This window comes from Oryzias latipes, chromosome 13 (assembly GCF_002234675.1).
Source record: "Oryzias latipes chromosome 13, ASM223467v1".
Lineage (NCBI taxonomy): Eukaryota > Metazoa > Chordata > Actinopteri > Beloniformes > Adrianichthyidae > Oryzias > Oryzias latipes.
In genome coordinates this window covers 26,674,613-26,746,701 of record NC_019871.2, presented here as the reverse complement: position 1 = coordinate 26,746,701, position 72,089 = coordinate 26,674,613, and the positions used below count along the sequence as shown (strand labels likewise).

General features: G+C 37.7%; 1 protein-coding gene across 2 annotated transcripts; it reads right to left on the bottom strand.

Annotated features, from left to right (window-relative positions):
* Positions 1-33,981: 33,981 nt before the first annotated feature.
* Positions 33,982-71,489, bottom strand: LOC101171021 (G protein-activated inward rectifier potassium channel 4). 2 transcript variants are annotated; one of them, XM_004075903.4, is made up of 4 exons: positions 71,154-71,487; positions 50,775-50,854; positions 44,296-45,169; positions 33,982-35,949 (listed from the first exon to the last, which is right to left on the bottom strand). In XM_004075903.4, exons 2-4 carry the CDS (start codon positions 50,835-50,837, stop codon positions 35,564-35,566), a joined length of 1,323 nt encoding a protein of 440 aa, XP_004075951.1. In that variant the 5' UTR covers positions 50,838-50,854; positions 71,154-71,487; the 3' UTR covers positions 33,982-35,563. The 2 variants fall into 2 exon arrangements, with proteins under 2 accessions (XP_004075951.1, XP_020564116.1); XM_020708457.2 differs by lacking the exon at positions 50,775-50,854 and having other exon boundaries at positions 71,154-71,489.
* Between the last annotated feature and the right edge of the window lie 600 nt (positions 71,490-72,089).

The following is a 72,089-nucleotide window of genomic DNA, read 5'->3' as shown; positions in this document are numbered from 1 at the left end:
ACAGTTTTGTTTGTATTCCATTGTTCAAAAGACATTTAAAAGTGACTCTTACAGCGACAGAAAGAAAGTGATTGCATGAAAACAACAAAATAAAGGTAAAACATTTATTTCAGCTTCTGTAAGATCCCAGTGCCCTGTTGGGTTAGTTTGTCACAAAAAGTTATCAAAAGATAGTTTTTAAGTCGATCAAAACCAAAAACATTTCATCTAAATCTGACATGAAGTATTAAATAATAATTACAATAACAACATACCGTTTCTTTGAATAATAATGGTTTAAATTAATTCTATTTAGTGAAAACTATTTCAATTTCACAACTGCAAACTTTGGTAACACTTTATATGAAGATTCCTTAACAAGCTTTGTTAACGCCTTAACAAACATTATAATAGAATTTTTATGGTGTTAGTAAAACAATTATTAGTACAATAAGTCTAATACGGTTTATTAAATTACTTAGTTAACACATTTACAAGCATTATTATTAGGATGGTTTTAAGATGCTAATGATACATTTATTAACATTATAGATGCCTAACAAATGTGTCAGTGTTAATAAGCTTAATAAGATTTATTAACAACCTTTGTTAACAAATTAAGAAGTATTATTATTGTTTGGGGTTCTAGTAAGACATTTATTGGCATTATAGATGCTCACACAAGCCCAAGTGTTAACAAGCTTAATACGTTTAATTAACTTAACAAATTAATAGGCTTTATTAATGTGTAAGATGCTAGTAAGATATTTATTAGACTTATAGATATCTTGCAAATACCTGAAAGTGTTAATAAGATTCATTAACATCTAAAGTCAGACCATTGTCTTCTATGTCCATATTACTAAACTGCTTATAAGCTTAACAAATCTATTCATTAACTTTGTTAACAGTTTATTATTTGTTTTGCATCACCTCATCTAAAGTGAGGAATGTTTTACCATTAAACATTAACATTAAAACAGACTAAACATACAAAAGATTTTGTGTAAGGGTTATAAAACGAATTCCCTGAACCAAAAGGCATAAACGTTGTTAAATTACACCAGGGGTTGGCAAACTACAGCTCCGGGGGCCATTTGTACCCCATTAAGCTATTTAATCTGGCCTGCCAAACTGCAATAAAATTATATTATTTACCCTTGTTAATGTTTTATTTTCCCTGTGGTTTTGGTGTCTCCCCAAAAATTGACCATTGTACAGGTTCAAAGCATTATTCGGCATTTGGTGTTTGAAGATTTTGTTGTTTTTCTGACATTCATGAGTGTTTTTCAAGTTGGACAGTCTTTTTTCGATCATTCCATCACCACATGAATTCAAATTTTCCTTTTCCCCTGAATGATATCAACCCATTGGTGCCACTGGCCCTAAAATAAGAACAAACACCACCGTTTTGAAAAACTTCTAAGATTTCCTCTTAAAAGGGATACATGTTTATTTTTCAATCTTCCAGATTCCATGTTATTTCTTTCTCCTACGAGGTGGATGACCAAAACACGACACCAATCAGCTGCTGGTCTGATCCTTCTGTCAAATTATACAACCTTTTGTGGCCCTCAAGTCAAACGGTTCACCCACCCCTGCATTAAACACTACTTTTTTAAACTGAAAATTGACAATATCTGTTATAATAATAATAATAATAAACTTTATTTATATAGCACTTTTCGAAATCCAGATTACAAAGTGCTGTACAGTTAATATGAGACAAAATCAGTGTTAAAAACAGTTTCCAGTATGGAGAAATAAAACCAGCACATATATGAGATGGTGATAGTGGTTAGAATCAATAAAATAGATAAATCAGTAAAATCAATAAAATCAAGAAAACAATGAAATCGATAAAATCAATAAAATCAATAAAATACAATGTTTAGATTTAAGAACCAATAAAATCATTAAAAGCACACCTGAAGAGGTAAGTTTTTAAAAGAGATTTAAATACTGGAAGGGACCCAGCGAGCCTGATCTCTTCAGGGAGACTGTTCCAGAGTGTTGGGGCTCTTACAGCAAAGGCCCTATCTCCCCTGGTCTTCAATCTAGATTGTGGGATTGTTAAAAGGCCTTTTGCCAAAGATCTAAGATTGCGACCAGGTACGTAAGGAGTGAGGAGATCGGCTATATATTTAGGGGCCAGACCACAGAGTGCTTTAAAAGCAATCAATAAAATCTTAAAATCTATTCTAAAACGGACTGGGAGCCAGTGCAAAGACGCTAAAACTGGAGTGATGTGGTCTCTCATTCTGGTTCCAGTTATGAGTCTGGCGGCAGCATTTTGGACTAACTGGAGTTGATACACACTCTGCTGTGAAAGGCATGTGTAGAGTGCGTTACAATAGTCCAAACGGGAAAAAATGAAAGCATGAATCACCATCTCAAGACATTTTTTTGATAGGAGGGGGGTTATCCTGTATAACCTATGTAGTTGCCAGAAACAAGATTTGACCACTGATTTAACATGTGTCTCCAGATTAAGATCAGTATCAAAAATCACCCCCCAGTTGAATTGCTTCAAACATCCTGTGTGTGAGGTACATGGTAGGCATCAAATTGAAGACATTTTTCTGTTCTTGACTGGAAACCTGTCAGGTGCCCGTTTAACAGAATAATTTTAAATCCCCTTCCACAGGTATTGTCATTATTTATTTATTATTACAATGTGCTCTTGGGACCCCCCTATCGGTTCATGTCAGTATTCTACGTGTGGCAACAAATACTTTGAGTATATAATTTTTGTGTTTCTTTGTTTGTCTAAGGCATTTAAAGTTAGCTACTCTGTGTGCGCGCAATGGACTTTATACTTTTTGTAGCGTGCTGCGTGTCCATGTGCAGGAACAGAATAAAAGACGAGCTGGCTGTCCTGTCGTTCCACAACAAAAACACAACCCAGAAAAATCATCCTGGACCAGCCGTCGGCAGGACTGAGTTGGTTACACTCGCCGGTCTGGATGCTTTTTGCACTCTGTTAGCCTGTTGATTAATTATTATAAAGGGGAAGAAATCACTCCCACCAATGGCTACAGTAAAATAAAAATAAAACTATTATATAAACTTAAATTGTAGAAAAATTATTCACATTATTCATATTTTTCTAAAAATGCAAACATTTGTTTGTAATATCTACTTGTAGGACAAGCAGCTAAGTTGAGGTTTTTGTTTGCCCAGTAAACATTTTGCCAATACTTTGGCAAACACTTTATTTTGCCTTGGTCATTTAAGTTTCTGCATTTAACATACATTGTATATAGTTGATGCATCAGACACACAGAAGCCTCAGCGGTGTGGAGGAGAAACCCTACATGGTGAGACCAGCCTGCCTCCTCCTCCTCATGCTGGTTCCCATGTCACGCTGGAGTGGGATGGCATCCCAGTCTTCAACCACCATTTGTCACAAGTCAGCCACTCTGGTTGTGTTGATTACCTCAGCATGAACTGTGTGCCCAAATTTGTTTCACGAGTTGAAATAGATATTGAGGTCACTCCTGCTAGCATGACACTCCATTCTCCTCACCATAGACTCCAAAGGCAGTCTTCTGTAAATCCCCACACTGTGGGGGTGACTACTGTCTTCTTGCAGGATGGCATTCACTTTCAGACTCCAGAGGTATGAGATTGCTGCTGGTTGCAGAATCTTATCTTGATATCTCCCTGCACCGATGATGACAAGTCTTGCATGTGAGTGAAATGCTGCCCCATGCCAACTCATTTTGTCCAATTGGGTGCCAATCAGACACATGAAAGGGTAGCAGAAGCTCACAGAGGTTGTCAATAGCAACCACTAAGGAAGCTGTAAGGCATTGGGGTAAAAGTTTTGAGTGCCACTCACCAAGATAACTTTAAAAACACTCTCCTAAGTGACTCTGCTATTTGACACGGTGAATTGTGCACAAAAAAAGCATTTTTGTGCCATTTTTTTACTTGTAAAATAGTAACTTTCATTAAAATGGTAATATAAAACTCCCTGCTTAAAGGGTTATAAAATAATTTAGAGTGCAAATTAATTTGCATCTTTGGGCTGCATGAAAATAGTGGTCAGTTGGTGCAAAAGACTTACCAAAACACTTCACATTTTTTTTTTTTTTGCTGGAATTGGTCTCTGTGGTTAAGAGAATTGGAAAATGATTGGCATCTCATCTCTCAGTTGTCGTTGTTGTTGCACTTGTCACAAACTTAAAGTACGAATATTGCATGGGTGCCACAACATGAAATGTTTTCTTTTTTCAAAACCAACACAAATTTAGATGGATATCAAGAGATGTTTGGGTTCTCTATGTGGTGGCACCAAAATCCCTTCCTAGATGGACGGCAAGATTCGGTTTGTAAACAATTAAGTAAAAATCTGTCAAATATTTATGCAATGTTGTGACAGTCTAAACAGAAATTTCATTATCAAATTTTTTACGTTAAATTTGATTGTTGGTTAGTGAGGTGTAACCCGAATCAGCAAGAGGAAAGCCAACATAAACAAATAAAAAATGAAAAAAATTAGCAGATGTTGTCAAACTCTTGCAGAAGTATTTAGATTTTAATGTTGTTTATTCCTGAATGGATTGTGCTTAATTTGTGTCCTTCTCCTGTCTATAGTGAGCTTGTTCTAAGAGTTTTTTTAGTAGCCTTAGCAAATCAAATATATGAAAAATCGGTTAAATTATTTGATTAAAAAAAAAATCCTTCTTTTGGGAAGAAATTAATACACCTCTCTGTTTTCCAGTCTGAGAAAAGTTCATATAGAAACCATGCTTCAACATGATGAAGATGATGATGAAATCTGAAGAAAAAGCACGAGTGAAAAAACGACTCGTTGCAACAGTCAGCATAATCCAGACAAGGTGGAAAGGAGTACTGTCTTTTTACATTTTCAATTAAGACATTCACAAATATATCACAAAACAAACAACATTTTCCATATTTGTCCATGTGACACAAACAGTTTAGCTCAAAGAACAATTTTACCAGATGAAAAAAGGAAAAAAAAGGGATTTGAGGTAAATATTACAGACTTGGCAGAGTCTGTGTTGGAAGCTGTCAGATATGCTTTTCACAAGATAGGTCCTCATTAGCATACTTCATTTGTCTAAAAATAGACCAATCCCATCACCGAAGGGGAAAGAAGCAAATCAAAGAATGAGTGTGCTTGTTTGTGGGGATGGTGTTGATTCTTTAGTCCCTATAGCTACATTATAACAAATAGATTTTTCAGCTCTGAACAATCATTCATAAAATTATGACTCTTTATTGACTCTTTTTGGAAATATTTTTGCTGGTGACGAGGCAGTTTGGAAATGACTGCAGGCATCCGTGATGCCAGCAGAATGTGTTAAAAGGTCACGCACAAATCTGGCTAGAGGGAGGACATGCAGTGACAAGGAAGCAGCACATGCTGAAGAAGCGGAAAGCCTGGGGGACTTGGAGGGTTACTGAGACTCGCGGCTTAGTTTGCATAAAAAGAAATCAGATTTAGGGAGTTCTTCCTTCGGGGTTGGGATCTGCCTGGCATTCTAAGAATGTATAAGACAGTATCTGTGTATCAGTTAATCTCTGCTTGGCGTAATTTTATTCACAGTCACACAGATTGGTTGCCTCATGCATGAGGAGATTGAGCACGTGGTAAAGCACAGATGCATGGTAATGCCAGGACCCAGAGGAGAATATAGCCTTAGATTGGGATGCTTAAATTCTGAATAATTCAAACGGTATATTTGTTTACTAAAAACACACACATGTTTCATACGCATGTATACTTTTATTTCTGTATTACTAAACCCTGCATTATGGAACTAATAGGTCAAAATGACAGTGATTTTTGTGATCACCTTAAGCAGAAGAAAAATTGTCCAGTTTCAGCCGCAAACTCAAACCACTCTTATATGAAATTGAAAACAAAAAATGAAGGACAATGCCTATAATGTTGAGAAGGTTTGCATATTTCCAGTACTTGTATGTCCAAAATGTGTTTTTTTTAAGTTACATCCATTAATCTCTGAATCAGTTCCCAAATAGGTAACCCATAGATTTCTTTATTGTCCAACTTAAAAAACAAGTTTGTGGTATCAAAAGAGTGTTAATATAAAAGAAAAACCAACACATTTACAACTATTTAATAATACACATATATTAACTACTTGAGGTGAACTATTTCATATTTCCAACAAAACTTCTGTCAGACACTTACTGTACACGTTTAACTGCAGCATGATACATAAGGTTTTTTTTCTGATTTCCTTATAAAAAGTCATGTTTAAGTCTGAAAAACATGAAAAACAAAATCTATTTCCACTTTGTTAAAAAAGAAGAAGCTCCTAGTCATTTAGTAAATGCTGGAACCCATATTGCATGAAGTATACGGAGGGCCTGTTAAAAGGAAAATGGTCTATTGCTCAAGTTGGCAGATGTTGTTAAATAAGAGGTTAATACAAATTGCCTTAGTGCATTTAAACAAACTCAAAATGACAGAGAGATATATTTCTTTTATCATTAGCAGTCTGGACAAAGAACAGATAGATCTTTGATGTGATCATTCGAAGGCTCCTGGTCTGACTGCAGATACATGAACAGCCTTCACGGTCTATGCTGCGTTTGCACTGGGGGACGTAGGCGGGGAGTCAAGGGAATTTAATGCACCATCTGATGCTGTTCATGAGAACGTCTCAAAAAGGACAGGAACAAATGCTTCAAGTTATTCACTGGTATATATATCTATATTTTTTTTTACTGTTTTTCTTGATGAAGTAATGGAAACACTGTGCCAAACTGGAAAAAGAGGCTCCTTCAGAGCAGCAGAACAAGCAGTAACTTTTGGATAAAATATCTGTAGTCTGTTGAGAGTGAATCCACATCTCTGAAGTTTCCTAAAAGTTTAAAAATTCAAAGACAAATGATGAATTGTCTCAGCACCTGCCACCACCTACAGTTATAAGGAAAGCTGTGGGGATCAAAACTGTTTTCGGGCCAAGCTGTAAAGAAACTTGATTTTTGATTGATTTCTTTTTACATGCGCATAAATGAGGGCTGGGCTCACCTGCAAGAGAAAGTGGTTTAGCGATCACTGAGGAACTGTTAATTTGCTCTGTGTCTGAAAGTAACAAAGCATTGGTCCCTTTTCTGATTAATAATGAAAACCTTCACAGTATCATTAACATTTATGTCACTCTGTAGAACAAAGTTTCCAAGAAAAGTTAAACTAATACATCTTACAACTTTTTTTTTTTTTGGCCTGTGCCCCCTTCTCTCGATATAAAGGAAGCTCTTTAATATGGAGCATTTATTCACAAAAATTATATGCAGTATAGATCTCTTCAGCTAGAACAAGTAAGTCAATAAACCCAAGTAAGGACAGCACTCTTCCAGTTTTAGCGTTGTTTGCTTCAAGTCAAGACAAGATAAATGCAGAGATAGAGAGTGCTCACTTCCTTTTTTCAGACACTGGTACATTGTAGTTTGCAATTACGTGAGTGACACTGTCTCTCAGTGTCATGCATGGCACACGGTAACAGAAAAATCTCCTTACACTTGTTTTCTCAGACTTTAAAAACATTTTAAAAAGGTGTTTTAATGAGGCTAAATGATCTAGCTTTAAGTGAATTTGTTCAGTTTTTAGAAAGGGACAGTTTCATTAGTGAGGGCGGTATTGATTCAAAAGTGTTACTCTTTGATACCATTTGATCAGTGTGAAGTAAGTGTAGGATTTGGCTGTACAACATGGCAGTAATGTGTTCTTACATCTTTTGCAATGTGAAAAAAAAAAAATCCAGAGCATTTCATAAATGTGCCATAGCTTGATAATGGTTGAAAAAAACGGCATAAAACAAGATTGAAAATCCTCTTGGAGCAAGACGCTAACTTTTAACTACTGTTTTATTCTTGTAACTGTGTTTTATTATTGTTTTGTAGCTGTAAGGTGACCTTGGTTGCCCAGAAAGGCACCACTTAAATAAAATTCATTATTATTATTAAAAAATGTAAATTATTGCTATATATCCACATGGACATTTATCTCTATGAATTAAAGGTATACCTTGAATCTCGTATGTATGTTTTTTCTTAACCATATGTATAACAAAAACAAAGCAAACAAAAGAACTCCTCGATGCCACCTTATTCCCTTCAAACATTTTCTTGCACTGCATTCCAAAGTAATCAAATAAAGACAACTGGCAGAATATAACAGAGCTTGCAAATGGTCTGACAATTTAAAGTGGAACTTAATCTGCAAAAAGAAAGTTAAATCCCAAAACTTTGCATTGCTTTTATGTACTGGCATGAGTCAGAAACCTTGTTAAGTAACTTGTGTACACAACTTATGCTGAAAAAATTCAGTTCATGTTCCACTGCAGTCCTAAAGATATCACTGTAATTAATCAAACCCTGGACTGAGTAGTTTTAAAAGAATCTTCAAGATGCATATCTGGCTCCATAGGAAAGCTTCTGATGTGAAATAGTGGTTTACCTGAAAGGGAGGCCCACTGAGGCTTATAAGATTGGGCTAAATGGATTTACTGGCTGGTTTCAGTCTCGTCTATGAGAAAGAAGCAGAAGTAATATTCTACTGTAGGAAGGCCTTAGTCATGTGAACTCTAAAAAACGTTTCAATTTTAAAAATATGGGTACGAATTCATAATTAAATTGCTGAATATCATTGTGTAGACTATTTAAGTTCACTGCAACAAATGTTGTAAGTACTAATGCAACGAGAGCATTTGTGTAAAATGAACATGTGAAAAATAAGTAGATGTATTCAAAATAAATAAATGTTCAAGTAACAAAAGAAATAATTTAAAATCTCTTGATTTTTAAATATAATTTTCATCAACTTCTTTGAGAATGAACTACAGACTTAAATCAGCTTAAATAATTATATAATTTAGCTCAATTATTAATTGTCTAATATATATAAAAAAGTATTTGAGTACATCTACTCAATGTAAAGTCACTTTATTTTAATTTTATAGTAAATATTAAGTAGATTCTATCCATAATCATGTTGTGTTTTGACTAATTTGAGAGCTTTCATATCTACTCAATATTTAGAAGTGTACACATGTTTCACTGATTTAATTAAGCAGTGTGCAGTATTAGTTTTTGCAGTGTGTGTAGCGGTTGACACAGGTGTTTTTTGCAGTTCCCTTGTGGCTCCTGCAGCGACCTTAAAAGACACCATGAAAATGCAACATGCCACCGTCGTGCGTGTGGGAAACTTATCTTGAAGTATTTGTAAGGATAATGTAAGCTACACACACTTATGACGTATGGGTGATGCTGTCGTATGCTGTCCTTACGCCACTTATTACGCCAATATATTTTCCACAATTTCATAGTGTCCATTTCACCTCTTTAGAACAAAGTCAAAGTCAAAGTCAAAGTCAACTTTATTGTCAATTCTTCACATGTGCATCACATACAATGAATCGAAAATCCGTTTCTTACTCTCTCGTGTCTGTTCAGTAGAAGAAAAATAAAAACAAAGTATACAAATAAAAACAAAGTATACGGACAAAATAGCCCACTAAAGTATCAGTTTAATACTGGATATTTCTCATTTTGAATCCATGTTCGTTCCAGATTAGATGATCACCATGGTGATCATTTCACTAGCTGGTTCATCCTTAGCTTTATTAGACTTTTTCTTTAGATGCAAGTTATAGAATCAAACTAATACTTTAATGCTTTATTGGCAATGAGGTTCTGCCTTTATTCTGAAAATTCCTCCTGCATTTCTTCAGGTAACAGTATGAGTCCTTACTGTTCATTTACTGCTTCAAGAAACAAACTTTCAAAACACACTGGGCTGAGTGGCTTAAGTGCCTGAAAGTGGCTTTCTCCTCTCATTAAAGGTAGCATTTTAAAGAATTATATTTTCATGAGTGGATGTAAACCAGGAAGGTTCTGCTTTTTAAGTTAATGGTGTTGGAATAGAGATGAAGCATTAGCCTAAGTAGGCTAAGCCCATAAGTCACTTGCCTTTCCATCATATAATTGCCTTGAGAAGCAACAGGAAATTGAACATGGATCTGGACATAACACCACGCTGGCTATCAGCTCTGCTGGCATATTTTGCATATTCAAAGCCTTTTCTGACTCATATTAGTTCAGTGTAAACAGTCGATGAAAGATATCAGTTTGTTTACACTAATTTTTTTATAATGCTTTACTTGAATTAAAGGCAATGTGTGTTTTTTAGCACTCCTGTGTCATTTTGTTTGTATTTTTCAAATTTCATAAAAATGTATTCTGCTGTTTCTGAATTCACTCCATATACGGGTGTTTGCCATTTTGTGGCCATGTCTAATTTCTAATTCTACTATTCCAAAATCTAGAGCTCTGGAATTTTCCTTGAAGTCTCTGCAAAAAAAGCAGTGTGCATCAATTTCGCAGTTTGTAACACAATAAATAAATAATCTAGAGTCTGCTCAATCACAGGCCTTTGATTGTAAAAAGGAAGCCCATCGAGATGACTGTTGTTGTGAATTTTGGCTAAACAAATAAAATTGAATTGAATTGAACAAAAACTGCATATGTGAAATATTGACAGATTTTTAATTTACAAAATCATGAAGAAAATTATGCTCCAGCATCATGCTTTTAGGATTTGATCTTAGTTTATGTGTTTTTTGTAAGCACAAATAAAAATACAAACTCATGCAGAGTTTGAGAAAATATGTAGAAGTTCTCATCTAACTCTTACTTATCCTTTGCCTCTTGGCACCTCTAGGCATTTTGGGTAATGAAGTCATATCACATTATTAAAGAAGATTTGTTGGCTGAATTTGGAATAAGAACCTAGATAGAATAGAATATTGTATTACAGACAGGTCCAAATAATAACACCATAAAAACAAACAGAAATTGATACAAAAATGATACAATAAATAGACTATAAACTTAAATTAAAGTGGAAGTATTCATCAATGACAAATGTGTATTATTGCAGCTATTGAGCCAGCCTGTAACTTTGATTAAGTTGTTGAACACAGCTGGGCAGCCATGGTTTTCATAAAGAATCTTTTACTCACTTGTTTCGTTAAGATGGCATTAGAATCAAAAAAGTAGATTGCAGTTTGGTAGAAAACACATCCCTTTAATTTCCAATACTAAAGAAACTAATTGTATTTTGTAATTTATCTTTGGTAATTCTGTTATGCCTCTCTCTAAAAGGGTCATTGATTGTTTATGCTGTTTCCTGATCCAAGGAAGAGTAAAGCATCTGCAATCAAACACCTTTAAAAACATTATTACATTTTGCAGTTAGCCTTGAGATTAGTCATAATAAAAAATTGTAATACTCGCCAACGCTGTATATTTTAATTACATCTGGATGCTAAAATGAAGAAGATTTATTAATGATTTAATAGTCAAAGTTACAATCAACCCTGCAACAGACTGGCGACCTGTCCAGGGCGTCCCCTGCCAGTGGCCAGGATAGGCTCCAGCAGCCCGTGACCACGAAAGGGAACAAGCGGAAGAAGCTGAATGAATGAATGAATGAGTTACAATCAAGCAACACATCAAATACTGCAATACAGAATGACTATCCTTATTTAAGCATTCATTTATTTTCAGCTTTTTTTTGCAATATCTTCATCACTGCAACCTACAAAGGATTCAGTTATTCATTTTAAGCAAATGAAGACAAAAATAAAACAAAGGAAAAAACATCAACATAGGTTTGCTTTTATTTTTTAAAGACTGTGTTTTGCACTCTGAACTGTGACACTGATTTATTTTGGAGTTGAAATAAGCATATGCATTGCATGTTTTCTGTGAAAATGGCTTTTGTTTGTTGCTTTTTGTGATTTTAGGTATTTTATTCTTCACCTCAGTGGCTTGTTTGAAGCAATGGCCACTGTGGCCGTAAAAATCCTCATCACATCAAAGGCAAGCTCCCTCTTTACACTGGCTGGAGAACTGGCACAACTTCCTCTCTCTGTGCTCCCGTCTCTGTCATCGAGCAACACTCAGAAATGCACAGTTTTGCCTCCAAGCCTTAGTGGTTTTTCTCATCTCGAATTTTTCCTGTTTACTCACACATGACTCCATGATATGTGTGGGGATGCTGTAATTAACATATGGCGTGCAGCTTGCAGTGTTTTGGCTCTGTGGGCAGATAAGCAGCTAACATACGGCCTCTGCATCAAACTCTATATATTCTCCTGAAACCATGCTCCAGAAAGCTGTTTTGTATTGTTTGATAGATTAAAACCAATCTTTTCTGCAAAGACACCAAAGTGTTAAACATCCAGTCAGAAGCAAGCTGATGCGATGTTCATAAATTTATTATCCTATCTCCAGTTTTTGCAGTATGTGGAGCTGTACTGCAACACTCGTTCTAACAGGCTTTTATCTGTTCTTCTTGACATTTTGTATTTGTGGCTGCAGTTTTTTGCAGCGCTACTCTGAAGATGTTTGTGCTTAACTGGCTTCAGGCAGTCTGCCCTGGTAAAGGAGGCAAAAGAGGAAAGGTAAACTTCAAGCAACCAGAAAAACAAACAAGTAAGTGAATCACATTAGGTTGCTTCTAGCAGCAGGAAAAGTACTGGAACAAATGCAGGGAAAGCATTACAGCGCCATGTAGGAGGAGATTTGAATTCCTAATAAGATGTTAGTGTGGTAGGAGACACAGTTGCTTGAACCAATAATTTTCAAGAACTCGACTTTTTGTTTTAAAAAAAAAAAGATGGAATTGAAGACATTGCAAGAATAATGGTTCCTTTATTCCAGGATGAGAAAAAGGGGTTTCCTTTTGCACATTACCGTAAAAATGAAAAAGCTTTTTTCTTTTTTTAAAGTTATCAGAGTAAAACATGAGATCTCAAGGTTCAAAGTCTTTGGTGTTGGAAAATATTTTAATTTTAGCTGTTTTTAAAATGTTCTTTTTTTGATAAGATTAGTGCATTTACTCATTTATACTAGACTGAGTTTTAGGAACCTATTTAATATCAATAAAACTAACTATGACTGAGCTTATGGTGACTAAAAATACCCCAATGAGTCAAGAAAAACCGATGACAAACGCCACCATCTTAAAACTCTGATATCAAAGGATGATCGCCTGTTAAAGGATTCCTTTGTTTCATTCTTTCTAATTTAGAATAACCTCTGAGCTTGTATAAATAAGATAATTAAAAGAGAAATAAAAAAAAGAAAGATTTAACTCATTTCTAAATATAACAGCCATTCATTCTTAAATCGAATGAATACCAGTCAATACATTTAAAAACTTTATTTTTAATTGGAAAAAAAACCTGTGGCTTTTATTTGATCTTAGTATAACTTTTTTCTTTTTTTTTGGAAGTTTAATTGTTTTTAATGCATGAAAATCCTCCCAATGTCTAAAACGATGCTAGTCCCTGGGTGTGAATGTGAGTGTGTGCGTCTTTGTGTAGCCTTATGGCGTGATAGCCTGGCAACCTGTTCAGGGTGTACCCCACCTTTGCCCAGCAGGAGCTGGGATGGATTCCTGTGACCCCAACAGGGATTTGGTGGGTTTAGAAGATGGATGAAATATCAACCGTGGTTAAATCCAATAACAATATGACAAGGAGCGGTGAGAGCTGCGTGAAGGCACACTGGGTCAGGTGGCCAAAGTAGAGTCAAGAAGGATGTGAAAATAATTGGTTTTGAGGGCCATTGTGCAGACGCTAGATGTTGCAGTCATTGTAAGAGTAACATAATGTCACCACTTGCAGACACAAAGCCAAAATGGTTGAAGTGCGGAAAACTACAGCTGTGGATTATACCCTCAGGATAAAGGCAGCAGACGTCACAATTTAACAGCAATTGGAGTGAAACATTGAGAAGAGAGGCCTTATGGCCTATACTGGACCTACTTTACACATTTTCAACATCGCAATGACGGAAATCCTCAATGACACTTACAAACTGGAGACGAATGAAATTTGCTGATGGGATCCAACACAAATGTGTCACTCAGCAATGCACAACTCTACCTGACATTTCCTCTGGAAAGTTACCCACCACATTCGGAGCAACTGTCACCTTTCCACAAGGACACGTTAATCCACAGAGATGATAATAATGTTAACTTTCATGTGCAAGGAAAGTAATATTTGCAAACTGTAGTGGAGGAACAAGATGAGTGCAGCATGGGTTGATTTACAAACATGTCATGAAATATTGGGTCATTGCAATTTTAAAAATGTGCCAAGATTACAAAATTTGAAAAATGGAATAAAAATTGAGAGCAAAGCAGAAAGGCCCAACCAAGAAGTTGAGGTGTGTGGATTCAGAGAAAATTTTAGCAAACTTGAGATAAAATTTGGAAGCAAAGACTTCTTTATGGATGGTACCGTAGATTTAGGAGTTTTAATGCAAGCATACAAGCACACAAGCATGTCTAATCGTACGTTGTTCTTTTTCTGGAGGTGAAAAGTCATACCCTAAGCAAACAGAGCATTTTTAAGCAGGTGTTTCCTCCTTTGAAAAAGTAAAGTCTATCCAATTTGACAAGGGCACAAAGATTACACGCAGACATTTTTACAAAGAGAATCAATTATACTAAGCATGAGGCATCAGCTCCAGTTTTTTTTTTTTTTTTTGAGAAGGCACTTATTTAATGATCTGACTACCTCTGCATCGTCCAAGCAACTGTGTCCAATAAAAAAAAGACTTTAATAAGTAAGGATGGAAGATCCCTTACCAAATGCTAACAGACAAAAGGCCAGGGTTTTAAAAGTGCATATGTATATGTCAAAACTGAAGCTATTTGGATCAGTGGCGAAACATTTTTAGAAGAGAGGACATTAAAGACCCATTCCAGTGAAAATTGAGTTTTTGGTGTTTTATAACATGAATATGTAGCATTTTTCTCATGATGGTAGACATATATTTCTAAATACAAGACATGTAAATATTTTTTAAATTATACCACCTTATTTGTTTACATTTATTTATGTCTTATATTATTCTATTTTCTTTTATGATTACATTGCTGCTACGGTAACGCACAAATTTCCCATGTGTGGGATCAATAAAGTATTTCTAATTCTGATATATAAAGAAAATTAGAATTAAAACTATGTTTATTTCTTTATTTAAGTCATTGTAAATCTGGAGCAGACAAAAATGCAGTTTGAGAAAGCTTGTAGGTATTTTCATTTATCTTCTTTACTGTTTATTCCTTTTTGGGGTCATGGGGTTGCCGGAGCCTATCCCGGCCACTTGGGTGTAGGCAAGGGATGCCCTGGACTGGTTGCCAGTCTGTTGCAGGGTAGAACATCCTCAAACACACATCCAGTCACTCTCACACCTATGGACAATTTAGAGTTGCCAATCAACCTATGAAGCATGTTTTTGGATGGTGGGAGGAAGCTGGAGATCCTGGAGAAAGCCCACGCATGCATGGGGAGAACCAACATCAAGGTCCCCCATTGATGTTGTGTTTTTTACCAGGGGCCTTCTTGCTGTGAGGCAAGAGCGCTAACCACTGCGCCACCGTGCAGCCCAAAGCTTGTAGGTATTGACACATAATCTACAATCGGCGGGCCAAATGCTCCCAATGCTCCATTCTGATGGATCCACTTGCAGACAAATAGATCTATGCACATCTTTGTTTTCCTCGTCCGAGCTGGTGTCTGGGTCAGAAATGTCCGGCTGGACAGCTTCAATACTGTTTGCCCTTTTCGTTGCATCGATAATGTTAGGTTGGGGTTGTGAGGTGCTGTAAGCTCGCGGGAGAGCATGGAAACAGATGGGTGATAGATGGGTGATGCAGGCTTACTCTGCACCAATGGCCCCTCCCAAAACTCAGCACAACTCCTGCTGCTCTGCAGAAAATGACACAACTTTTTTTTATTTTTAACAAAAACGACATAATGATAATTAAAAGACCACTGGGAACGCGTTTTACAATAGATCAAAAGATTGATTGTAGTGGGACTCTCTATTTCAGAGTCCAGATGCCATAAGGCAACTTCAAGACATCACCTGGATGTAAAAGAATCTTCATTGACTTATATCTTTATGGTAATGGTTTAAACAGTTTGCTTCCATTTAATTCCAAAGGTGATCAAGGATTTTCTTTGTCTGTGATGATAACTGCAACCCAGCTTATTTGGTTAATTTTCCGATACAAAAACCATAACCTTGTGGAACTTGTAGGATAGTGAAGTGTACAAAGGCAAACACAGACACATGAGGGGAAATCAAGTGATAGACAAGACAGAGTCACAGCACCCATTTCTGACAGATTTAAATAAAAACTATGTCAAATATGCAATGTGATGCAATATAAGGAGAGAAAAATCCTCAAAATGATCCATCTGATAAGAATAGACGAAAAAGAGTAAAAAGTGAAAAAGAGTAAAAAAGGTCAAAGACGAGAAAATCTATTTATTCCTCAGCTGGATCTTCTCCCTCTGGGACGGCTGCTGTTCAGCTGCTGCAGCTCTAGATGGGGGGCCTGCATCGCCGCCTTGCTGTGCTGAGGCTGGTCCTCACCTACAATACTTCACCTGGCTGGGTATGCAGCTGTCGGAAGGGGTCACAACTATTAGCATTTCAACTTTTTGGGTGGGAGGTGTGAAGGGCATTGTAGGGCATTGTGTATGGGTCTGGGGGGGTGGGGACATCATTTTTACATGTTCATGCTTGTTTTTATACTATGTTTTATTATTTCATTTTGGTGTAAAGCATTTCGTGTTGTGTTTCATATGAAAAGTGTTGTATGAATAAAGATTGATTTCATTTGCTTATTCAACCCTTGTGCTATCTTAGATGACCCCACCCTTACATTGACGTGTTCTCCCTACCATGACAAAGGTGGATAAAGGTGGAAAGATTTCATGTAATCCATGGACACCAGTGAAGATCACAAATCATTGAAGAAAAAAGGTTCAGTGCACTGTCTAGTGGGTCTAGATGACCCAACTCCCAACGTTAAAGTGCCTAGGATAGCACAAGGGTTACGGGACTTCATACTGCCATCACTGATATAGATGGAATTCCCATTGACATGGATTACTGCTGCAGAGCATTATGTAGCGTCCTATGCACATTTCAGAAACTATGGGGTCATTTAACTCAAATCACTAGATTAAAGATATAGATGAAGAAATCCAATCATTAAAGAAAATAAGAATTTGATTTCTAAGTACTCTGCCAAAGAGTAAAAAAATAGTGGGAGGAAATGTTCAACAGGAACAAACTCTTTTTCCACCCAGTTATAGAGGCAGACATAATTCTTGGATTAAATGTGTCTGGTACATATCACAGAGCTGCAAACTGGGTTCGTTAACTTTCTAAGACCTAAAGCAATTTAAAGCACTTGGTGGGAAGCTGTAAGAGTAAGTAAGAGTTAAGTCTAAAAGTTCTCCAGCAAAACTCTCTTAGTTTACAGACGGAATGTGAAATTTGAAGATGGGCATGAATTATTCATCCAAAGCTTCAAGGTCTCAATAGTCAATGAAGATAATGGATCTGAATATTTGGACCACAGGGAACCAATCAGAGCAGAGTTTTTGTCAGATTAAGTTTTTCAGCTGTGAGAAGCTTAGAGAGAAAAGTTGCTTTTGATTTAGGGTGTATTGAGACTGGAAAACCGTTTGGTCCGGACCGAGTCCGCTTAATTTGGTCTTGAAACTTTCGTTTGGTCTGTATTCAGACTGTGATGAAGGGGACTTTTCTGTTCCGGGCTAAAGCTTGTAAACAAAACCATGTGACTAAAGATATCTTCATTCATTGGTCAAGAATTACGAGGACAGGGCAAAGCAACTAGAGCAGGGGTCGGGAACCTTTTTGGCCGAGAGAGCCATAAACGCCACATATTTTTAAATCTAATTTCAAAAGATCCATACAATAATGTAGTGTCCCTTTCCCAACTGAGGCACGGAGACTTAACCTCTTTCAAAGTTCTTTATTCTGGTTACTATAGACCGGAACAAACGCCGTACAATTAATTCAGCAACTCCTGAATCTCCCGCCGAGACGAGAGCGCTTCTCCCAACTTTATATTCCCCTGTTCGCGCTCCAGCCCTCCCATTTCCCTTATTTGGCCCATAGCTGAACCCCATTGGTCCAAACTACCTAACAACAGGCTGAGTGACAGAACTGAGAGCCAATCAGATCTCTGCATGATGCGTTTGGTGAACTCCAGAACTTATAACGCGGCCCAACTATGGAATTACGTTTCTGCCATAAACTGAAAGGGCGTAAAGACAACTAAGCAGGCGTATTTAGGAACTGAGTGAGTGAACCTTAAAACCGCGCAGGCGCAATTCTAACTGAGCAGTGATCTTGTGCGGTCGATTCCTTTTTGCGCGCTCATGTGGATTTACGCTCAGTGTTAAGGGGGCGTTTTTGTCACTTTTGGGGCAGGAACCTTTCGGGACCTTCATTTTTCAGTGCGGGGGGGGGGGGAGGGGGGTTAACAGGCAGCTCTTGAGCTGCGTGCGGCTCTCTGCCTTTTATCATATTTTCTATATTCAGTACTTTAACAACCATAAAGCCGTGAAAGAAGACCCCCCCCCATAGTACAAAGGAGCAGATATGTGAATAATGCAGAACTACTTCGTTTTGGAAACCCTGGAAATGCAAAGAGACACGATTATGAGGCACAGTTTAAACTGCAAGCTATCAGCTACGCGGAGGAACACGGGAATAGAGCAGCTGCAGTTCGGTTAAATTAGATCTTCACAGATTCGGACTTCCTGCTTCAATAACTCTTCTGATAAACGTTCAAATGTGTCAGCAAGTATCTCACTCATTTTGTATTAACACAGAGAGTGAACTACAAAAGCATTTTTAAAGAAAAAAGTTCGTTTTTATTGCCTTTTAATCAGAATTGTTCGTTTCAAGCTGTGAACGCAAACAGAGCAGTGGGCCGGCTGCCAAGGGACCGTCAACAAAGTGCAACTTCTGTGAAACACCATTCTGTAAAAATCAGTGAACTTTTAAAAAGCGAATAAATGTCTATATTTATATGAACTGGTAATGAAGACTCGTCAGCATAGTCATGCTACATTATTATTTATTATACTAAATTTTGTTAGAAAGTCAACCTCCATTTTATTGCTTATAGTTTTTAAAATTTAATAGAGATATGAATCATAACATAAATGCTCAATAGCTCTGAAGATACTAAAGCTTCTGTCACCAAACCTCCTGTACTGACTAATCATGACCTTATTGTCCTACTGCAATAAAGATTATGTCATAATTCACTTTGTTTATTGTTAGGAATTTTTCATATTAAAATATTGATCAGATTTGGTCAAAAATGCTCAATGGCTTTGAAGATGCTGTAGTTAGTGACACAAAACTTCCTGTACTGACTAATCATGACCTTATTTTATTTTATTATATTATATTTTCCTACTAAAATAAAGATTATGCAAAAAAAAAAAAATTCTAGCATCTTCAGAGCTATTGAGGATTTTTGACCAAATCTGATCCATTTTTAATTATGAAAAATTCCTATAAATAAACAAAGTGAACTATTGACATTCTTTATTTTAGTATGACAATAAGGTCATGTCAAGTTACTGATAACTTTAGTCATGATTCATATTTATTAAAATTTGAAAAAGTATATGAAACAAGATAAAATAAAGATGGACTTTCCTACAAAATATGTATTGTAACAATAATATGCTTTATAATAGTTTTATGATTTTTTTGTAAGATTATTGATTTTTACACAGTGGTGTTTCACAGTTCACAGAGGTTGCACTTTGTTGACGGTCCCTTGGCAGCCGGCTGCTGCATGTCTGCATTCACAGCTTAAAGCGAACAATTCTGATTAAAAGGCAGAATGCATTTGTGGTTCACTCTCTGTGTTAATACAAAAGGATTGAGATACTTGCTGACATATTTGAACGTTGATCAGAGGAGTTATTGGAAGAAGCAAGAAGTCCGAACCTTTGAAGATCTTTCTAACTTATCGAACCTCAGCTCCCAGAGAATTTAAAATACTGAATCCATGGTTCACAAGTGAGGACGCTGGAAAACCAACTCCGACAAGACAAGAAGACGCAGCAGCAGCTGAGTTTCCGCGAAAAAGGAAAGGCCTGTGTTGGAAGATCGACTCGAGGCTGAGCGCTGCTACTTCCAGCAGATGACCGTGAAAAGAGCCATCCTCCCCCCTTACCGGGACGCAGCGCCGGCGAGTTACTTTGGGACTGCAGGACTTAAACTTGGCCTGAGGCGTCTGCTTTCACTGTTCTTTGGAGCCGCATAGCAAAGAGACGGACTCTGATGATGAGGAAAGGGAAGCTGGCGTGTCTGATGGAGATGTAGCCCAGCTGTTTCAGATGCAGAAGATGAGGACTTTGATGGATTTTAAATGCTGAATGATGACTGAAAAAATAAATCACAACCAACTCAGTTTTGCGCTCGCTGCCTTTTTTAAACACACACCAGCGTGCACGTTTCACCGGTATGTGTCTTCTTCTTCTTTCTCTTTCGGCTTTTCCCATCAGGGGTCGCCACAGCGAATCATCGTTTTCCACTTCACTCTATCATGGACATCTTCTACCCTAACATTAGCCAACTTCATGTCCTCTGTTAAGACATCCATGTATCTCCTCTTTGGCCGTCCTCTCGCCCTCCTGCCAGGCAGCTCCATCTCCAACATCCTTCTACCAATATATCCACTATCCCTCCTCTGAACATGTCCAAACCATCTCAGTCTGGCTTCTCTGACTTTGTCCCTAACACAGGCAACATGAGCCGTCCCTCTGATGTACTCGTTCCTTATCCTGTCTAACCTGGTCACTCCTAAGGAGAACCTCAACATCTTCATCTCCGCTACCTCCATCTCAGCCTCTTGTCTCTGTCTCACTGCTACCGTCTCTAACCCATAGAGCAGAGCTGGTCTCACCACTGTCTTGTACACCTTTCCTTTGAGTCTTGCTGGCACTCTTCTGTCACACAACACTCCTGACACTTTCCTCCACCCGCTCCAACCTGCCTGCACTCGCCTCTTCACCTCTTTTCCACACTCCCCATCACACTGAACTGTTGACCCCAAGTACTTAAAATCCTGCACCTTCTTCACCTCAGCCCCCTGTAACCTAACGCTTCTACCTTGATCCCTCTCGTTCAGACACATGTATTCTGTCTTACTACGACTGACCTTCATGCCTCTTCTTTCCAGAGCAAACCTCCACCTCTCTAGCTGTTCCTCCACCTGCTCTCTACTCTCACTGCAAATTACAATGTCATCCGCAAACATCATTGTCCAGGGAGATTCCTGTCTTACCTCGTCTGTCAGCCTGTCCATCAGCATAGCAAACAAAAAAGGACTCAAAGCTGATCCTTGGTGTAGTCCCACCTCCACCTTGAACTCCTCTGTCTTACCTACAGCACATCTCACCACCGTCATACTTCTCTCATACATGTCCTGAACTACTCTGACATACTTCTCTGCCACTCCAGACGACCTCATACAGTACCACAGCTCCTCCCTCGGCACCCTGTCATACGCCTTCTCTAAATCTACGAACACACAATGCAGCTCCTTCTGACCTTCTCTGTACTTTTCCATCAACATTCTCAAAGCAAAAATGGCATCAGTGGTGCTCTTACGGGGCATGAAACCATACTGCTGCTCACAAATCTCCACCTTCTTCCTAAGCCTGGCTTCCACTGCTCTTTCCCACAGCTTCATTGTGTGGCTCATCAACTTTATTCCTCTATAGTTGCTGCAGTTCTGCGTGTCACCCTTGTTCTTAAAGATCGGGACCAGAACGCTTCTCCTCCATTCCTCAGGCATCTTCTCACTCTCTAAAATCCTATTGAACAACCTTGTTAGAAATTCCACTGCTGTCTCTCCTAAGCACTTCCATACCTCCACAGGTACGTCATCAGGACCAACGGCCTTTCCGCTCTTCATCCTTTTCAGAGCCTTTCTAACCTCATCCTTTCCAATCTCTGCTACTTCCTGCTCCACAACAACCACATCTTCCTCCCTTCTTTCCCTGTCATTTTCCACGTTCATCAGCTCCTCAAAATACTCCTTCCATCTTTTTTGTACACTCTCCTGAGTTGTTAGCACCTTTCCATCTCTGTCCTTAATCACCCTTATCTGTTGCACGTCCTTCCCATCTCTGTCTCTCTGTCTGGCTAGCCTGTACAAGTCCTTTTCTCCTTCCTTTGTGTCTAACCTGTCATATAGCTCATCGTAAGCTTTCTGTTTGGCCTTTGCCACCTCTCTCTTCACTCTACGCTGCGCTTCCTTGTACTCCTGTCTACCTTCCTCAGTCCTTTCTACATCCCACTTCCTTTTAGCCAACCTCTTCCTCTGGACGCATTCCTGTACTTCCTCATTCCACCACCAAGTCTCTTTACCGTCTTTCCTCTTTCCAGATGACACACCTAGCACCTTCCTACCTGTTTCCCTGATAATTTCTGCTGTAGTTTCCCAGTCATCTGGAAGCTCATCCTGACCACCCAGGACCTGTCTCAACTTCTGCCTAAATTCCTCACAAGTTTCTTCATTCTGTAGCTTCCACCACTTGGTCTTCTTTTCTGTTTTCCCTCTCTTCTTCTTCCTGACCTCCAGAGTCATCTTACACACCACCATGCGGTGCTGTCTGGCTACACTCTCTCCTACCACCACTTTGCAGTCAATAACCTCTCTCAAATGACCTCGTCTGCATAGGATGTAGTCCACCTGAGTACTCCTACCTCCACTTCTGTATGTCACTCTATGTTCCTCTCTCTTCTGGAAGTAAGTGTTGACTACAGCCATTTCCATCCTCTTCGCAAAGTCCACCACCATCTGTCCCTCCAGATTCCTTTCCTTCACACCAAACCTGCCCATCACCTCCTCATCACCTCTGTTGCCCTCACCAACATGTCCATTAAAGTCTGCTCCAATAACAACTCTCTCTCCTCTGGGGATACTCTCTATGACCTCATCCAACTCACTCCAGAATCTCTCCTTCACTTCTAACTCACAGCCAACCTGTGGCGCATACCCACTGACTACATTCACCATAACCCCTTCAATTTCTAACTTTAGGCTCATCATCCTGTCTGAGACTCTTTTCACCTCTAGAACACTGTTTACAAACTCCCCCTTCAGAATCACTCCTACCCCGTTTCTCTTCCTATCAACACCATGATAGAACAGTTTGTATCCTCCTCCAATACTACGTGCCTTGCTGCCCTTCCACCTTGTCTCCTGCACACACAGTACATCTACCTTCCTTCTCTCCATCATGTCTGCCAGCTCTCTGCCTTTCCCTGTCATTGTGCCAACGTTAAGAGTCCCTATTCTCAAACCTATGTTCCTGCCTTTTCCCTTCTCTCTCTGGCCACGGACCCTTCTGCCTCCCCTCTTTCTTCGACCAACAGTAGTCAAATTTCCACCGACACCCTGTAGGTTAACAGCATCGGTGGCGGTCGTTGTTAACCCGGGCCTCGACCGATCCGGTATGTGTAAAGTGTTGTGGATGATTCGCATGGTTATTTTGGCAATTTTTACGCCGGATGCCCTTCCTGACGCAACCCTCTCTATTTATCCGGGCTTGGGACCGGCACAGAGGCAACTGGCTTGCAACCCCTGCGGCTAGATTTTTCACCGGTATGTGTGTTAACGTTAAATACAGAAAAACACACTAAAAACTGAAACGGCGCCATTTAATCCAGTGCTGTTGTAAGGAGAGGAGAGGAAGGGGTTATGAGAAATAATTTGGCTTTGATTGTGTGTCTGTCTGGCAGGTCAGTGTGTGGTGTAGCTCTTTGACTTTCACAGTTAGAGATGTCGTCTCTTTGTGTCAAACTTGTTTGTCCCCCCCTGTTAGAGGCAATCATAGAAAAAAAAACGCGGATGTAACGTGGATTAAAACATTAACCAACGACCCAAAACTAAGGTAAGAAAGTGCAACGGGTTTTTCTGTGCTGTATGTTTTTCTCATGTGAAATTCACAGCATTTGTTACCGTTTTAATGCTTTTAATCCACATTACAGCCGCTGTTCCTTTTCTATTAAAGCCCCAAAATTAAAGTCCCGCCCCACTGCTTGACATGCAAATTTCAGCCAATCAGATCAACCAGAAAGGTTCCTGCCCCTAAGTGACAAACACACCCCTGAATACCGCCCCCAAGTGACAAAAACGCCCCCTTAACACTGAGCGTAAATCCAGGTGAGGGCGCAAAAGAGAACTGACCGAGCAGGATCCCTGCTCAGTTAGGATTGCAGCCGTTCAGTTGTAAAATACGGGGTCGCTTGGTTAGAATTGCGCCATCAGAGTTTTAAGGTTCACTCACTCAGTTTCTAAATACGCGCGCTTAGTTGTCTTTACGCCCTTTCAATTTTTGGCATTTATGTAATTCGATACCAACAGCCACCCAGTTAAACTCTGTCCGTGACGATATGTTTAAAACTAAATATACAAATAAAAGTGTGCATTTGATGTAATTTCAACATTTTTAAAGTATAATAAGTCTGTGGATTCTTTTTAATAACATTGTTATGCTGTTGCTAATAAATGATCAGTATTTCTCGTGGTAGTTTTGCTGATTGTCTAGTCTGGTTTTTATCCGTGGTGAGTTTCTGCTTCATGCAGGCGTTGAGACTTTAAACGTGATCGTAGGTCTGAATGTTTTGTAGATGTGAAAAAGACTGATCACATGCAGACGCGGAGCCAAACACACACTCACACTGCAGTGAGTGACGGGCAGCGGGTTTTACGTTTTTACAATCCCTGCGCGATTCACCTGCTGGCCGTGCCCACAACCCCCCCCCCCCCCCCCACCCTCTGCTTTCTCCCTCACACATCCCGTCTCCGCTACTGCGCGCTCATTCTCAGAGACGGGAGCGCACAGTTTTAGGCACGGCAATTCACAGGTTTCCGGCTGGTACAAACTCTGTGAAATAATAGATAATAGTAAACTGATAGTTTTCTCTCCAAGCACCGCTACTACTGCGCGCCTCTGGCATCGCATCGCGCCCGAGAAGGACTGGACTAATAAAAAAAAAAGTATAATTAAAGATTTGTCTGCGAGCCACATGTGACCATCAAAAGAGCCATATATGGCTCGCGAGCCATAGGTTCCCGACCCCTGAACTAGAGGAAGGACTTATGAAAGTCCTGTGTTTTTTAGTTCTTACAAACTTTATATTTTCCTCACGATTGAATGTCAGGCTCAACACTGTGGTGTTGGTGTTTTTTTTTTTAGATGATTCTCTTAAGGAACTACAAGGTAGCTTTTAGGATGACGTCACAGCAGCGCCGGCTGCATGCACAAGACACAGAAAAGCATGTAAGAAGCATTTCCAGCGGTGTTGAAATAAACGTTCCCACTTTGTGGATAAGCTACTGGATCCCTATCGTATGGAACATAACTATGGGGTCAAATTAGGATCAGCTTCAAATGAAGGAAAAACCAGATTGTAAATTAGACGGGGAAAAAAAAACATAAATTTGAAAACCTAAGACTGTTCCCAAATATAGAAAATGTTTATATGTATTTTCAACTTTTTTTGTTTTTGTTTCTTCCTTTTTAGCTTTTTGAGCGGATCCGATTTTTACGTGGGGGCGGGGCTTTGAGCTCATTGGCTACCAGGAGAGGATTTCCCATCTGGTGACAGAGGAGACTCCTTACTACACATTTTCTACAGTTTTCTCCGAGAGACAAACATTTTCACACTTTTCTTTCTTGTTTAAATTCTCAAAGTTGAAACTTTCATTGAAAATAAGTCCAGTGTAGTGCATAACATAAATAAGAAGGAAATGACCCCAAATGCCAAAAAGTAAGCCTTAAAAATCACCAAGTTTAATAACTGGCAAAACCAATGTCTGTACGAATTATAGAAGGGTCCCGTTTCAACATAAAACAACAAAGATGAATGAAAATAGTCTGTTATATTAGCATAAGAACATTGAAAATGCCTAAAAGTGCTCCTCCTGAGACAGAAGTGTCACACAGACTTGGAGATCTTGGTTTCATGGAGGAAGAAAGGATTGAAGTGGACAGCTGCAGGGACATCTGTGGCTTCATCAAGGGGCTGCAGAGATCCTGCAAACCACACATCAATAAACAAAACATTAATGATCATAAATAAAGACTCGGCTTTACTTCTCTCGAGCAACATTTCGACTTTTTTCTCTAAACTTTATTTCAACTTTAATCTCGCCATTTCGACTTTTTCTTCCTGTAAGTGAGGAAAAAACATTTTCTAACTCCTTCATAAAAAAGAGAATGAAAAGAGTAGAATGACAAAAAAATGGAATGAAAACCAGAATCTAACTGCGATGAAGATTTATGTAACGTTGGCCAGCTGCATGTGCCGCGTCTCTGTACAACACGGCACGGAAGAGATTGATTGACAAGTTCAGCGGCAAAGTTGCGATTAAAAGATCAACCAAACAGGGACACGGCAAAAGGAGAACAGCGATGAAGCACGGGAGAACTGTACAGTAGTGATAATGTTCTTCGAAACCATGGTACAGGGTGGCACATGAACAGACATCGTTCCAGAGCAGAAAAGGCCTCACATTACCTTAAGCTCTCTGGGAATCGTGGGAAATCATGTCCTGGTAGCCAATTAGCTCAAAGCCCTGCCCCCCGAGTAAAAATAGGATCAGATCAGCAGTGAAAACATGCAAACTGAATTAAAACTGAAAACTAAAAACTTTATTCAAGTTTTTAATTAATTAATTATTTTCCAATTTTTCAGTATTAAGTTTACAATTTTATTTTATTTTTCAAATTTACAATTTTATTTCTCACACTTATAATAATTCCTTCAACTTTACAATGTTTACGGTTCAAGTTTGACGCAACATTTTTTTTTCTAATTTACAATCTGGTTTTTGATTAATTTTAAGCTGATGTTAATTTGACCCCATACATATCTTCCTGTAGTTTCCTAATAAATCTATGATTTGTTTGCATTTGAATCCTGACAACTCAAAACATTTAACACAAAACAATATTCCTTGTAAATTTATTCATAAAATCCATGGAATATTGCTCCAAAAACAAATGAAACTTGTGAGTAATTTGTGCTTTCTCTATTATGTTCTTCATGAAAAAATAATTGATGTGAAGACAAGAAACTTAATTTCACTTCCTCTGTCCTCCATCAACAGATGAGACCTCAGGGTGTGACTTAAGTTTTCACAAAAACACTGATGTCAGGGTTTTGATTGTTCCTTAAGAAAGAGAAGAACCACACAGGAAACGAGAATTGTTGTTAGACTTATGCAGAAGGACAACTCGTCTTTTCAAACTGCAACGGAGGAGTCCCGTCTTCAGTGTATGGAGTCTTTCTTTTTGTACTTGAAGGCTGGGGGTTCATTGAATCAGGCAGAACAGGAACATCATATTTTGTATAATCAGCATTTTGCACGTCAGTGTTTTCTTACTAAAAGACAGAACTGAGAAACAATCATATTAGAGTGATTGCAGCATGTGACCAAATGATAACTACATAAACCCCAACAACGGAAATGACTTTTTTGTATTCCAGGTGTGTTTAGGTACTGTTTGGCGTTTGTCATTTGACCAGTGTCAGAAAAAGAACATTAATTTAGTGCTGATTCGTTTGTTTGAAACTGTACAGTTGTGTAGGGATTGCAGCGTAACGTGGAGAATGTTCACATTTATATTAAGACACAGAATGACAAGAATGAATCTGCTTCGTATTGATAAGAGACATTTTTGTCTGTACTTACATCAAATTACAAATACAGGATTAGACTGATTACAGAAACTTTGCTTTGTGTAAAGAAGTTACTGAAAAATAATTCATTTTTTTTGGCCAAAGAAAACGATTCTTAGTCGAGAAGAGACACATTCCACTGAATCATTGGGGACAGAACAATTCATGTTTCAAGACCCACTCTCATCATCTTTTCATCCATTTTCAAAAGCAATGCTGTTTTTAACCAAAATGAAAATAAAAAAAGACCATCATTTTCTACAGCATAGTGTGGGACTGTTGGCAAGGAGCAGCCAGGCCCCCCCTTCCCCTCCTCGTAACTGAGAGCTCTCTGTTTACATTCTCTCTCACTATACCTTTTTTTCTAGCTATGTTAGCTTGTTTCTAAACTTTGTTTCTAGAATGCCACATTTTTATTGAAATAGTTGAGATATTAATCAAACCTTTTCTTTAAATTGACGTTTAATGTCCAGTAGACTTGGAAAACAGAAATCCTATTAAAATGTGATCTAGATATCTGTTTTGACCTATTATATGCAAAACCTGACTTTGAATTAGGAATATTAATAACACATTGTATGACCTAAATTTTTGTTTCAAAATTGAGTTTGAGACTTTTTGTGTTATTATATTTATCAGTGATAAATGTAATAAAATAAAAATGGGGTTTCATCACCAATAATTTCAAAACAGGCTCCAGAACAACACTCCATTTTTTAGATGACTCCCTGGGTGACAAATAAAAGAATGATGCATGACTGCAATATTTTATTCACAGTATTTCACTCGACAAAGACCTGTTCGCAACCACCACAATAGCACAAAACAACACATTTAACGATGTCTTCCAGCACAAAGCTGCATTTCTCATTCATAACACCGCAGCTGGTCAGACCCACAAGGACACAAAATTCTTTCGGTCTGACAGTGATGAAGATCAACACATTTCACTGTCTTCAGTGAAGTAAGTGACTACAGTTTGTGTGAGCTAAGCTACATGCAAAGCAAGGATATCTTTTAGACTAGTACTTGCAATGGGCAGTGTTTTTGCAGTCTCTATCAATCCAACACCAGGTTTGTGTTCTAATGCAGTTGAACTCTTTGAATTTGCCATGACTAGCGTCATCTGCCTAACACAAATAGCCTAACTTATGCCTTAGTCACAACTGCCCTTACAGGTCGATGAGGGCAAAAAATAGGCAAACTTTTACCTTTACGCATTCCTTGTTCCTGGGGGCGACAAGTCGTAGCAAACACTTAAACAACACATACAGGTAAGGATGAAATAGGAGAGACCCAGGCATGCTGTATAGATTATTCTTAATTTCAGCCCACCCACAACCTGCGTTCTGTGCAATGGGCCGGCAGTGCTGTTCAAGTGATAAGTGTGCATCTCTTGGCCACTCTTTCCTGCTCCATGGATGCAGCCTGACTGTTAGAAATGAGGAAATTAGACAATCAGAGTGTAATGTGTGTGGGCATAGTCCAACGGGCACTTGTACGTGGTCAATACGATTCAAGATTTAAAGGGTTTATTGTCATATGCACAGTAAGAAAATGGGTTTCCCTGTCCAATTAAATTTCTACTTTGATATTAACTCTGAATTTCACGTTCAAAGTTAGTTAAAATAGGATAGACTATTTACAAAATATTTGAAAAAGAGTTAGTAGCCAGTACTGGCACACTGGAATGCAGCATAGGGGCACCGTACGACAGCAACACTTATATCTCATAAACGGGGGTAACTTTTGTTATCCACAGAAATTCTTCACGATACACTTACCGAATTTCCAATAATAATAATACGTTCCCTCTTCATGATGTCCCTCAAGGGAACTGCAAGACTGACCTTTGCTCCCTTTAAGATGGAACCCCTACTGTCTACAGCCTCCGTACGGGTCAATCCCCATACTGGTGCATTTTATTAAAGCATCATTCACATAGACAAATATAACAGTTCTAAGTGAGGTCATTTACAGTTCACCAAAAAATAAATAAAAATAAAATAAAACTAACTAAAACAAATAAAAAACACACAGATTTGCAGTGTTGGAGTCCTCACTGCTGACCACGAATTGACTGTGTTTATTGATGATTAAGTCCAACCTAAGCAGCGTGAATGGTCAGGTGTGTGTGTATGTGTGTGAAATGATTATACCTGACTATACCTATTTTAATGTACCATTCAATAGATGCAATATATTCACCATCATACATTATTCAGATCTGAATCAGACACTGTCATTCTGCTGAAGGTTCTGCTCCCAAATTTAACAGCTTGGACAGGAATAGCCTAACCAGCACATTGCTGTGATTCAGTGAGGTTTTTTTTCTGCAGGCTCTCAGAGCTGTGTTGTAACTAACTGTCATGAACATCTGCTGACCTTGTTGTATTTGCTTGGATGGTTGATCATTCCCCCCCATATAACCTTATCACCGGGTCTTTATCAGAAGTCAAGGTCACAAACAAACAAGGTAGGCTGTTGGTAAATTAAAAAAACGTGTGTGCAAATGACAAAAGTTTTTATTATTTTATTTCATATATTTAAAAGGATTGAATCATAAACTAAAAAGAAATGTTCATTATTGTATTATCTTCTATGTTTTATATTAACATAGCATGCTAGTAATTTGTATTTAGAATATTGGTTTAGGCGAAATTTGTAAGTAAACTTGGTGTAGTAATTATAAAATGTACAAATGAGATGTAATCATAGGATTTTATGAAAGAACCTTCATCATTTAATTACATTTCATTATTTATTTGATAATTTATTGCTGTATTTTCAAAATTAACCTTCATTTTTATTACAAATTTTACTTTGTTATTTCATTCCTTCATTTTTTTTATCAGTCCATTTTTGTCACTTTTACCTCCTAGTATGTTTAAAAGTATCGGTTTAAATTGCAATCAGCTTCAAACCATAATGTTTCAGCACAAAGCACTTGGAATGCAGTATTTTGTGCAGCATAATAAAGGTGAAATAAAGAATATTAGGGGGATTTTTGTGGCTTTCATTTTCATTTGATTTTGTCACAGGAAGAATATATTTATGATCAAAACATTTTGAGTAATTAGCTTGCAAATTTCATAAACACTGACTCATTGCTGCATTTTTATTGTCCACTGTCTACTGTTTTGCTGAGGAAGTACAAATGTTTTTTTTTTTGTATTTTTATATTTTGTTTGACAGAATAAAAGCACAGTATTTGTTTGCACCAAAAACTCTTCAAAGAAATTTGCATCACTCACAGATTTGCAGTAAGGTCATGTGCTTTGTTGGTTGTCATCATAAACCATCAATAGTGTGCTGTTGCATAATTGAAACAAGTGTGATAAACCGGAGGCTGAAATCCTTTATAGGTGCAACCATGAATTTGCTTGCTGCAGGATAAATCTCCCTTTCTCTTGTTTTTTTCATTAGTTTGAATGCACTTTTTTTTAATTTCTGTTTTGCATAAAATGCTTTTGTTTGGGATCTGTAAAGACTTTTCTTTTCAGTTTAGAGTGCATGTCATGAGGATTTTCATCTGTAACGCATTATCTTCTGTATCTTTTTGAGTTTCAGCTGTAAATCTCTCTGCACACAATGCAGGAGCAGAACCATTGTTTATGTCCCGAGGGCACAAACAGTCACATTCATGCTTGTAAAAAACAAAAAGACAGGGCGTGCTTGCTACACCGCTTTAATGGTAAAATTCACAAAAAAGAGGAGTGGGAGGCAACAATGCTTGATGTTATCTTCCACTGCTGTGAAGCTGCTTTTGCCTGAAGTGGAAATGTTGTCATGTCCTTACAGTGCTGAGATATTAATGCTTCGTGTCTGTTATATCATTTTTATGCACTTTCAGGTAAAATATGTGGATGCGCAGAAACCAATTTTTGTTTTTTGTTTTGTCCCCATCGTCGAAGGTAGAACGGTGGTCTCTCTGAGTCCGAGGTATAGTTGCTAGGGTAAAAGTAAACTCAGGTACAGTCAGCTGAAAAGGAACATACCCTTCTTTTGGCTGTATTTTTTATTCCCATGAGATTACACACAAAACAAATGATATTCCAGGAATGAGAGATGAACTTTTTCTAAAAACATTGTACCGAATTAGAAATGTCATACACAGTAAGATGTTTACAGGTCACAGTGAAAAAAAAAAAACTAAAACAGAACAGAATGTGCATAACTTTTTAGAAAAAAAGTTTACATTGAATTGGGAGAAAGAACTTCACATATCAGTAATCTCATTTTCTTTCACAAATAAATAACTTATATTGAGTACATTATCTGATAAGATATTGTAGAAACTTTATAACTTGCATGCCTAAAAATACCCTGTATTTGTTACAGTAATAAACTGGTTTCATGAAGTGGGGAATAAGGCTTTAGTCATGCATGCAAGCTTCATGTTTTTTTTAAAGAGAGAGAGAAAAGGTCATGTTTCAGTCATGGCTTTCATCGATAAAGTTTCAACCCGGCAAAGGCTGTCAAACACAGCTTTATATATATTTTTAAAAAACAAAACAAAACAAAGAGGCTGGCTAAGCTAACAGTGGTCAATTTTGTGGTTGTAAAATGATGTCAACACTTGTAGGTTTTGCATCTGGCAACAAATATGGTGCATCTGTGAAGGAAAGAAAAACTGCAGTATGATCTTGTGCTTTTGCAATACCAGTTTGTCCATCAGTAGAAAAGATTTAGGACTGTTTTCAAAATATGAGCATGTGGTATAAAAAAACTGGAAATACGTTTTGCACACTTTCAAAAATGTCTTCTGTCCTTAAAAATGTTTATTTTAGGTGCTCAAAACAGCAAATACATGAACCCACTTTTTATTTTTGAGTGTCTACAGACAAAAACTCAAGTTACAACCTTCTATCTGAACTGAAGGTCCAATCCACTCAGTTTTTCTTGTCAGAAGCCAGTCAGCTACAGTTAAACAGAAATTTGAGCGCCTGTGCATTGCAGCTCAAAATGTGTCTAATTTCCATTATTACTTATGAATTAATCATTTCCAAACAATTCTCACATTATTTTGTTTAATATTTATTTAATGAGACCTCTTTGGAGACTCTTTCTGTGTTAGAACAACACACTCTTTTAAATTGAAGGTATTTTTCTGCCCCATGTTTTAAAACGCGGCCTATAAATGAATGTTAAATGTTAGGGGGGAAAAAATCATTTTCAATAGAAGAAGAACAACGGTACAATATGACAAGATGAAGGATTCTTTTCTGGCATCTCTAGAAAAGCTGTAAAAAATAATAGGAACAACATTGTTATTCATCCACTCTGGTTTTTTAAAACCTAACTTTTCCATTTTTGTTTTTGTTTCTGTAACTATGCTGGTGTGATATATAAAACAATGATTCTAAAACTCTACATTAAACTTGCTGAATTTGTTTTTTGTAAAAACAACACAGGATATGCTATCACTTAGTCATTCAGCACAATGACTAAAACATTTAAACAAAAATATTCTGAAACTCTACGGCAAACATCCCTTTGCTTTGCACAGAAGTTTCTTTAATGTGAACCAAGGATCAGACTGTTTTTGTCTGCAGGCACAGTAGGTCTCATTGTGAAGATAAATATGCAAAAAGTTTGACACCATTTTATGTTTGAAAAAAATAAAAATAGGTCATTTTACAATTTTAATTGATGTCAACTAAAAAAAGAATTAACAAATGTTGAAGGATTGTTTTCTGTAAAATATTGTAGCTATCCATGCACTGCAAGATCTACTCAATGACAACTGGTTGATGGACAACTTTATATGGTTTTGTTCACTGCAGCCATGGTGTTGTGATTTACTGATAACATGACATTAGAAAGTAATCCCATCGGTGTAACATTTTGGAATCTGATTGGCAAGCAAGACAATGCATGCCAATAGGCTGCTGACAGGAGAAAGGTTGATCAGTTCAGACAGAATATTTGTATCAAAAGTCCAATCTTGTAACTGTATTTTCTGTAGATCTTTGCTTGTGTGCTTGTAGAAGACATCACCTGTCTCTGTGTATGAGCTACTTAAAGGGCTTCAAATTATATTTTTAAGACAGAAAACATTTTTGGAATAGAGTGAATATTTTTTACTCATGCTCTAGCACACAAGTTTCAAACTCAAGGCCCGGGGGCCAAATGTGGCCCGCCAGGTCATTTTATGTGGCCCGCGAGAGCATAAAAGTTTTTAATTTCCCAAAATAAAAATTGGTATTTATTCATATCTAGGGGGAATCATACTTGAAATATCGGATTGGGCAACTAAACATTAGGACTTTAACACTGTCCATATAACCTAACCTGACAGAATCAAATTTAAAAGGATTTATGCTGCAGAATCAAGCAAACATATGTTTTCTATGTAACTGTAACTGTCACTTTAAAAAGTTATAATACAAAATAATGAGTTATTTAACATTAAGGAGTAGTTACATTTATTTTTCATTACATTTAATTAAACATATAAGTTATGTTTGGCCCTTTGAGGACAGTCACTATGCTGATGTGGCCCTCGGTGAAAATGAGTTTGACACCCCTACTCCAATATGTCTAAAGCCATAAACACAAGGACAAATAGGTTTTGAAAGAGCAAAAAATAATACTGTACTTTCAAATTTTCCATCACTACAAAGATTTTGTTTAATGATTCAAAACTTACAGATGTAGATATCATAGTACATCCCTAAAAATAATTGTGAAAAGAATATCACTCCATATTTAGAGACTTGGAAAAACAATTAGGGTGTTATCCTAGAAAAGGAATAAACTCTTTTTGAAAAACAAATATTCTTGAAGTGCACCTTGTTTTCCCAAATTTGGGGGGGAAAAAAATCATGTCATTTTTTTTAAATATTTAAAAATAAAGTAAAACAAACCCTTAAAATACATGATCCACTTTGTTCTGTTGCTGAAGCATTTCAAATATTCATAGCATAGTTTCTAAAAATGAGAAACAGTTTGTACTGTAGCTTAGAATAAACATTTCATACTTGAAACTACTTTGAAAGTCACTTTAAACTAAGCCTGACATGCATCAGCCAGTCGCAGGAGTTTGATGGGTCAATGTGGAATACTGTCACAGTTAAGTGTGCTTTATGTCGGAGCCTTTGATGCAATGTATCTGTGAATGCATTGGAGACAAGGGCAGGATCTCTATTCCGTCAAAAGGTTTTTAAAATAGAAAATTAGCAGAAAAAAGAAAACATTTTCCAACTATTTCCTGTTATTGAAACCCTGAAGATGCATATAAAACGAGATGCTGAGATTTTAATTGGTCGTTTTGTGCAGGGGGTCAGGACTCATTGGCAAACATTTAAACACAAGATCTAGGACAATCTGTTTATGAATAAATAACTGGACGTACATTAAAACTGGTCGAGAAGAGGGGTCAACAGCTTTTGGGTTGGTGTATGATTTATTCTATGAAAAAAAAAGGTTCAGCTGGTCATTTGGTGATGAGTGATAACTATTCTCTCACCTACTTTAATAACTAGAAAAACTATGCAGGGTGAAGCTTGTGACTCCTGATTGGGTGTAGGAGGCACAACATATTTTAGCCTCTGAAACAGAGTATCAGTTTGAGGGTCCAGACTGACCCACTCTAGAATGGGAAGATTCATGGAGCCACAGTGTGCCGTTATGGCTTCCAGTTTCAAGTCATAGTTATTTATTACAGCTTAAACGGATGAGTTATAGCAGTAGACGGTCTTTAGCACTATAAAGAGACAATCAGATCCATTTGTTTTAGGTGTAAGTATAGATATTGCACGTGTCTCTGTATGTGTTCTTCCTTCACTACAAACCCATCTAGGCTATAGGTTAAATAAACAAGGAAGTATTGCAATAATTTGGTGCTAGAGAAAACTGCTTTTGTCTACAAAAACGCAATGGAAAAAGGTGACCATTGATTAAGTCAAGCAGTATATTTTCCAGCCTAATCTGGTGTCCTTCAGCCAGGCAGACTATCAGGAACAGGTAGCTCTGCCAAAGCGGCATTTGAGCCATTGTTCTCTCCCGTGTTACTCCATAAATCCACGTCCTCCCTTTCTTCCTCCTGGTTTTGCAGATCCTGTGTTGACGGAGGTTCTAGAGAGTCAAAAGTTTGCCCTTTGGGTTCAGGGCTAAGGAGTGGCAACTGTGGCAAAAGTGGCTCGTCCCGAAGCTTCGTGGCCAGCTCCTTGGCGCTGCAAGTGGGTGTGTTGGTCTCATAGACATCGTGGAAGTTGTTGTAGTCTACCTCATAAAAGCCTTTCTCCAATGACAAAACGGGCGTAAAGCGGTAGCCCCACAGGACCTCAGTGTCCAGGTAGGAGCTTCTAGCCTGACAAGTCATTCCTGGCACAGACATAGACAAGCAGATGTGATCCCATTCACACGAACACACACGCACAGAAACACGTTTTCAGAAAGTTCCACGCACGCAGATGACAAAAGGACAAGCATAAACAGAGACACACAAAGACAAAGGTGAGAAAGAGGAAGAGCAGTTATGGTTAATAATCCATGCATTTGGAGAACCCACAAAACCCACACCAATTATTGTTTTTTTCTAACCAATAACTGCTTTGCTGACATAATAGCTGCTACATTATTATAAACTACTTTTTATCATGTTAGCAGACAAATCTGAAGAGGAAAAACAGATTTCTCATTCTGATCATGCTCCTACACTCACCTTAGACCCTTTAACACCGGAGATGTCGCCGGTGACACCACCTTAGTAACACATACTCTTAAACCGTTTACAACGTGAATCTTACGTAAAGTGTTGCATCAGCAGAAACCACTTTTCTCTGTCACAGAATCAGCACATTTACGTTGATTGCATATATACTTCACTTCTGTGAAGCTTCAGAATTAGCTGGCATTACGATAATTTCGTGAACGTGAAGAGTTGTAGTATTGGAAAGACTGTCAACAGTCAGGCTAAAGCTAAAGCTAAAGCTCAGGTGTTAAAATGATTAAACTAACAAGACATGGTCTGATGTAAATGTCCTTTAAATGTAATGTCAGTACTATAAATGTTGAGCATCACAAAAATGTGTTTTAAAATGTTGCCCTTTAGTCAAAACCAATAACAGTGATACTAATCAAAGAAACAAAAAGGCCTTTTCTCTGATGATAAATCTGCTTCTACACGTATATGTTTTTCTTGATCTATTATCTAAAGCTAAGGTGGGACATTGCGATTTTGATGTAGATACTTAAGCTTAACGCCTGTCTAATAAAGGTGAGTTACATTAAGCTGTTTGCAATTTTTTTAACCATGTGTTTTTATTAGATCACTAGTACAAGGGTATCAAACTCAATGCCTCGAGGGCTAAACCCTGTAGGTCTTTTAGACAGATACAGCCCTACTTGCTGCTGATTACCTGGATCAGGTGGGTTTTGCCAATACAAAACTACAATGGTAGGTTAGTTGGAAAATTTATAGGACACTGGCCCATAAGGCCTGGAGTTTGACACCTGTGGTTTAGGACATACCAACTTTGGTTGGACAATAAGTAAACATAATTTTTTTTATTTATTAAACATATTTCTTATTAAATGTTACATTTTATTCTTTTTTGTCAAGCACTGACTGGCTTTGAGTTTCTAGAGTGACTTTTTTTTTGCTCAGGGCAGATGTTATAGATGCAATGTGATATTTTTAAAAACAAACATTTAGATCCAGGAACACTGATTGTAGAGACTGGTCTTAGAGAAATTCTATACATAAAGTAGCACTTTACTCTGCAATAAAATGTTATGTCAAAGGAGAAAGACCAGAATGTTTTTGAGGTTAACATCAAAGGCCAGAGTAACGCAGAAAACCACTTATTATAACCAAGGCTGAATCTGAACGCACAGCCTGAACTTTGTAGTAGATGGGTCACAGCAAATTACCAACCCCATGTAATTCCTGTCAAACTGACACACACTGACAAAAAAAAAAAAAAATACTCAAGATAAGCCCTGTTCTTTAGATTTTGGATTTCTTTGTAGAAGTTTAGAGGGGGGGAGTGGTGGTAAGCATAGTGAAAGTGTGGATACATCCTGCTCTTTTGATTATTAACTAGGATACAAGGCCAGACTAATGTCACAGTTCTGATGCTTGGCTTTTTTTCCCCTTTTTGGAACATCAGCAGTGTTATAAGCAGGTCTAATATGACATTTAAACAATTTCCTGCAAGCAATGCCAAAACAACCAAAAGATCATTTTTACAGAAACAACTATTGCTGTAGATTTACCAAGTTCACACAATTTGGAGTTCAGTCTCTACATGCATCAAGATTGGTCACAAGTGGAATGTATTTCGGACAGCTAGGGCTAACCATTTCCCTCCAGAGGTTTCTGACGTTTAGACTGCTCAGAGCTTGGGGAAATACCATAAAACAAAGTGTATGGCTTAGAGCTTTCAGATCCCACTAAACATGTTTCAGGAGAAAATAAACCACATCAAACAGTGCCTGTTTTTTTTCTTTGTGAACAAAAAAGACTTGTCTATTAATAGCCACAGGATAAAAAAAAGACAACTATGCTGTTGTCACACTGGTTTGTGCTGATTGTTTCAGATGTTCAGGAGTCAAATATAGGCTGTCTTTACTTAACTTTCTGCACAACTTTCTGCATCAATTCACTTTTAAATGACTGTTTTTCAAAGAAATAAATTAAAAAACAGTTTTTATGTTATATTAATCTGTACTTTGAATTTTTGAAAAAAGAAACAAAAACAGGACTTTAAATTTATCATAAAGATAATTTACAAACAAACTATTCTTAAATAAAGATCGAAAATATTAGCTGTGCAAAAAAAAAATCTTTCCAGAATAAATTATTATTCTGCCCACAAATACCAAAAACCTGTTAAGTTCATTACAGAGCATTTTGCACGTGAGACCTTTCACATGTTTTTTTGTGATATTTTTACTCAAGCATGTTTAGTATGTCAGGGTTTTACTGCACCTGCACTTGAACAAGCATTTTCCATTTTTTCAAAATTCCTTTCTGTCAACCATCACCCACTGTTACACCTGAACTTTAAATTCACTTGTCAGTCAAAGCAATCTTGACACTAACTTGGCTTGAACAGTGAGGGCCACACAAAGGAGATTACAGTCTATTTATCCAATTAAGTATTTTTGTTGGCAACAAATAATTATATAAAAAAGTTTTATATATTTTTTTATTATTATGTATCTCATTCAGATATTAAAAATACAAAATCATTGGTTTCAAATCAGGAGTTGAGTGATTTAATTCTGCATATGTATATATTAGTTCATCAAAATAAGTAGCGTTGATCTTTTTCTTTTAACTTGAGTTTTTGAGTCGTTTTGTTGTTTTACTGCTTCTTCTCTTGAAAATCATTCGTTGTACAAAAATGTTGCGTCACTATTCATAAATGATACTTAGAAAATATAATAAAGTAAACTGCTGTGTATAAAATGTTGTGAGGGATGTAAATTATGATTAATCTGGCTTGTAAAGACAACCTTTTAGACATATGTTTTGCGCTTAAGCTGGTCTAGATAAGGTAAAGTCCAATCAAATTGGTAGAATTCCTTCTTGGGGACAATTTTGAGGCAACCCCAGCAGACATCAGTTTGCACAACAAAAAAAAAAAAAAAACTGGGATTCTCAGAAAAGGTACTAGGTCTTATTTTGTGTATAAATACTTTTTCAGTTAAAAAAAAAAGTACTAGGGGTAAAAGCGTATACCCACCATCCTTCATTCAAAAGTGTTTAATGGTGAAAACAAAGTTTGTTGAGGGCAACAACAAAGAACATTGCTGGGCACTTGGTGCAACTTAAGGAGGGCCAATATTACAACATACTACAGCTAAATCTAATGTTTTGTGAACAAGAAATACTGTTTGCATATAAAAGAACCTCAATTGTGATTAAATGTATATGTTTGTAATTCAGATTTTAGTCCACAATGAATTGAACACGCTTTTTTGCTGAATTCATAAAATAAAAAAATTTAAATGTTTCTTTTAAATGCTGCATCAGATCTGGATTGTAGCATTAGGGCTGTGGGCAGCGTGATGCTCAAAATCGCAGTATTCTTTGTTATCTGAACTTGCACGTGAAAACTTTTGAAGTTGAAGAGAGAGCGAATGCAGCAAAGGGAAAATAAAACAGCGAGAAACTCGTTTTTTGCCTTCAACTGCACATTTTGTTTTCAATAATATAATTCAATACAGTTTTGTGTGCCGACCATAAACCATACTGCCAATGTGGGATGGAAGACTGAATTCAATTGATTTGAAGTTACCTGCCTAATTCATTTTGTCTGGATCTGCTGCATTTCTACTTTATGAGAATACAAATGTGCAAAAGTACAAATGCTGTTATTGATTTAGTTTCTAATTAAGATCATAAAAATCTTAGCCTGACAGCAAAACTAGTTTTTATGAGCCCATATAAACCCCAATATATTCCAACCCTGAACATTTAGTCAACCTAAAACCTTTGCAATTTTGGTAATTTAGCTGTAATTACAAAAATTATCAATTTGAAAATGAAAATAAATCTTATTTAAAAAAAAATGAACAAAAAGTAAAAACCTTCAAGATGGTTTCAGTAGCATTGGAGACTTGTCCCACAGGACATTAGCATGTGCATAGCTTACATTGGTTAATGCAAATTTGACATATAGAAAAATGAAAGCAATACATTTTCATTCACGCTGTGCATGGGACTCCTTTGAACTATATGTTACCGTATTAATAACAAAATAAGAACTGAAAAGAAATGTCGCGTAACAAATGTCGTTTCTTCCTCTTACGTACCGTAGCAACCACGGTTTTGTTTGCTTTAGCACTGTAGTAGCACAGTACAGTGCTCTATAATGATCTATGCTGGGCAAGTTACTTTCAAATTGTAATACACTACATATTACTTGCTACTGTTAAGAAAAAGTAATCCGATACATCACAATTTTATTCTTTTGGTAATCTTGACTCTTGTATTACTTATAACTTACTTAAAAACAAAGCAAAATCTTAAGTGACAAGTATGCTACAAAGTAGGTTACGGCAATATGGCATAGCAGTTTCTGAATTTTTTTTGCTTAAGTGAAAGCACATGAAGCACAGAAAGACTAACCATCAAATCTAATCAAAAAATAAATGGCAGGCTGTTCACTTTTATGAAAACAAATCAGAGAACAAATTGGAAAACTAGGGAATGTGTGCCTCAGAAAGAATGAAAAACAAATCAGAAAAGAAAAAAAAAGGAAAAGGAATCAGCATGAAGCAGATTTCTTGGGGAACTAAAATTGAAATGAAATTAAAATGATTGGACTGTCATGTCTAACAGCAATTGAAGTTCAAATAAAAATAAATAAATAAAAGTAAATAATAGTGAGGAGGAATCGTGTTTTGTCTGGCCTTTTCTTAACTACAAGTATATGTTTTACTCTTAGTCTGTTGCAATTTACTGAACACATCGTGTGTGGCCTATGTGACAAAAATGATGGTAATGCCTTCAGCTACTACGTTTACAGCAAAGAGTAATACTGTATGTCGTTGTGTAGTATATTCTGTGTGAAATTAGTTATTCCAAACACTGATGATGACCCATGTTTTCACTTGAGTTTCTCAATAACTGTGGGAGGAAGTTTGCATGACTGACCTAAATGTTAAGTAAAAATAAACACAACTATGTTATGTGTCTGCAATATACAAAATATATAAAGCAGCATACAACTCCAAGTCTGTAGGTTTGTTTTTTTCTTGTATTGATTTTTTCAAAATGTACACACTGCTGCCTCGATGCTCCTTAACAAGTACTTCCTAAAAAGGTGTTTCAGTGATCAATAAGATACAGCTTCATCAAAAAATGTGTTATAAACTACATAAACTGTTCAGACTAATAATGGAAAGATTTTAATAAAAACACCATCTTTGAAAATTGGATTTGTAAAGGCAGATTCTTTTAGAAACCCTAATCAATAATGCACAAAGTGCTGCGAGGTGGTAGTGGTGGGAACAAAACCACATCCTACCACCACTCTAACCTGCCTATTTGCTAAGCATTATGCCTGAAATAGACCACTTAGCGAGGACTATCAGTCATCTTTCAGTGCTTTTCAGGATCCCTTAAAGTAGATAGATCACGGTCACTCTCCGCTTGTCTTTGATGGACATAAAATTCTTCTTTCCGCAGAGCCAAACAGTCATTCAGTCAGGTTACACCTTTAGTTCTAATGTATTTTCCTCAACATAACTGTAATGTGTGATTACAATGTTTTCTTTTTGTTTTTGCCTAAAAGTTCACTGGTGAGCTTTACTACGTTTATTTGGACGGAAAGGTCAAATCATTTTGTACATTTTAATTTGATTTGCTTGGCCTGTGACAGGCTGGTGACCTGTACCGAGGGAACCCTGCCAACAGCAGCTGGGATAGGCTCCAGCAACCCTGAAAGGGACTCAGCAGGTTAGACGATGTGTGACGAGTGAAACACATACCTAATACTTGATTAGCATTATTGCTTTTTTATTTAAATGGGTCATTCATCGTCTTAGTGCAATACACACATGTAAGTTGTAAAAATGTATATTTCCTTAGTACCACATATTTTCTATTATCTATTTTATTCTAATATGTATGTCACTTTATTTTATTTTCCTCAAGCAGCTGGAAAGCACCAGAAGTGTCGTTGTAACAAGCCTCTTGTGTACAATGATATTAAAGAATTATGATTCTGATTATTTACTCCTATGAAATACTCGGTCAATGTCATTAGTCTGTTGAAGTTAGCAGTTTGATGCATTAGACAAAAATTTGTCATTGTTTTATACAGATAAAGTAACCAAAATAGCACAAATGAACTAAAATGAACCACCGTCTGAATTGATAGATTTTTTTCTTTTCTGGATCAATCCCAGTTTGAGCCCAGATCCAATTACAGACCTGTTGTATCGAAAAGGTTATTCAGTTTAAAAGCCTCCTCCTGTGGTGACCATGGTGATGGGGAAAAAATGAAATCACTTATTTACTGATCATTTTTAATCACAGCGTTGATTAGTTAATCACCTCTGGTAAAAGTACCTAAGAAACCTTATACAAAAACGGATGGGTGTTTCTTAAATTTAAAGAAAAAAAAACCTGTAAGTTTAATATGCCTGTAAATGGGAGAAATATTCTGATCGGTCACCTTCATCTGCCAAGAGAAAGGACAGGCAAATGATTCATGATGTCACAGCCGCATCCTATGAAACAAACATTGGTGCATCAGTGTAGTACACAACAATGTGTATGGCATCATAGCAACCTCTTGTATTATTTAAACAAAAAGAAAAGGGGAAGTACTTCTACACAGTTTCTCATTAACACCTGGAAGGCTCTTACACAAGGGAACCACAATGAGGCCAGTAAGTTGAAAATTAAAGCCTGATTTAAGAAGAACATTGCTCATTTAAAATACTAGACAAACCCAAATAGCTCTTTTTTTAATTTTGTGACCCTTTGACAGACGGCCACATTATAAAGAAAAAAAGAAGAGATGAAAAATCAAGCGCTAAACTTTAAAGTCATGGAAGAAAATGCTGTATTTTAACTTGTAGGAATCAGTTAAATTTGTTTGTTGACTGGTGCAAATAATCTTACGAATAATTCATTAAAGTTGGAAATGCTTTGGACCCAATTTATAATTGTCAGATTTTTTTGGTTCATCACATATTGTGCTAAATATGAGAACACATTAAAGTAAAATTGCTTTATACTACTTTGGTGGCCTTTAGGCCTGAAAAAAGACACACGAACTTAGTGGAACTTTACAGAAACACCCAGTCATGTGTGCCTCGTAAATGTAACCAGCCTGGAGCTTGGCCTCAATACCTAAAACAAAAACCTGTGGTGTGGGTAGCTAAACTTCATCCATTTGGAACAAAACAAAAGCAATGACATAACCTTGAAGTAGCAACAATGGGGATGTGGGCTAATGTGAGTACAAAGAAACAGTGCTTGCAAATTAAGGGGGAATGATTGATATGAACAAATAATTTAAAAACACGGGCCCTATGTTGTGCAATGGTAATGGTAATGAAGTAAATATTTCTCCTGTAGGACCTTAGTGGTTTTAGAATCACTGAAGTTTAAATTATGATTAAAGTTTTACTGTCTTTTGTTTTTTGGTTAACCCTCTAACACCAGAGCTTTAGCTCCAGTTTTTACATTCTTCTGAGTACCTTAATTCCTACACCGATAATACCATTAACGTAAGTCCAATGGATTCTGAAGCGGAGAAAACCAGCCTTGTGCTGATGTGCACCATTTTACCGTGGTGAAGTGCTCAAGCAATCACCGTAAATCAGCGGATTCTGTGGCGGAGAAAAGCGGCTTTGCGCTATCATCCAACACTTAGTAACGTGTTGCATAATGGCACAAAGCTCACATAAAAAGATGCTTTTCTCTGCTTCAGAATCCACTGATTTTCATTGACTGCATAAACAGTTGAAGAGTTATAGTATGTCAACGAGTGTGAGTTATTTAGGTGTCGCCGGCAACATCTCCGGTGTTAAAGGGTTAATGTAGGTTGCTCCAGCCTTTAGCTTCCCCATCCATTTATCCATCTTCTAATTGATTTTGCTATAATCAATTTTTGTGTTTACTCATTGTCCTTTTATACGTTATTCATATCCTCCCATTGTATTTTCCATTCATTTTCACCCCCCACCTCCCCGTCATACCTGTGGCCTCCACCATGCCCTCAAGGATAACCACAATCTCGAACTCCTCCTTCTCGATTTGAGCCATTGACATTTCCCAGAAGGGGCTCTTCGCATTAATCTCATGAGAGATGATCAGCGGTGACACCAAGAACAGTCGATCATCCCCAGTGTCAAAGCCAATGTTGATGTCAGTCTGGTTGAGCGGGATGAATTCCCCCTCTTTGGTTTGCTGCGAGCGGATCAGCTTCGCTCGAATTGATGCCTCCACAATGTGAGAGTTCCTCAGGTCCCCCACTCGAAACATCAGGCACATCTTGTTATCTCGCACCGAAATGACAGCATTGTGTGAGAACATCAAAGTCTCTGCACGGTTCTTTGGCTGTGAGATCTTGACAAACATGCAGCCAACCATCATGGCGTTAACAATGGAACCCAAGATAGCTTGCACTAAGAGCAGTATAATACCTTCAGGGCATTTTTCCGTGATGACACGATAACCATACCCAATGGTGGTCTCCGTCTCAATAGAGAAGAGGAAAGCTGAGACAAAGCTGTTGAGGTTCTCCACACAGGGGGTCCAGCCCTCCTCATCACCATGCACCAGATCTCCACGGATGAGTGCAATCAGCCACCACAAGAACCCAAAGAACAGCCAGTTGACTATATAGACCAGTGTGAAAATTAAGAAACTAAAACGCCATCGTAGGTCCACCAGCGTAGTGAACAAGTCACTGAGGTAACGGTAGGTCTCCTGCACGTTTCCATGATGTACATTGCACTTGCCATCCTTCTGCACGTACCGCTGTCTTGGCTTCTTTACAGGATCAGAAATCAAGTGGGTTCGATCAGTTGATATCTGAGCCTCTCTTAGATGTTTGGGGAGCTTCTTCACCTACGAAGATGAAAGAAAGAAATCTGTTAAAAAAGAAACAAAATATGCACCAATAAAAAGAAAAGAAAGACTCAGGAAGTGTTTATTTTTATCAGTGCATTTTTTCTCAAGAGCAATCTTATGTAAATTAGATTCTCAACACAGCTGTTGGAGAATCACACTAAAAGATGAATTTGCATGCAAGTTGTTAGTGTTTTAAATCCAGTGTGTTACCCTCTTACAAGGAAACAAATCAAGAGGAATGAAAAACTCCTTTCCACAGGCTTCATGACACTGGCATTGCAGTGTCAGTCTATGCACGTATTTAACAAAGCGAAAAAGAAACTGAGAAAGGACACAACAAGAACACAAGGACATCCAGGTCTTTGTCCACGTTGGCCAGGCTCCAGTGAGGCGATAAGGCTCCACAGCTGTGTCCTGTCTCCTTCCCTGTCCTCTGTGTTTTCTCCTCTTGCACATTACGGGACACTGGAAAGTTATCATTGACCTTTTCATGGTAATTTTTTGCTATTCTTGTAAGTAGACCTATAGAGAATAAACTCATCAGCTGAAATCCCCACTATCAAATTTTCTTTATTTTTGCACCAGTACTACAAAAAATATTTCTAAGAAAAGCAATCCAAACATCATTCTACTGTTCTTGCAGTGACAGTTTCTCTGTGTTGTGATGAATATGATTACAGCTGGAACTTTGTATATAATAATAGAAACTATGATGTGTTTGAAGTTTCTTTGACTGGAAAGGCTGTCGACAAAAAACTTTCACTGAGATGTCAGAAGCAGTTTTAATGCTGTTCTGCTCACGGTAATACAAATTTTGCTAGTACTGCAAGCACATTAGTTATTTCTTACAAATTGCTATGCATCAAAAGACCTATGTAAAAATTAATTTTTACTGATGGAACTGGCTTTTACTTCATTTAGGGTTTTTTGTTATGCACTTTTTGTGTACATGCTTTGCTTTACAATGATGCAGTAGATACTTTTTAGAGAAGAAGATGATGTCAGAACAACAAAACCTGCATTCCCACCATCTCCATAACTTCATCTGCACTTTTTCTTTTAAAAAAATGTGACTTTTCAGACAAAAGAATTAAGTTAACTCTTTAATAATCATCAACTGGCCATTAATAGACCCAAAAGGCAGGCCTTACCATAATACCTCTTCTTTTATTCATGGAATGTGGTTGTGTGTGTTGTAAAAACCAATCATGGTGAGCTCACATTAAAGGGTTGTTGGCCTGAATTAGATTTTTTTTTTTTTTTACTCAAATAGTTAAAAGTTTGTCAGAACCCTAGAACACATCCAACAAGTAAAACCTGGTATGACAAAAAAGGAGTCTTGTTTTGCTTGCATGTGAAATGTGGCAAAACCTGTGTAAGCCCAGAAAGACTATCCAACAAACAAAAGATAGTAAGTAAAGCAAATTAAAGTAAATGTTCTAAGTCAGTGGTCTTCAACCTTTTTCAGGCCGCGGACCAGTTTAATGTCAGAAAATATTTTCACAGACAGGTCTGAATGGGGCCGAAGTTGGCATTTGTTGTTTACGTGCAATATTTTTTAGCTTACGGTTGCCTGAAAAAAAACTTTTTTTCACATTAAAATGCAAAATAAAACATTTGTAACTGCAGAAAAATTGTTTATTTGCAGAAGTTGTTTCTGATTAGTAAAAAATGAAATAGAAGCGACATTGCCGTTTTATTTATTTATTTATTTTTTCCATAGAATGCCATTATAACATTGAGAACTGAACCTAGGCTCAGATCCTTTTTTGCTTTTACATCAATCCTGGTTCATAGAGAACTTCTTTTTATGACAGGACAATTTTCTGTTCTTGTTTCCTTACAGCTGCCTGCCTAATTCACCCCTAATCTCCCTTTTACAAGTTTCCTAAGAGCAGACACATCTTCAGGTCAGCAACTTTATTCAATTGAATCTTCATTCTCTGTAAAATGGTTGCAGCTGGTTGAAACTTAGACTTTGTGAGGAAGATGTCAAAGTTGATGCAAACAACCTGATGCTTGCTTTAGCTGCAATCAACTTTTAAGGTTTGATGGCTAAAAAAAGCAAAATTAAATGACACAACCATCAGAAAACTGGTATTTTGTGGATATAAGATGATAAACATGAATCAAACATGTTTCCACCCTTATAATCTGCCTGTGTGACACATTTGAAGAATCAGTTGCAGCCCATCAGGCAGAGTGGCTTCTGGTCCCTTAGAACAACTGTCTCAATAAATCCATGTCGAGGAAAACTCCTGGTTTTGTCTGTAAGTACAGCGCCTTGCGAAAGTATTCGGCCCCCTGAACTTTTCAACCTTTTGCCACATTTTAGGCTGCAAACATAAAGGTATAAAACTGAAACTTTTTGTGACGAATCAATAACAAGTGGGACACAATCATGAAATAGAACGAAATGTATTGGATATTTCAAACTTGTTTAACAAATAAAAATCTGAAATATTGGGCGTGGAGAATTATTTAACCCCTTTACTTTCAATGCAGCAAACTCTCTTCACATGTTCAGTGAGGATCTCAGAATGATCCAATGTTGACCTTTATGCAAGAGTGGCAAGAAAAAGCCATTTCTTAAAGATATCCATAAAAAGTGTTGTTTAAAGTTTGCCACAAGCCACCTGGGAGACTGGGACTGACATTTGTCTTCCAACATATCCAGGTGTTAGAATAGCCAAGTCAAAGTCCAGACCAGAATCCATCGAGAATCTGTGGAAAGAACTGAAAACTGCTGTTCATAAACGCTCTCCATCCAGCCTCACTGAGCTCCAGCTGTTTTGCAAAGAGGAAAGGGCAAAAATGTCAGTCTCTCGATGTGCAAAACTGAGACATACCCCAAGAGACTTACAGCTGTAATCAAAGCAAAAGGTGGCACTACAAAGTATTAACTTAGGGCAGCGCTTCTCAAATAGATGCGATGCCACGGGGGGCGCGCAGTAGTGGCGGTTTTAGGCAAAGGTAATACCGGCAATTGCCCAGGGCGCAAATTTAACGGGGGGCGGTGGTGACTGCAGCTCAGTGCTTGGAAAAAAATCTGCGCCACTGCTGGTTTCCTATTATCTGTTATATCACAGAGTTCCCTGCAGCTGCTCCTGTCTCCTGTCACACGCGGTTCACGCGTGTGAGAAGGAGAGGGGAGGGGTAGTGGGCTCAGGCTGCGAAGTGGAACGGAGCACGCGGAGAGCTGCAAGGCGCAGCCTGAGTTGTGCAACACCAGGATCATTGCATGCCTTTAGAATACTAAGCTCATGCTAATAATGTCATTCTTTATTATCATAGGCTTCCACGATGTGCGTTAAGTAAGTGTTAATGGCCGACGAAGTATGCATTATCACTTTTTAACGTGGAAGCCTGAACCGTCCGACGCGAAGCGGAGTGCGTTAAAAAGTGATAAATGCACACTTCGAAGGCCATTAACCCGCTTATACCATGGTCACTTAGAAAAGAAATAAATAGTAATCAGTTTTTAGTCCTTAATTCTTGTTTTTTTCCAATTTGAATCGCTTTTCTCACAAAAACCGAACTATTTGTTACGTGGTGTGGCGCGTCGTTACAAATTGTCCGCGTCGCGCCGCACCACCGCTGCAGTCAAGATTCGGCGATATATGTGCTGATCTTTCCGATGGGTTGAATAAAGCATCAGTTCAGAGAGAAAGTTCCCCTCTTACCGCTTGTTTTTGTCCAAATAATGAAGCTAAAGGTTGCTTTAAAGAAGCCGCCGCAGTGATACAAAACACTTAAGCTAGGTGACCGGAACTTCTTCTAACTGTGCGGTTATCCTGTGGTATATCACTTTTTAATGCACACCCAGCAGCCAATCAGAATCGAGTATTCACCCGGACCATTGTATAAAAAGTGACAATGCATACTTCATCTGCTTTTAACCCTCACTTGAAGAAATTTTGATGACGTATCTTTATTTTACATCAATGTATTCTTTGTCTGCCTGTTGTTTAGTTGGTGTCAGTATTTGACATGGAGACAGCAGGTAATGCAGTAAGACAGCTGCACTTTATGAGATCATAAATAAACAATCCATCACGTAGAAAAGAAATCAGCACAATGTTTTGACCTGTTTCTTCAGACTAAAAACGTTAAATATATTGGTGCTGCTGTGTTAATGTTTCAGATCAATTTACATTTAATATCATTTATTGATTGAATTATTTTTCTCAGCATCAAATGGTTCAGTTGGTCAAAGTTTTTCTAGTTTAAATAAGGACTAACAGATTTTTATTTCAGGCACTTTAAGCTTTTTTTCTGTTTTAGACTTTAACAGGGTTTCTGTGGCAAAATAAAGTTAACATTTGTTGAAAGTGGATTTTTATTGCTTTATTTCTTTTGCTAATGTTAGAAGATACAATTTCAGGTATACTTACACAATTTTTATAGATACTTACCTAACATATTGCCACCGCGCGAGTGTGTGTGAGCGGGGGGTGGGGGGACGCGAAACATTGTCTTTTTCCTAGGGGGGGCCTGGCAAAAAAATAATTGAGAAGCACTGACTTAGGGGGACTGAAGAATCTTGCACCCCTAATTTTTCAAATTTTTGTGTTAAAAAAGTTTGAAATATCCAATAAATTTAGTTCCACTTCCATATTGTGTCCCACTTGTTGATTCTTCACAAAAAGTTAGTTGTATATGTTTATGTCTGCACCCTGAAATATGGCAAATGGTTGAAAAGTTCAAGGGGGGCGAATACTTTTGCAAGGCACTGTAGCAGCTTTATGTTTCTTTGAAGTTTAAGACCTTTATTTGGGATCCTCAGTGACTCTTTTCTCCCCAAAGACACTTCAGCTGGTTAAAGTCACATGATGGGTCAAGACAGACACATGTAGTGAACAGAATGTGCAAAACATATATATTTTTTGAAGTCCAGTGCAATTTGGAAGAACAGCAAAGAAACAGCTGGAAGACATGGGCTGATGTGAGTAATAAAAAGGGTTTTGTTGAAATATAGGCCATTGATCAAAGGATCAGCCCCCTTTTGTCATAATTCTTTTTTTCCCCTGAGGTAAAAAAGGCTGATTGTACGGTCTGAAAAGTGCAGCCAGTGGACAAATCAAGCCAAACAAGTGTAAAGTAAATGGAAAGTGAAAAGTGTTACTTTTGCATCCACCTGAGTATCTAAGTTTAACTATATCAAAACCTTTGAAAGAACCTATTGCTCTGAAATATAAAAATCCTATTTAAAAGTGTTTACTTTAAAAGGTATTTCAATGTGATGCATTGAAATGCATTGGGAACATGTTCTTTGATTGGCAGGTAGGTGGACTTAACAAAACTAAGCACCTCACTTTGTCCTGTCCATAGGCCCATTTTTGATATGTTGTTTGGTTGAGAAGAGCAAACTGGTAAATGGGCCATACATAGTTACTGATTTCCAAAGGGCCCATCTGAAACCAGTTTCTTAGCTTTGCCTGTGCCCATGTGGTTATATGTTATAATAATAATAATAAATTTTACTTAGAATGTGTTTTAAATTCTAGGTAAAAATCTCAAAGCGCTAAAATGTTAAACTCTTTTTGCTGTTGAAGATTTGGAGCACTATTTCGTCAGAGTAAATGAGGATTGGTTAGTTTACCTGTGCAGGTGTTGCCCCAATCTCTATGTTGTGGTCCATGAGGACTCGAGAATCTCCTGCCATCCTCAGCTAAAGCTCACCTGTGAAACATAAAGTAATTCACAATAAATGTGTACTTTTTTCTAATAAGTTTCTATAATTTTAACCATTAAATACCAACTGTTTTTCATTCAAATAAACTTGTAAAGCCAAAAATTACAATCTCTCTTGTATATGAAATTAAGCAGCATATAAAAAAACTAACTAGAATGTCTGTTTTATTGATTTTGTGCATCTCCGTTAAGCCTTTAACCCCATGTCAAATCACACAGCACAAATTAAACTGACTGACAGTCTCTATTCTCAAAAGTTTCTCTTTAGCAATAAAGAAACTGTGAAAAGTGACATAATTTTGGTTCCAAATGGACACTTTTAGAACAATATCTTGAATGACAAAACAAATGTGTGTACCAGACCCTGCTGTTTAATAAATTTCGAAACGAAAAAGAACTTTGATGAGTCCATGAAAAATGCTTTTAATTACATTATAATTTAGGCTACATTGCAGCCTCAAGCAGCACTGGTTGGCTCTAGCTCAGAACTGATTTGATGCTAGTACATGCAGATTGTTGAATTCACTTGCACAGCAAATAAAATGAAATACCATAAAGAAAGTGAAAATTTGCACGTTCATTCATTCATTCATTTCATTCATTTTCTTAACCGTTTTTCCCTTTCTGGGTCACGGGGGTGCCGGAGTCTATCCTGGCCACTTGTGGGCGAAGGCACGGGACACCCTGGACAGGTCGCCAGTCTGTCGCAGGGTAGAATGTCCACAAACACACAGCCATTCACTCTCACATTCACACCTAGGGACAATTTAGAGTTGCCAATTAACCTATGAAGCATGTTTTTGGACAGTGGGAGGAAGCCGGAGACCCCGGAGAGAACCCACGCATGTACGGGGAGAACATGCAAACTCCACACAGAAAGGTCCCCCGTTGATTTAGTTTTTCACGTCCCCCAGCCGAGACTTGAACCGGAGGCCTTCTAGCTGTGAGGCAAGAGCGCTAACCACTGTGCCACCGTGCAAAAGGCGCACATAATTTCCAAATACACTTGGCTAGTGCTGAACTTTTTTCTTGGCCCCACGGACCCAGAGGAAGGGTTAGGTTTGGGGTTATGGGTTGCGGTTAAGCTGCGTTTACACTGAACACAATTCGTGCGGCAGAGGCGGCCAGTTTCAGTGGCAAACTCTGTCCCAACTACATTTGGGCAAAGGCGGGTACAGCCTGGACAGTCTGTCGCAGGGCTGATGGAGCTGGAGCGATCGCTATGCTGGCTCCTGGGAGGCGAGCTGGCGGCCAGACAGAGAACCGCTACATTTCCTTATTTTCACATACCAAAAAAAAAAAAATCATTGCGTGTGCATGCAGTTGGTAAAATGAGCATGCTGCAGGATTACGAGAATTTTTCACACAAAGCCATTTTATAGACACTTCAAGATGAAAAAATGGATGAGTGGAAAATCTTTTATTCCAGAACGATGGCACAAAAGGTATTTACTTTAGGTTTAATATGCCAGAACTAGGTGGGAGCTTTTAATCAAGTTCATTCAATTGACTTATTGTCTCAAGAGTGAGCAAAGAGAGAAAAGAAAGGAGCTGTAATCTTGGATGATTGTTGTGGTCCAAAAACTTGGAATAGATTAAAAGTTTATTTCTGGGCCATTGGCCATTAACAGTCCTAAAGTGACAAATATTGATCACTTCAGAACTGCCCCACAAGCTAAACTCCTTGTATTTTAATTCCAAAATCAGGACCTTTATACTGAGAACGTGATGATTGAAAAACTCTGAGGCTTTTTCTTCAACTGAGTCTTAATAGTCGATACAAACTGATGGAGTCCTTTGGGGACCCTGAGCAGAATTCCTAAATACCCGTCCCCCACCCCCACCTCACACTCCTGGTGGATAAACAAAAGTAATCTTTAAAAAAAGCATGTAACATTTCAAATGTCTGGAATTTGACAAGGTGGAACATTTTTGGATACTTTAATTCATTTATCCATCTTCTGAACATGCTTTATCCCTTTTGAAGTCATGGGGAGCCTGTCCTAGCAATTGTTGAGCAAAGGCAGGGTACACCCTGGACAGGTTGCCAGGCATTCACAGGGCCACACAATCACACACCAGGACACACCTAGAGATCATTTAGAGTAACCAAAGAACCTATTAAACATGTTTTTGGACACTGGAAGAAAACGATGCCCTGAGAAACTCATGCATGTGTCAAAGGTGGACCGGAATGTGTGTAATATTTGTGCTGATGTGTTTCTAGTGTTTCTTTTTGGTGTTGGGTGGTTTTGTATGTTGTGCTGTTTTGTTTTTTATAACTCTTGCATGCGGTTTAATTGTATTGGATCATCTTGGGACTGGACTTTTTAGTCAATTTTTTATGTCTTTTATTTTTTTTACCTGTTGCAACTGTTTTTAGATTACTGTTTATTAAATCCCTTTTTACATTTTTAATTGTTTTTAGTCATTTTTGCACAGTATTTTATTGAGCTGATTCAATCACCAGTGTGACACATGCACAGGGAGAACATGCAAACTCAGAAACAGAAAGATCCCAGCTAGGATTCAAATCAGGGCCTTCATGCTGTGTGGTGAGAGCGCTAACCACTGTGCTAGCATATAGCCTAACTTCAATAAAAAAATAATTATGATACAAAATGTTAATTGTGAGCCACAATAAAACTTAACAAGCACCCAACTGCAAAAGCATTGTCATGGCGTGAAATGACAACGTCTGTGCTAACTCAGCATTGATGCTGATCACAGGAAGGACACTTAGACGTTGATCTAAGATACATTTTCATAAGTTTAAGTTTTGAAAGCAGAGTCAGCTGGCATGTTAAATCAATGCCAGGATTGATGGTGCAATTTGATTTGGTTACTTTCTTCAGTTGTTTTCTTGGTACTTGTCATGTTCTGTTGTCAGGCCTGTTTTCCCCCTGTCACTGTCTCGACTGGTTTCATTTGCTAAATTACTCACAGCTCTCCTAATTTAAGGAATCATCTTCAGTGTATTTAAGTGTCTGCTTTTTCAAGTCCTCTGCTTTCTTTATTTCTCCCTTAGTTGGTTTTGTGATGTTGATGTTTATTTGTTAAATATTTTGCCACAGGCCCTATGTGACATTTTCCTTATATTTTATAATTGTGCTTTACTTCAATTGTTTTTTGATAGAAGAGGTACCATTAGAAAAAAAAAAGTCCAAAGTCCCCTGAACTGCACTTATCTGCTCTGATGCACTGCCCTTTTCTCTCTAATTCTTAATGCAATAATCTTACATGAGTAGCCCTTTAACCCCCTTTATCCCATATTTTCTGTTCATAAAAAAAGCACATTTCTTTTCTAACCACTTTTGGAGTGACATTTTATGGATAATTCTCATAGGACCACCACATTTCCAACAGTACCACCTTAAACTAGATTTCTTGCCCTAATGATGCAGTCCTTTTTACGCAATCCCCACACCTAAATTCTGAATACAAAAAATGTAAGACAACCTACAATCCTTTAAAACATTAAGAATTGACTGGATATTGTATCGATTATATTGTCAATTGTCCAAAGACATTGTATATATTTATAGTAACATGATGGTGGCTTACGCCTAACATGGTGCCCTAAATGAATAGTGCTCATTGTGTGTGGTGACAGCGGTGGTTCTGAATGGACGCATGGCGAGGCGTTAGAGTCAAAGAGACCATTCATAGACTTCATCAATTCCTTTACATGTTGAAGTATTTTAGAGAATACCAAGCTCTCTGAGTACAGTAAATGTGAACCTGGACAACAGCCATGCCAAACTGAATTGATACCCACCGATGAGTCAAAAGAACAAAAGAAAAACCTAAGAATAACCAATTGCAGAACAACCCCATTGAAAGCTAATGGGTCAAATGTTAAAGTAGAAAATAAAGAAAATTTCATTTATGGCATGTCACAATGAAAATGTAGTTGGCACAAGGAAGAAGAATTTGTCTATTACTTACAGAAAACTTTTAGTTAACCTAAGTTGAATCTTGGGAGGTACTGTATCATAGACTGCTCCTGGCCTTTTGCACTCCTCATTTACTTATTTACATAACATAATTCAATATCTCACTTGTTTTTTTAAACCAAAGTTTTGCTTCCTTGATTTAAATATCTTCATCCAATATCTTGACAGTAAAAACCCAGACATGAAGACATTTGTGTATTTTTTCTTAACCACCTGACTCAGTTATATGATGATCATGATTTTATCCACAATATTTGTTTTTGTAGCTGCTTATTGGCTAATCCAAAAATGACAGAAACATGAAACCCAGACCTAATTGCAATAATAGTTCTTTTTTTATTCTTAGATCTAAAAAATATATATATGTTTGATATAAAAATGCTCATAAATATGGTTTCTGTTTTTTAAAATGTATCAAACATTTATTTTAGAAACGATAGGAAGAAAGAAGTGGTTAAAATAGGTCCCTACATTCATGTCTTCCTTTGCAATTTTAGAATTCAGGAGCGTTTTGTTTCTTAGAGAGGCATGCCAGCCAAAGAAAATCATGTGACACAGATACATCAACCCGCCTGTATTGTTTCATTTCTCAACAGTAAAGATTGCTTATGTTTATGGACAGATGGTTGAAGAATAAAACGCCTCAGAGGATCCTGTGTATGCAATAGCAAAGCAATAGGGTCTCTTTCTAGTGAAATGTATTCTTAATGTCACACTTGTACGTGCAGCTTGACATCAGAACATTTTATTGTACACTCAAATTTGTCTTGTGAGTGAGTAAACACTCTGTCAGGTGCTAAAAAAAGAAACCCTGCAAAAATAGACCATTCTATAGATAAATGTATATGCAAATTTTAATTAGGAACAACTAACATCAACATTTATAGCATAATTTACTATATCTATGAAGGAGAAAGTCTCATGTTTATAAAAAAAATTGAACATTATAGATGGAGAGACATATTATGGCAGCACATTTCATCAGCTGATGGAAATGGCCTCAAAACCATGAGAACATGTTGAGTTCACCCATGTCTTTCCAATTCTCTTTTTGTTTTTGAGTTAGAATTCATAAAAAAAACACACAAAAAAATCAAATAAGGGTTTGACTCCATGATTTTAGACCAATAAGCTGATTGCACTAGTCTATGCAGTACCTACGACTAACATGGAAATAATCCAAAAATATTTGTCCATAATTTGACAATTGACTTAGTAGCACATCATGATCAGCTGCATTAACAAGTTGAAAAAGCAGCGATTGGGCAACAGGGGCCTTCAAAACATGCCAGTCAAATCATGCACAAAAATATACAAAAATTCCAAAATTCATAGGTTTGCTTGCACACTTTAGAGTCCATGAGTTAAACACTACATCACACACTAATATATTCCATCCACAAAAAAAGTGAAACCAGAGTGCAGCAAAAAGTGCCCCACTTATTTCCTTTTATGGCTTGTACATATTTTATCAAAACTGCCCACATAGTAATGCATGAAATTCCTTGCACTAAGTCAGAGATGCATCTTGTTTATTAACTATCTTAGTATTTATGAGAGAGGATGACTACATATCAAAGGAAATGGTGACACAAATATCAAGTTAATGTCAAAGTGAGGTATGACAACCATCCAAGGCCCTAGTATAATGAACCACGAGGGAGATGACCTAGTGTCCACTGTTGGCTAATTTGCCAGTATTATGAATCAGGCTCAGCTGCTGCATTTTTAATTATGTAATTTTTCCAAAGAGCAGGCTCCTCATTGCCAGGGTTGCGAGTCATCTGAATTGCATGTGCCCATTTAAATGATGCAGACAAAGGACTTTCTGCAGACAAACACTCGACTCTGACCCCACGATATCTCCATCATCCAGGCAATCAATGACATGATGTGATAATTTGAGATCAAAGAAATAAACACTGCCTTCAGCCATAGACTCATTTAAGTTTTTTTTCTTGTCTTATTACTTTGCATTCATTCGCATTTAGATTATTCTTGCAGATGCATTAAGATGATAGTACATGAAATTGTAATGAACAAAAAATAATGAAGACGTTGTTACTTTTGTCATTGCTTCCTGACCCCAACAGTTTTGCCATTTGATTGCCATCTTTCTTTGATGTTTCTGTTTGATCACTGACGGGCGAGGAGAGCGAAATGCAAAAGCATGCATGTAGACGTGAGAGGATCGCGTCACAAGTGAGATCCACACAGGAATGAGGTGTTGACATTGATGGTCAAAAGCAAAGGGCAGACAGACGTGACGAGCATCTGAACGGGGAAAAGACAGGAAGAAAGGGGGACGGCAAAGGCTCCGGGCATGCATGAAGCAAAAAAAAAAAAAAATAGAAAAGAAAACAACCTTGCTGAATACATTACATAGGTTGCAAGGTCTCACTTTCTGACTCATTTTCGTTTTCTCATGAATTAATCATGACACCCTGGAGAATTGTGAACTCTAGACCTGTGTGTACTTTCAGTAAGACTTGTAATTGTAGTGTCTGTTCACAACAGATTCAACAAGCCCAAATGAGAGGTGTTCGAACAGAGACACCAGCCGGGGTGTTTTATCTTGGCGCTTTAAGAGTGTAACGAGCATTTATCTTGTTACCGGGAGAGTGGCAGGATGCTTTGGCTGAATTGTTTTTGTGTCCTGATAACAAGAGTACTCACTGTGCTTAAAGCCAAGGGTACAAGTTGCTTCCTAAGGGATATCTTCAGTGGGTGTTTTTTCCCCTTTTGCTGACATTGCATGCTGTGGACAATGATGTGAGGAGAAGAGCAAAATGTGCTTGTTTTCTTTTTTACCTGTGACAAGTGCTATAATTTCTCCCTGGGGCCCGTATTACGCAAAAGGGTTCTGGCTGGCTGTATTAATTTTTCGCTTTTGTAGATCTCAAGTGCTCCAAGAGCCAGCTTGTTACTCAGAAGACTGAGGCAGTTTCTTTTTCCTTTACTTTATTCCTTCCTCATTAATTAGTGTGGCAAAGAAGGTAAATTAGAAAATGAAGAATGTGAATCATAGCTTTTAATTTTTCAATATTTTTTGATAACAGTATTCCTGGAAACAAATAAAAAAAAACCTTGTAATTCTAGACACAATTTGGACTTTGTTGTTCTTCAAGAACCACTCTACTGAAAATTGTTTTTTTTGTGTTTTTAACATATTCTTAGAACATTTTTCTGATGAAGGATAAATATAAAGAAATTTAAGATCAAAATTACATTTCTGAGTATTTATTTATTCAAATCATTGTGATTTAGGAGCAGACGAAAAAATGCATTTGGAAAAAGCTTGTAGAAGTGACGTAGGTGCTACAATCTGTGGGCCACAAGATTCCTGCTCCGCTCCATTGTGATCTATCCACTTGTAGACGACTAGATCCTCGTACATTTTTGTTTTTCTTGTCTGAGCTGGAATCTGGCTCAAAACTGTAGGACTGGATAGCTCCAATATTGCTCGCCATTTTTGTTGCACTCTGAATGCTAGGTTGGGGTTGTGAGTGACTGTAAGCCAGGGGGAGAGACTGTAAACAAAGGGATGAAGCGAATTCAGGGAAGGCTTACTATGCACCAACAGTCCCAGCACAACTCAGAGGCGAATCTCTAAAGAACTGTTGCTCTGCAGAAAATATGTCCTTGAAAAATACTTTTTTTTTTTGCTAAAAAGGACATAATCATAACTAAAATACCATTAAAAACAGTTTTACAATTGATCAAAGTTTACTGAAGTGGGATTTTAAAATCAGCAAAGTTGGATGACTTATAAAAAGAACGTTTTGTAAACGTTTGAAAGGGATGCTATTGGAGTGAGACCCTGCAAACAGGGATGGCAGGTTTAACCCTTGTGCTATCTTAGGTAACCCCACCCTTCCATTGACGTGTTCTCCCTACCATGACAAAGGTGGATTAAGGTGGAAAGATTTCTTGTAATCCATTAACACCAGTGAAGATCACAAATCATTGAAGAAAAATGGTTCAGTGCACTGTCTAGTGGGTCTAGATGACCCAACTCCCAATGTAAAAGTGCCTATGATAGCACAAGGGTTACAAATTACAGTAAAAGGCCACAAACTCAGCAGCCTTTTTAGGTTAGCAAAATAAATTTGCACACAAGTGGGTTTTCCTTCATGTAGCTTAGGGCCAGAGGTTTACAGTGCCGACAACAAAGAGACAGAAATAGTGGGAAGAAAACAGGGAATGGCAGTGAAGTGGAAAAAGCCGGAGAGATACATTACCTAGAAGACATTTCTTTTCAAAAATCACTATATGGCAAAGCTGTCAAACCTTGTTGCCTCCTTCTCTCTTCCCTTTATAGTTACAGAGCCCCCCATGAAAGTTTCCAAGGCTAAGAATGGCTCATAAAATAAAATGCCTTTGTTCCTATCTCTGCCCACTTATGATACTTTGAGGTCAGAGGGGTCAAATGACTAAAAATGTCCTTAGCTGGTATGGCTTTCGGCCCAACTAAGACACGATTAAACGCTCACACAGTCAGAGCCACACGTGCACACATACAGTCTCACACGTGACTGCCGTTTCTCCACCGTGCCCAATGGTGAGCTGATGTATTCCCTTGTGTCCTTTTCATGAGTGACCTTCTGCCTTCACTTGCGTTGTACTGCTACACTTCTAGTGTCCCTGAACAAACAATTGCCCCGACAAGTTGTTTTCCTTTCCTTTATTCTTTTCTCATTTCCCGTTGCCATATGTAAAGGATTTTTATATATATCTGCCAAGGTAGGAGTGAATGGGATTAACACCCAGTACTGACACAAGCCGCATAACACACTCATAATGGCTTGCAGCATAAGAAACAACATGTGAGGTTGAGTAGGTGGATATGCACTCCTACAGCACATTTCACCTGATTGTATTTTCCAACACAAAGAAAATTCAAATCCACTGCCACAAAATCAGTCCAACATGTTGACATGGAGCTTATGAATCCTAAAAGGTAGAGAAGGAAGAATAAGAAGAAGTGTTTGGGAGTGCATTGTGAAAGGTCAAATAATCTCAATTGGGATTCCCGACATGTTTTCCTGTGTCCCAGTTTTTATTATTGTGGGTCCCAAAAAAAAAAAAAACAACCTCATCACATGTAAAATCAGAAGTAACAATGATATGCACTGAAGGAATTTATATTTTTTGGTAAATTCATTAGGGTTTTCAGTCTTAAATTTTATTACATTGAAGATAAGTCATTTGCTGAAGTGTGTGCTTTAACATCATTTGAACCTTGAAGAAGCTTCTTTAAGTTGCATATGTGAGGGGCTTCAGGAATGCAGCTCCAACCTCCAACCCCCTTCAGGAGAAAACAGTCTTTGATCTTCTAAGACCATCTGGAAGCCTTAACTGTAGATCTGACATGGACCAGAATTAAATTGTCTCCAGGATTCAATTTAAATCCTGGGAAACCCTGGAGGTGTCAACTCACATGAAAAGGACAAAGAGTTGGGACTGATTGCCTGCGGAGAAGGATCCGGGCGACTCTGCTGGACCCCCATGGGGACACTGTTGGTGGTCGGACAGTGGTCCGTCTTTGAAATAACCCCCCTGGACGTTTGAAGCAGGAAGCTAGGACCAAATGCTGTAACTCCTAACATGGGCTGAAGGAAGAAGGCGGGCTCCTCTGTCAGCCAATCTCCAGCGACCAGAGGCGGAGATTCGGCGGCCATCTTGCTCCCGGGGGAGGATGTTCTGACCACATGCTTAAAAGTCTGAACTCAAGGAATTTTCCTGTGTCTCCAGACAAGCTGCATGTGAATTCGGAATGTAACCTCTTGCGTATTGCAGGCCTTGATTTTGGACACCCAGATCGATCTGTTTTATTTTGTTTTACTGTTTTTAGAAATATTGTTAGGGAATAAATTTGTTAAACTTAATCCGGCCGAATCCCGTGGTTTTCTTCTTCTCGACTTTATTGAACATGCAACAAAGGAAAGTAATCTCAAAGCGACAGATTATATTTTCCAACAGCACAAACACTCATTGATGAAGCCAGTTGTGTTCAGTTTAGGTGTTAAAGAAATGTACTTTATTGTTCTTCACTGATGATTTTTAACCAATCTTTGGAGCATGAACGAGCCATTCTAAGAGATGTTTCAATGGATAGAGTTATTTGCATGGATGGATGGATGACAATACTTTGACTATCCAGAAGGAAATTGTAGGATGAAATGTATTTAACTCAGGTAAAGATGTGACCAAAATGTGACAGAAAGCATATTTTTATAGTATGTAGTATGAACATATCATTTTATGCTTATTCATCTGTGCTAACCAACTGGAAGTGTAGAGGGACATGTTTCCCAAGGGTTATAGATGCTCCCTTTCAACAGATGTGAATATGAAACTGGAGAAAAAAGAAAAACCCAGTTACACTGGAGACCTTATGTGACACAAACAGATAATAAGGGAAGGATTAAACAGCCATGATAATCTTAAACTGTGTTTTTAATCACACTGGATTTGAATCATTTAAAATATACCTAAAATTGTAAACATGCTCCCTAAAACCACAATGTGAGGGCAGAATCCACTGCCCTTACGTTCATTTATTATATTTCTTTGTTGTTGAGGAAACCATTTATTTTATTTTACACATTACATAACACAATCAAGCAAATGACTTGTGCACACATTTAGTTAATTTTGTCTTGAATGTTTTGAGTAATTCTATTATCCTGAGTTCTCTTTGAGGCCTGATGCTGGGGGAGAGGCAGGAACTGGCAACTTCCTGAACACCTTCATTTGGAGGTGATGGAGGGGGAAGACAGTGTTTATTCTTTAGATGGACTATTTTTTGAAATATGTTGAACTTGTTTTGAAGTATAAGTTCAGTTTTTTTTGTTAAAGCTTTAAATTACTAGAAATGTATTCCTTTGGTTTATATTTAGGCTTTAAATGTTTTGTATTTGCAGTTTCCTCCTTATTGTGTCATTGGTCTGATCAGACTGTATAAAATCTCCCTAATGTTCAATCTCTGCTGAGCAGACCCTGACACACAACAAACAACAACACCTGGTTGTCATTGAATTACTTGTCATTTTTTAAATTTGAACTTATAGCACAAAAAAATGAGTCAAGGCCTGATTTACTGCATGTTGGTGCGAAAATACATTATCAGCTTTTCTGGCAAAAAACTGGCAGAAGTAGATGCAAATAGATCAATTTTGCATTCGCAATGCAATTTATCAAATGTGAAATGGGACTGCGGGAGCTTTTTTGGATCTATATTTTGCACGTTTGAAAAGCCAGATGCTAACTGGTTCAACTTTTTTTTACACAAATGGCAGCAGTAATTGCCCAGAGGAAGACCCCTTGCCATGTGTTTGCTTCTGGACAGAAATATACCTTGTTGTCTTTTAAATTGTCTTTTATTTTTCTTAATGTTTGGAGGTCACCTTTAATGTGTTTTATTTTTTCCATCTTCTGCTAAATCTTTCCTGCACTCTTTTTCACCAATCGTTTGCTGCTGTGCTCTGGGGGAGCTGGCGTTAGGGGCTACACCCTTGCCAGGACTCCATCTTTGACTCCTCTGTCAAGGTCAACACTGTCTATCACCAGCACAGATGCAGACTTGCCAGCTATTGGACAGGTACCGCAAAAGCCGAGGAACCCCGGCTTGGCGCCTGCGTCTTAGAAAACACCACAGACCTCTTGTGTAATCAATTTTACAGCATCTTCAAGGACAGCGGACTCTTCTTTTTATTTCAAAAGCACTCCAATCTTTGCGCCCGTTCTCTACTTTCCCTTGTCATAATTTACTTAATGTCTATCGCAGGCAAACCTCCAATTTCTGCATTTTATCAATGTATGTTTTTTTTATATGTTAATGGACATGAGATATTAGTATTAGAGTTCAAATTATGTTTATAACACTAATTTTCCGAAAGCTTTTTTTTGTGCTTTTTTTGTTATATCGCCCTACAGTAGAACATTTAATAGATTTCCACTATAACTTGTACATCTTTTATGACACCACAGGGGGAATTTTTTTTTGTTATTCCTATGCTTTGATTTAAAATTCCCTTTAAATCCTGTGTACTGTACTAGGGCTGTAAATTGTCCAATTGGTTCACATACCAATATAAATGATTCACAGATCGAACTGCAATTCTTACTTATTTGTCTGAATGGTTGCTAAATGTATTTTGTTTGTACTGGATGTATGAAGTAAATAATAAAGAATAAATAATATGTATTTATCACCATCATTTAAACCTTTATTTATATAATCATTCATGGGAGACCAGAATCAACAACATGTAAAATAAAAACACAGATTTTGAAAGAAAAGAAAAAATGTTCAAAGTTTTATTTATTTATTTGTTTTGTCTGTCAACCTCCAGGAGGGTATTCCAGGAAGCATGTTTAAACTACCCTGACTTTAATCCTGAACTCTGGCTGAAATCTGCTTTAACTTGCTTACTCTGGGTATGTCGGTTCCAAAAGACCGGATATGAGTTGGCGTAATTACGCTCGACTTGGTAACCCTGAGTTAATGCACGTGCACAGCAGGTACATAAAGACATTCTCAATGGATCGCCAAGATCCCGAGTTGCCATGGAAACGCGTGGAGAAAAAAAGAGAGCGCTATACTTCAGTGAGACGGAGTCGGAGATTTTAATGACGGCGTATGAAGATTATGCGCCCATCAAAAAAGTAATTCGGCCGCATCATCAAAAGTAAGAGTTTCTGCTTGGAAAAAAATAACGGACAAAGTCAACACACCAGTTCCTATCTCATTTCTATTTTTATTGTGACGCATATGTATACATAACTTATTCAACTTTGCCAACTTAAATTTCTTCAATTGGTAACAAGTAATTGAGTTAAATTTATTCAACCTAATTTCTTACATCTATAAAACTTAATTAGTGTTTATACAACTCAAATTTACATATTTATCTAACTAAAAGTCATATTACTTAAATTCAATTAAATGTTTTTCCATCTTAATTTTTTGTACTTCTTGAACTCTCATATGTCTAAGTTTGAGCCTGCAGATATTCTCCTTTTTATGACAATAAAATGAATGAAATAAATTTGATATGCAACATAAAAGAATGTGTCATTTACCATTTCTCCAACTTTAACATTACCCCACTGCACAGTAGTGGTACTAAATAAACTCTTCATCCTCTCCCTCCCTTCCTCTCACTCATGGTTAAGAAAGAAGTAAACATAACAGGACAAATAACTAGACAATACACAGTAAAACAGCTAAACAACTAAACACATTTGGTCAAAAACCCACACTTAAACCCAAATCCGTCCAGACAGGCAAACAGAATGGTATCCCACAATTCCTTGTGCTGCCAATCTAACAGCAGCACCAAAGTTACACCTACTTAATTGAATTAATTTGAATCAAAGTAAAATAACTGTCTGATGACTACGTGTTATTTTTTAAGCTGACTTAACTAAAAAAATGTTTTATCTTAACTAAGGCAAATAATTAAGTTAGATCAATGTAAAAAGTTTATCTTTCCAACATCCATATGTGGCCTTATCATCCTCTCACGGTGGAAAAAGTATTATCTGAGCTTCTTCATCCACTAAATCATCTTCAAATGGACACGCCATGCTGCTTCACCTCTGAAAACAAACTAACCTTCAACTAAACCTGCTCCAGACCAGGTTATGTTCAGAGCATGAGTTGCTATGGCAACTTGACCTACCCTGAAAAATACCTCCATTTCTGAAAACGAAAGCTGAGCTTATCAACTTCCTTAGCCTCAAACTTACCGTGGTAACTAGCATAACCTGCTTTCTGGAATCCCCCCAGGTTAACTTTAGCAGTAAACAAAACATAGATGTCACTGTTACTTCCTGTCATTTTAGAACAAATCCTGAAAATGTTTTTCAAAGTTTTTCCATCCTAAAAGGTTTGACCACATCCAGTATATAGATAACAGTAAATGAAGACACAGCAACACCTAAATAGAAATGAAAATAGAATATATATATATATATATATATATATATATATATATATATATATATATATATATATATATATATATATATATATATATATGGTGACATGCTAAGTAATGGAAAAGATGGTTTACTAGAGATTATATGAATTCTGAGAGTTTTGTAATGGTTTATGCGGGGATAAGAATTAGATCATGAACTCTTTTCAGTGCATGTAAATCAGCACACTAAGCATCCTGCAAATGTAAACCTCTTTAGCATGACTTTGTGAGCATGTATGTAGTCCTTTAACCTTTGGCAGTATGGCACTTACTCTGTTACTAATGTTCACTTACATATGATTGATGTTTCTTCAGGTACTGTCACTACAAAGCAAGCCAGATCAATTCCCCTCTTGAACCCAGTGCTTAACACTCTATATTGATTTTTTTAACACTTCTCCAATGGCTCCCTTCTGCAAGTTGGTCTTATCTGCAGAACAGACATAATTGAAATATGTTTAAAAAATTCAACTTTGCTAAATGGCATATACCTTCTTATTCTTGAGTGCTTTAAAATTTCTATACATTAAATATATCATATAAAGTAGACCTTTCAAAACCACTGAAATTAATTATTTTTGTAAATCTGTAAAATAAACAAGTTATTTATTGAGAGTTAAGCTACAGTATGTCCTTCAGAGATGTGTGAATTCAAACGTTTTGTCTGTAGATCCATTCTACCCCTAAATAGAAAATAAAAGAATAAAAAATTAGAAAGAAAGAAAACAACTGAATTTTCTTTCCTTATTGGTAGGAGGCTTTTGAGAATACTATTACATTTTTAGTCTTTGGGATAATAAAAACAAGATTGCTGAGCCTAAGATTTTCGGGAGGAGCGACAGAGAACAGCGTCATGTCTTGTATCAACTTTTCACGTGTTAGGCGTCTGTTTAAAATACAAACTTTGTTATGTTCTTGCTGAAACAACTACTCCCTTACTATAAAACTTATCAACAGACAGTGGAGGTGACACTTTAAAAGTAAATGAGACAAACCAGCCTGGAATTTACTTCTACATGATTGATGTGCCTGAAAACTGCAGCCGTCTTGTCGCATAGCAGTTTCAGTTTTTTTTCATAAAAACTGCCCCATTCAATTCTCTCGAAGAGAAAGCAGCTTTAGAACCCTTGATCCATAGCTCTTAATCCATGAACTATTTGTGCCAGAAATTACCAATGTGGTGAATGCTTCTTTTGCCTCCAGGATATATTTAACAGTATTACTAAATTTTTGAAAAAAATCTTCAACAAATCCTTCGTTGGACGGAAATTGCTGGTTAGTCTTGCTGCTCCAGTTTCTTTCATAGTTTTTGTGAAGCTGGTTTAAACAGATTTAACCCTTGTGCTATCCTAGACACTTTAACATTGGGAGTTGGGTCATCTAGACTAGTGTTTTTCAACCTTTTTTTAGCCACGGCACAGTTTAACCTTGACGAAAAGTCCGCGGCACACCAGACAAACAAAAAAAAAAAAGGAGAAACTCATAGTCTGGATTGATTTACAGTCCCTCTGCAATCTCACATGCATTTTTGTGATAATTGTGGCAGAAAAAGCTGGAAGTTGCAGCTGTTTTTTCTAAAAGATGTAATAAAAGTTAAGTTAAAAGATTTTGAAACTGTTTTGATTTATGTTCGTTGTGGTTTCAAAACGTTTAAGAGGAGAGATTCATTGTGCGCTGAGACGCTGTCACTTTAACCCAATGCATGCTTCATGGTTTTGTTCACTTGTTCCACGGTCTGACACCGGATTCTGTGGAAAGCTACACTGCTGAGGACGAGCTTTGACTGGTATTTTTGTTAGAACTGAAAGACTTTTGAGCTAAATCGGAACAAGGAAGTTAAGACTTTTACCACTTCTGATTGGTCAGATTGATGACATGTGATTAAGCCTTCAAGAATGATTGGCGGAGACAGTTAAAGGGGTGGGACTTTTCCCGCAAACAGCTTTAGCTGCAGGTAAATCGCGGTACCGTGATTCTTATCAAAATGTCTTTAATAGAATTAAATAAACACAAAGAAAAAGTAATTTTAAGATCTTTTATATTCTTTACTACTCAGTGTTTTATCAGGGCCTGTTTGGATGAACAAAGAGCTGATTTCCTGGAGATGGAAAATGTTTTTAGATCAGTGAATGAGGGCAATTTCCCACGGCACACTTGACCATCTCCCACGGCACACTAGTGTGCCGCGGCACACTGGTTGAAAAACACTGCACTAGACAATGCTCTGAACCTTTTTTCTGCAATGATTTGTGATCTTCACTGGTGTCCATGGATTACATGAAATCTTTCCACCTTTATCCACCTTTGTCATGGTAGGGAGAACACGTCAATGTAAGGGTGGGGTCATCTAAGATAGCACAAGGGTTAAGAATCTTGCACCAAACAAACTCTCTGACAACTTCAAATCTAGGTTGAAAAATTCTTGTTCCACAGAAAGACTGGTATGTGACATAAACCCCAGTATAACAAAATGTTCTCAAACATCTGGACCTTTCTTTTGCCCCCTCTACAGCTTTTGTCATCTGTTCTTTTTTTTAGGTGTCACTAAAAATGTATGCTTTTGATTACAAAGTCAATGCTTCGAAGATGAAATTCATGCCAAGCAAGAGGTTTGGTGGTACCAATGTATTCTCTTTGGCAATTCCACATTGATGAAGAAACTCTCCCTTTATCTAAACTTGACAGTGTTCGAACTCTTGGTTATTCAAATCAACCCATTTATCTGCCACGGCTTCAAAATCAATATTGGCCTCTCCACTATTACCTCACCCAAGTGGTAAAGAGTCTGGGTAATCAATCAGATTTTGTTTTCTCCTGGTAATGCAGATTTGTTTTTGGCTTACCTAACCATTTTACACCAGCGCTTTAGCACCACTGTTTACATTCTTTCAACTACCGTAAGTCTTCAACCATTTACGCAATTAACGTAATTCAGATGGATTTTAAAGCAGAGAAAAGCAGCTTTGCACTATTATGCAAATACTTTACGTTAGTAATGTGTTGCACATCGGTGCAAAGGCGACATAAAAACTCACTTTTCTCTGCATCAGAATCAACTGATTCATGCTGATCGCTCGAACGATCGAGGATTTCATGGTATATCAAAGTGCGTGTATTATTTAGGCGTTGCTGGCGACATCTCTGGTGCTAAAGAGTTAACCCAGCAGGCCACACAGCTCCTGGATCAGGCCATGGTCTTGACATTATTCCTATTTACTTACTGCACAGCCCTAGGAATCCCTCATCCTTTTTCTGCACAGTGAAATCTACAGCTATCTCAACGTTATTTGCTCAGGTGTACATTTTGTACACATTGCGTTCATAACGTAAGTGTAATAGGGATCATCTAGGTTTACCTTCTCCCACTCCTTTTCAAGCTATTAATTAAACTCTTTTTGACAAACTTCCCATTAAATGGGTCCGATTTGTCATGCGCTGTGTGCATAAGTGCAAATATGGCTTTTTAAGAATAAGACTCATCATAATAGCATCTATTTGTGCAAATATACATTTTTATTTCCCAATCAAATCATGATTAGTCATCCTAAGTTTAAAGAGCCACTCCAGTCATAATTTGATCTATTTTAAAAGCATTCACAGTGGTCTTTTAATTATGATTATGTTGTTTTTAGCCTAAAAAAAAACGTTGTCGTTTTCCAGGACATAGTTTCCACAGAGAAGAAGCATTTCATTCAGAATGTATTTCTGAGTTATTGGCAGAACAGTTGGCACAGAGGAAGCCTGCCCTTATTTCCCATTATCCCTTTGTTTACACTCTTTCCCACTTGCTTACAGCCCCCCACACCCCCAACCTAACATTAGCTGAGCAACAGAAATGGCGAGCAATATCGGAGCTATCCAGCCGTACAGTTTTGAGAGAACAGATACCAGCTCTGACAAGGAAAATGAAGATGTACATGGATACTAGTCATCTACAAGTGGATGCATTAGAAAGAAGCGGTGCAGGGAGTTTCCGTCCTGTCGATTGCAGCTTATGTCCTCTACCATCAGAAAAATGCCACAAGAACCTTTTAAAAACAGCATAAACATGATTTTCTTCAGAGTGGGTCTTTAACATATCTATGTATATACTGTTTGTCTTCTTTAGTAGTTCTTTGTTTTTGATTGTTTGAACTAAACCAGGTCCAACTGTAACAGTAAGAACAAGGCTATCTCAGCTAAGACTCACACCGCATGCTGGTGGAGAGATCTGGTGAAAGCCACTTTAGATCCTGTTTTTAAAATAAAATCAAGAAAAGACGCCTCTTGACTCTTCTTCTCTACCTAACACAATTATTAAACTTTTCCTCTTTTGTACAATAGTTCATACTCCTTATCAGACTTTTTCTTTTGCACTTCTATTTCTGTTTTCTGAAATCCTGGTGTCTTTGCAGAACCTTATATGGTCCCTCTTTACTGGCCCATTTGAACCATCTGCTAAACTACTACATTTAAATGCAAATGTAAATAGCAGAAGATTGGGCTGTATTTGTATACAGCGAACAAATTGCAAAGCAATGGCTTTTAAATTATGTATAGCTATTTATGAAGCATGCAGGGTGTAATTTTAGAGAGTGCATAAATTACAAAGATTTGTCATATTGCATACAAAGAAGACATACGTTCTCTCCATTGATGGTCCTGTTAAACTACTGCCACTGTGCTGTATTCTGACATGTGCACACATTTTCCAGTGCACTAAATACAAGGAAAAAATGTCATGCCTGGCTAAGCTTTTGACATAAATAGGCTGCTGTGGTATTAGAAAATGTGTACCGTTTTAGGAAAAAGAAGAGGGGCATTGCATACATCCACAAGAAGCTTTTAGTATTGCTTAAATTAACAGACCCAATTAATAATTGAAAGTTCCCTATCTCCTGAGAGTCTCCTCACATCATAGTGAGCTTCATATTTGCCCTTTGGCCTGTTTTGTCCATTGGTTAGACAGGAATTAGGACACGGATGATAAGCCAACACGAAGCAATGGAGGTGCACAGCCATGAGTTGCAGCTACAGTTATTTCACTTATAATAAGGTCGAAAGGACATCTTTCAAAAAGCATTACATCTCAGCAGTTAAAGGCAACAGAGGGAGGCCTAAATTAGCATGTTTTTGATCTTATACTGAAAATGTTCCTTCAAAGTGGATGCATGCTTTACTTTGCATCTTCACTGTCTGGATTTCAGCATGCAATTTCCTTAATTGAGCAGTGATAACTTGAACAACCCTAGAATCCGAATACTCCAAATGCACCCCAATTCCTTTTTGCTCGAACAAGCTACGCTGTGATAACACGGCTACAATCCGTGGACATCATCAAACTTTAATCATGCAATGTCATTAAAGTTTGATCACTTGCAAAATGTGTGTCATGGATAGCGTAATAAACTGAATTCCTCAGATAGGGCGGAAAGAATCTACCCTGTTAAGAAAGAATTCTTTGCACTTTATAAAATTCCTTTTAACCCATAAGAACCTATGCTGACATCAGTGTAACAGAAAAATATCAGAAATGGATACTGGGGTCCATTTGGTTTGTGGTAAAACATACATCATTGTATTTTTTTTTAAGAAAAAATGGATCTGGGTTCTTATGGGTAAAGTGAAAATGTTCTTTTTTTTTCCCCTTGGGTTGCTTAAAAAGGCATCTTACTATATCCATTACTCAGTCCACAGCTTGAAAGTATGGGAGTGGTGGGTTTAGACTGCCACATCTACAGAAACCCACACAAAGTCACATGCAGATACTCATCTACGTTAGGTTTACTCATGCTGTTGTGCTTGTGGAACTCCTGCACTGCTCTGGGGGACATGCAGCACGGCGCCCAGGCAGGAACAGCAAGCGTTGACAGGCTCTTTCACACTTGCGTCAGAGAAATTCATAACCTTTTTGATTACCCTACCCCTTCCACGAGAGCAAGGAGATGCATAGCGATGATCGATGTAGCTCTGCAGTCACATAAAATGAGGGAGGCATGCTGAGATTCTGGCTTGCGGGAAAGGGTGGTCTGGTGACTTTTCTCACGGCTTGTTCCTTTCCGTGTTCTCCTAACTCCTGAAGTATCTTCATTGTCTCACTTCTGCCTCTGTAAATGTTTACTGTCTCATTGTCTTTGTCTCCTATTGGTTAATGCACACTTTTCAATAAATAAGTCCCTCCAGATGAGCTGTCAGCTTACACTGCCTTCCAATGTTAAATAAAAAAGGGGACAGCTTGGGCACTTAGTGATGCATGACACAACTGTGTCATGCATCACCAATTCTCAGAACCCCCTTTCAATTGTATCGCTTTGCATCCTCCTCCTCTGCCTTTTTTTCTCCTCAGTGGTGCATGGGACTTACCTTCAGGTCTCTGCAGGAGTAGCTGACTGGCTCCCTTTGAGGCATTTCACAGCTGCTTCGGTCCCCAGGATTGCCCGATCCTTCCCTGGCTTTGTTCAGTCAACAACAGTCCTGCTGCATCCCTCTTGCCACCCAGCTCCTTCTGCTTATCCCCGCTCTATATCTACCTCTATGTGAGAGGGGGGTCTGTGAAGAGTGTGAGGCAGCAAGAGAGAGAGACGGGGAGAGAAAGAGCAACACAGAGTGGATTCAAGAGGAGATCAGGGGGGGGGGGTGTTATTGAACACTGGTATTGAACAGCGTGCAGCGTCTCTCTGATGCTCTCGCTGAGCTTGGATGTCTTGTCTTTTAGGACTTGAACTACAAAAATGTGCCCTCCTCTTCCTCTACAATGATACATTGAAAGCGGGAAAGTGGCACCACAATAAGGAGAGAGATGAGTGTGGAGGTTGTGCCGGGGGGTGGTGGGGGTTGGGGGGGCTGATGGTAAAAAAAAAAAAAAAAAAGGGGTGGTACAATCAATTGCTCTAAAACTGCAGTTGAAGAAAAGCTTTGGGGGTTAGAGAGACATACAAACGTGTTGGCATGGAGAATAAGGTAAGACAAAGAGAGCAGAGGAGAAAGGAAGGAACAAATACTGGAAGGAAAATAAGGACGCGGAAAAAGGCACAATTTGAGCCAGAATTTCTGATTATAACTTCGATGAGTAGATGTGGCTGTAAAACAGAATACATTCTTTATAAGAAATGATGTGCTTTAGATCCAAAAAAGATTGACTTTTAGCAATTTAGAGAACAATTTTCACACATTTCATTCTCTAATCATCATCCAAAATGAGAAAATTTCATTTATTTTAGCTTAGCCTCGAAAGTATCTTTAAAATTAAAGTTAAAACAGATGACAGTATTCTTTTTTTATCCTTAGTTTATCCCAGTT

Coding starts and splice junctions, on each gene's coding strand:
- LOC101171021 (XM_004075903.4), bottom strand. CDS start 50,837: ATGGCAGGAGATTCTCGAGTCCTCATGGACCACAACATAGAGATTGGG. Junction 45,170..50,774: donor TTGGGGCAACACCTGCACAG/GTAAACTAACCA, acceptor TCATCTTCGTAG/GTGAAGAAGCTCCCCAAACA. Junction 35,950..44,295: donor GGGCATGGTGGAGGCCACAG/GTATGACGGGGA, acceptor TGTCTGTGCCAG/GAATGACTTGTCAGGCTAGA.